Source organism: Paramormyrops kingsleyae, chromosome 1 (assembly GCF_048594095.1).
Source record: "Paramormyrops kingsleyae isolate MSU_618 chromosome 1, PKINGS_0.4, whole genome shotgun sequence".
Lineage (NCBI taxonomy): Eukaryota > Metazoa > Chordata > Actinopteri > Osteoglossiformes > Mormyridae > Paramormyrops > Paramormyrops kingsleyae.
Genome location: NC_132797.1, coordinates 19124827 through 19196915, shown reverse-complemented (window position 1 = coordinate 19196915; position 72089 = coordinate 19124827). Strand labels below are relative to the sequence as shown.

At 40.2% G+C, this 72089-nt stretch overlaps 1 protein-coding gene across 5 annotated transcripts; it reads right to left on the bottom strand.

Annotated features, from left to right (window-relative positions):
- Positions 1–28177: 28177 nt before the first annotated feature.
- LOC111846988 (chemokine-like protein TAFA-2) lies at positions 28178–71386 on the bottom strand. 5 transcript variants are annotated; one of them, XM_023817771.2, is made up of 7 exons: positions 70766–71376; positions 49083–49149; positions 41482–41591; positions 34925–35077; positions 30775–30899; positions 30044–30093; positions 28178–29837 (listed from the first exon to the last, which is right to left on the bottom strand). In XM_023817771.2, exons 2-6 carry the CDS (start codon positions 49100–49102, stop codon positions 30064–30066), a joined length of 438 nt encoding a protein of 145 aa, XP_023673539.1. In that variant the 5' UTR covers positions 49103–49149; positions 70766–71376; the 3' UTR covers positions 28178–29837; positions 30044–30063. The 5 variants fall into 5 exon arrangements, with proteins under 5 accessions (XP_023673539.1, XP_023673537.1, XP_072567440.1 ...); XM_023817769.2 differs by having other exon boundaries at positions 34925–35080; positions 70766–71372; XM_072711339.1 differs by lacking the exon at positions 70766–71376 and adding an exon at positions 69332–69353 and having other exon boundaries at positions 34925–35080.
- Positions 71387–72089: the final 703 nt, after the last annotated feature.

Genomic DNA, 72089 nt, shown 5'->3' with positions numbered 1-72089 from the left:
GGCTGCAAAGCAGGGCACATTCACACATGCACAATTTGGTGACTCCAATCAGCCTCAGCATGTTTTTGGACTGTCAGGGGAAAACAGAGTATCTAGAGAAAACCCCCATGACAACATAGGGAGAGCATGCGAACTCCACACACATGGAACCTGGGCGGAGACTCAAACCCAGGTCCCAGAGATGTGCTAAGCTGTGCACCACCACGCCTAAATTGAATATGAATCAAGATTTGATATGGAAATACTAGATAGCTAGAAGTCCTCAAAACATGCCTCATGGTATAGATAATTTTAAAATAAAAGTCTATGAATAGCCTAAGCCAGTTTCTGTTTCCATCTACTAAAATGTCCATGCCTGAATAATCAAATGCACTACTTTTAAACCATATCAAATAGTAATTGCATCTAAATGCTGATTTCAGAGATTAACAATGCCCTGTGGCGTTTTCTTATCCCTGAAGCACCAATTTAACATATTTGCACTTCCAGGCTTTGAGGAGGTCGTCTGTGAAAAAATAGTGTTATCTCTGAGCCGAAGCCCAGCCACACTGCAGCAGTGGAGATGATGTGCGCCTCTTTCTCTCTGTCTCTCTGTCTTTGGCGCTCTCTGTCTCCGTCTCTCTTTGTCTCACTCTCTCTCTCTGTCTCTCTCTATCTTTGTCTCTCTCTCTCTCTGGGACAGGCAAAGCTGGCTGTGTGGAAATCTTTCAGACTGAAGTCGGAGGGTCAGGACACAGATCTGCTCCAGCAGTTCAAAGCTCTGGTGGAATCTCGTATAAGAGCTGATTTTGTGTTTTATGAAAGTACAGACAATGTCCCTGCTTTTGAAAAGAAGTGGTGTGTTAATCCAGACTTTGTTTCTGTTCATACAGGTGTGCTACATGTGAACTGGTGATTGTAGGTTCTTTCAGCTTGTGTTTCTAATGGTGCATAAATAAAGGGGGTTAAAATTCAAAGTCTCTGTCTCTCTCTCTGTCTCCGTCTCTCTCTCTGTTTCTCTCTGTCTTTGTCTCTCTCTCTCTCTCTGTCTCTCTCTGTCTCTGTCTCACTCTCTCTGTCTGTCTCTCTCTCTCTCTCTCTCCCCCTCCCTCCGCCTGACTGGATGCCTGGTCTGACAGCTCAGCTTCCTAGGACTCCCCAGGGCCTGGCCTCCGGAGACTGAATCTTCCTGTTGCTATGTGAACCACAGAGAGTACAGTGTTCAGAACACGAGTTAGTTTTATCTCTCTGACATCGCTGTATGAAACAGGTTGAAGTGAGGCAGCACTGGGATGATGTCCAGACTGTAAAAGCAAGAACTTTCCATGCATTATCTCCTTTAAAGTATCATTAGCAAAGCCAAGCAGAACAGTTGATTACAAACTGTGATTCATGATGATCGCATATACATGCATATAAACTAGCATGACAACTAGCAATTTGCTAGTGTTTATTTTAAGTGGTGCCCCCTGAAACACAGACTGCGTGTATATTTGTGGGGGCAAGACAAGGTGAACAAGGCAAAAAAAATATAAAAGAATACAACGATGATACCACATGGTGAGATTCCCTGTTTCCCGCACGTAAAGAGATATCAGTATGTTACAGCCAAAGGGAAGTGATCTAGTGTGTTACTCCTCCACTGACTTAATTTAAATAAAGAAAACTCTTCACCTTTGGGATCTGCAGAAACTGGGTTTCAATTGAGAAACTCTGCCACCTTTGGCTAAATACTATGGTAAAGTTGTATGTAAGGTCTGGTAAACAGAATGGATACTGTGCCAGTGTTTTACGGCTTGATGACCCTTTAGTACATTGATAAGACAAAGCAGCAAACAAACTTTAAAGCATAATCAATCTGACAAACCCATTCATTCACTTTACTAAAATTCACATAAACGTTGCAGTAATTATATGGATTACAGATGAAACATCCTCTCCAAGGACTGTGTCCTGTGGTGGAATGTGCCGGGGGGGGGTAAGAGACTATGCCGAGCCATTTTGTGAGCTTACCACCTACAAGAGGAAAGGTGGGGGTGCAGGAGAAATGGCATTTGGGTGGCAGGCATAAGCAGGAAGGATTAATCTTCGGGCACCGACTTAGGGAGTGTTATCACTCCGGCAGGGAAGAAGCCTGGGCTACAGTGAGAGATGGAAAAATATCAACAAGATATACTTTGCCCAGGGATATGCTGACATTTATTTTCCTGCCTTCTGCCCTATACTTCCAACTACTCTGTAGTGAATATGCAGTTTAAAGATGGATGGATGATAAATTATGTGTTTATGCATATTTTATGTACTGTTGAGGGATAGAAGCAGCAACAGGAAGATGGGGTAGAAAGGACTGTCAAGCAAAGAAGATGCAAAGCATCTGGGAAAATGGGACAAAGAGATGTTTAGACTCACAAAGGATAATAATGCTTTAGAATCAATTAAAAAGATAAATACACTGGTGAACTAAGAACCTTCAACTAAAAACAGACACACATGTAATATTACTTTGAAAGTATATGTGTTGAAGGACACCAAGATGGGAGTAAGTTTGCAACTCTTTTACTTTTGACTCATTACAAGCTACACGCAATATATTCAATTCAATTCAATTCAATTCAATTCACCACATTACATTGTCTCAAAGTGCTTCATATTATCCCTGCCCAAAGCCCACACTGAGCAAGCCAGAGGCAATAGCAGCAAGGAAAATCTCCCTAAAAGGAAGAAACCTTGGTACCTTGGAACCAGACTCAAATGGGGAGCCCAACCTCCTGGGGCCAGCAGAGGATGTCAAAGATACAAGATAGCAAATTCCTAATTTACACTGTCCAAATTCTATGATTCCAGTCTAAATGCAGAGGGCAGGCAGGTGCTGGTGCTCTTTCTGGTGACAGGTAGTAGGTTTGTCGTAGGCAGGAGGGTAGGCAGAATATCTTGTTTTTTTTGGGTTCTCTAGGTGGCACATCTAGGAGGGGTGGGGGGAATTAGCCAAATTAGGAGAGACTAGAGGCAGTGAAAACAGTTAGGTGAGTGCAATATGTAAGTTCCAGCAGATATGGCTATGGCAGCATAAGTAGGAGGGAGAGGCAGGTGGGAATGCAGGCATGGGGAGTCCCTGAAACATCAGCACTCCAATTCCACAAGGGGGTGCGAAGCTAGAATGACAGCACTGACAGTTCAGTTCATCCAAAGCCAATGGCACCAATCCCCACCAAGTTCTACACCTCAGACTGTAGGCCTAACTGGGAGTGAGCAGTTAGCTAGAGCTAGAACTAGAGTCCCTGTAAACTAGACTAAACAAGTGTGATTTTTAGTCTAGACCTGAATATTAAGAGTGATCCTGAATCTCGCACATCCGCAGGGAGACTATTCCACAGCTGTGGATCTCTATAAGAGAATGCTCTGCAGCCTGCCATAGTTCTTTCTACTCTAGGTACTAATGGATATCCTGATGCTTGAGATCGAAGCAGGTGAGGAGAGTTTTAACAGATCAGTAGATCTCTAAGATATTTTGCTGCAAAGTTAATAACAGTATTTTGTAATCAATTTGAGACTTCAATGGAAGACATTGAAAGGAGCATAGAAGAAGGCTAATATGATATGATTTTTTTAGTTTTTGTATGAACTTTGGCTGCTGCATTTTGTACCAGCTGAAGATTGTATCCAGACTGATAACCAGAAAGGAGGTCATGACAATAGTCCAACCATGAAGTTATAAAGGCATGTATTAGTTTTTCTGCATCATGAACGGAGAGCATCTTCCAAAGCTTGGCTGTGCTCTGCGGAAAGCAGGATGCTCTTCTAGTAATGCTTCTTATATGAGCATCGAAACATAGATCTGAATCAACCAAGATCTCTTACCACTGTATTAAGCTGAATAGGAAGGCCACCAAGGTTGAGGTTGTAAAACTTACTTTGAGCAGCCTTAGCAGTACTTCAGTTTTCTCTGTGTTTATCATAAGGAAATTCCCCTTTTATACAACATATAAAATACACTAGAAGTGACATTGTTAAACGGGGGACCATGTGGTTGGAATTGCGGCCTTCATTTCACCCTTCATCACCTCAGAAACACGTGTGTTCAGATGAATCTCATTTTCATGGCTATTCTATATACACAGGGTAGCTGGTGTCACAGGCCTAACGCAGCACATTCACACAATCAACACCATCCCTAGTCAAGCATAACAGTGACAGTATCATGCTGTGGGAACTGGAGGACTGGAGGAGAAAAATGGATCTGGAAAAGTAAATAATGGTAGAAAACTAGTTTTAGGCAGCAGAGGATTTGCACAAGCAGATGAGAAAATATCTAGTAGAAGAGTGATCTAGTGTATATACCAAAAGCCGCAATCTTAAGTGTCCTGAAATAATGAGTTCTGGGATCTAAACCAGCATACAGTTTAATTATCACTATTACACTTATTTTACAATCAACTTAATAACTCTTCCAGTTTAGAGAATAACATTAAGTTTAAAGAAGCATTCAACATCATTGCACAACAATGAGAGACAATTGGAAAGGAGTATTTCTGGGTGTGCCTTCTTTCCAGTCATGTAGACTTAAGTGATGTGGTACGTTTCGGCATTGCAGGGGCAGTAAGCCACTACATGATCCTTCTGATCATCATCCCCTGGGAATATCAGTTCATGTTTATGTCATAGGCTAGATTAGGAGATCACTGCTATAGATTGTGCTCTTTAGTCTTTGGGGCAGCATTTAAGGCAGAAGTTAATTTTGCAACTTAGTAAGAATAAATATTATTATACAACAATGTTGTTGCTGTTGTTATGAAATATAATGTGCAATTTAAGTCACTTAAATATAGTACTCAGTCCTTGCCTGTGGAAGCACGGGGTGCAAGACTAGGGTAATCAAAAGGCAAGTTATTCTGGGTGCATGACTTTGGTCTGCAGGAGGAAACCTACACAACACAAGGAGATCAGGCAAGGTCCACACAAGAGGAAGGTGGGAGCCAAACCCCTAAGCCTGGGATGTGCGTTAACAGCAAGACCCACTGAGTCACTGTGTCACCCCTGCCTACAGGTTATCAACAAAAGCAAACAAACAAACAAACAAGCAAACATAACATCATTAAAAATACAAAGCAAATTAATCCAAAAGCAAAAATTTATCTCAGATTTAAACATCTGCTATTTTTCAGCAGATGAATACTGTACAATATTGGTATAGCATTAATAAAGAATAAATAAATAAAATGTATTTTTTTTTTAAATGTCTATTCGTTCACTTTGTTGAGTGAAATAAATGTACAAATTAGAAGTGTGACTAAGCTGAACATATGGAGTGAATGAGAACATATGGAGCATTTCAGATTTTTTAATTCCATTGGCTTATTTTTTGCCTGACATTTAATCGGTGTAGGGGTGCGTGGGTCTTTAACTAAGTATTCATTTTTCTGTGTTAATACTCAAAAATGCATCATTTATTTTTCACACATACAAGGAAGCTGACACTGAAGTCATCAGTGACAAATGTGGTGGAAATGTTTAATAATGTAACCAAAAGGCGCAGGCCTGTAGCTGGATACAAATCTGAGAGGGGACCTTTAATGCCACATGTAAGATGGGAATTAGCAGTAAGTTACCCATCACAGACTGAAGACTGTCTCCTGCATCTCTGAAGCTGAGTCCTGTTCTCTCAGCTGTCATGTTTTCCCCATATAGACAAAAAAATGCTACAGAACTCAATAGTTATAAATGCCTAATTACTTTTTTGAGAACCGCAATCTATTTTGCAGGCCGCAGCAGATAGCACTAACATTGTTATGAATTAATATTTCTGATGGTAGCTGTTGTCATGATTAAAATGTGAGCTGTGATTAAAATGGACCCCTTACTTAGTCATTTCTAAGTTCAGGATTGTGCTGCAAAATCAGTAATCATCATACGAGACCTGGAAGAGAGGCTGCAGGTTGCAGTATTTAGCAAAATTGCACCACGGTACATGTAGGAAATGATATTACATGCCTTACTGAGAGTGACACTTAGCTGTAGAGGTTGAGGAGCTGGCAGCATTCACAGATGTCACTTGAGAAGTCTGATAAAGTACCATGCTCAGTGATTCAGAGGGACAGACCCTCCTGGTACAAGAACATGGGGCCTTTGAAAATATCAGGATCTGTGAAATTTGTCACACATCGTTTTTTATAAGTGAAAAGTTCCCAGTGTCTGTTTCCAGCCTAGGATCATGAATATCTGTCATATATTTGAATCATAATTTGAATTACTCCAGAGATTTAGGGGTTATTTAAAGTATTGTAAGTATTATAGTAAACCAATGTGTGAGAGTATGTTTTACATTTTTTCTTGAAGTTAATAATTCATTCTTTTGTATTGTACAATTAAATAATTCATACTGTATGAAGCTGGTTCTAAAACTGTTAAAACAGTTCCTATATTTTTACTGTTATTATGATAGTTAAGGAAGTGGAATCTGTTTTGTAAGGTGAAAATAAGTTACCAAATGCATAGAGTTCCTTTAATTCCATTTGGTTAAAATCTATCATGTGACACTTTCATAACAGGAAGTTGGGTGGACTGTAGCATAAAAGGAGTCTGTGTGGTTACCTAAGTAAAGATGGAGCTGTTTATGCAGTAAACTCCATCTTTGTGTCCTTTTATCAGACATAAAATGGTCCAGACCCACAGATTACAAAAGTAAATTCTTAATATTGAGGAAGTAGTAAAGTCAAATTTAATTTAACTTATTCCACTGTGTTGTTCAGTGGTGCGGTACTCTCACTTTATACTTCCAGGTTTGGGGTTTCAGGTCATGCCTTGAGTGTCTGGAGTTTTGTCTAGCATGGATTTCCTCACACAGTCCACAAACACGCTGTTAGGTAAATTGGTTTCTCTAAGCTGCCTGTAGTGTATGTGCCCTGTGATAGACAGGCATTCCATCCAGGCTATCTTGTATCTTGTGCTGCCCTGGATTGGCTCCAGCCCCCACAGCCTTTCCAGCAGTTAATTCCGGATAACTTTTTAGTCACCTGTACTATCTTGTTCATCTAATGCTCAGAGTAACTGGATCACAGGATCACATTATGTTTAACTAAGATTCCATGTTCTTTCATGTAGAAAAACTATATGTTGATAATATTCTCAGAACCATCATACTGTATGTAATTCAACACTAGTGCAATGCAGAGTAGAGGTATTGTCCTGGGGGGTGGTGGCTGTTATTAGCTGGAATTGAGAATATTTATGGTCACTATAGCCTTCATCACCCCTGTACTGTGTATGTGTGGAGTTTTCCATGTTCTCCTGTTACCTGGCTTTCTTCTCTGGTTTCTGCTGCAATCTTGTGGCATGCAGCTAGGAGAATTAGCATCTCTTCAGTGTAAAGTGCATGTGTTCTGTATTGGACTTGTATCCCATCTCTGATGTTCCTCTGCAAGAACTGGGTGTTGGGTAGAGTTGTGGGGTCTGGCGGTTATGGGGCATCTATTGGTGAGGAACGGTTTGCCGATCTTGACTTCACCGACAATGCTGTGATCTTCACAGAGCCAATGGAAGCTCTTATTGGGACTCTTGAGAAACTGAATAAGGAGTCTGAGTGTCTGGGTTTGCAAGTGTCCTGGATCAAAACCAAGATCCAGGCATTTAATGACTTCTTGGGTACAGCCATTACCAGAGTGTCTGTCTGAGAGTGTTGACCTCGTTGAGAGGTTCACGTACCTTGGCAGTGAAATTCAAGCATGCCTCAATTCAGTTTCAACCCTCTCACGTGGCATTGCCTGTGCCCACCTCATCCATTCTCAAAGGTTCCAGAAAATAAAACTGGTATATCATACATACATACATACTTACTTCATTGTCTATATTATTAATTAATGCCCCTGTCCAGCTGGGAAGGAATGAAACCCATGGCAGATAAGTATGTCTAATTAAGAGATGAGCATGATGTAAAATAATTACGTTTAATTTCTTTGCATAAAATGCCAACGCAGCTCGTTTAAAACAGCATTCTGCAAAGGTAAAGTTTACGAGTGCACAGTAACAAGATCCAAAAATATATACAGTGGTTTGTCAAATCTTCCCTCCTCTTGTGTGCTGAGGCCAGTTACAGTTACAGGCCTGGTAATGATGCAGTCCGGATTTGAGCTGTCAGTTTACCGAGACACACTAGCCCATAGGATTATTTTAACACACATTACCCCTGTGGGACTAATTTGCCATATATTACTCCATGAGATTAGCCTGACATACATTCCCCCTTGGGATTAATTTGGAATATATTACTTCATGGGATTAGTTTAACACACATTACCCCCACGGGATTAATTTGGCATATATTACCCCATGGTATTAATTTGACATATATTACCCCATGGGATTAATTTGACATATATTACCCTATGGGATTAATTTGACATACATTACCCCGTAGGAATACCTTGACATATTTTGACCCATGGGTTCAATTTGACATATATTAGACCATCGGATTACCTTGATATATATCACTCATTGGTGTACCTTAATATATTTTAGTCTGTAGGATTACTTTGCCTATGAATGACTATGTATATTTCATGGAGACATTATTCAGTTTTACTTATGTATAAGATTTGATGTAGTTTCCTAGCAAAACAATGAAGCCTTTATGTTAATATTCAATGGAAGGATTTGGTTTGTTTGTTTTTCTTTTGGATGAATTGAATTAACAATAATGAAAATGGTTATTTCTGTAGCGAAGTTCACTTAAGCCTTAAACGCTTTAATTCTCCTGGCGTACTTTTTGAAGTACATGGGCAAAATTTCATAATATATATGTCCGCCGGCCCTCCATTAAAGGAAGGGAACTAAAGGGAAATGGGATGGTTTTGGCACACCAACCCCGTTAAAAGGATGTTGGGGAAAAAAATAGTCCAATTAGCAGGAATAGGTGCAGAAGGTTGTAAGGTTTATTAACAAAAATAATAATGAAACAATAGCCCAAAAAAACAGTCTCCCGGGAAAACCATCTACACTAAAGAAAACCAAACACAGGTTTAAAATCACAGCCTCACAGCAAGCTGCCCCCCCCTCCCTCTCTCTCTCCTGGCCTTCACCTTTACCACCTCACCTAACTGGAACCTACCACCTGTTCAGGTAAGCATGGGGTGAGCTGTGCAAAGATAAAACACAAAATTAACTCATACCAAACCAAACAAGCCATGGCAGCTATGTTTGACCTCCCACCATGCCTCTGCATTTGGCTGCAGTCTCATAAGGGCTACATAATTACTAACTGGTAATCTTTGATATTCTTCCCCCCCCCTAGTATAACTCAAGTAAGCAGCACCCAAACCTGTCCTCACTCTCCCTAATGAGCGGCTGACTTCCCTGCCTTCCCAGCAGCAGCACAACCAACCACCACATACACAGCAAACTCCCCTAGATAAAGAAAATACAAAACAATTATATTTCATAAACAAACCATATAAATAAGGGAATTGAATCCAGTGAAAAGGAAAAAAAAGTACCCTTTTCACAATATACATATTATATTCATATATAAACAAACTTGTTCTTATAACCAATACTTACAAGGCTACTACATGTATCGGTTTATTGTATTATTTTTTATAATAAAATCACATTATATATTAAATGTTTTCAGGTGCTCTCTATGGCCTGACATTAAAAGTTTACATTTTATAATTGTTAGGATACTTCTTTGATGACCAAAAACCTGAACTAAGGTGACTTCATACTTAAATATTTAGCTCTCTATCTTTCAATCTTCCATATCTGCAAGGACACATACAAGCACGAACATATTCTACCCAAATAACCTTTGCCTCTCTGGGTCGATAATCCTGTATTTTGGAGCATTTTTTAATATAGAAATTAAGGATTTAGGTCATCTGCTATGACAGGCTAGTGTTGTGGTTGCATACCTATTTGTACTTAATGTTAAATACAGAAGTGTGACATGTAGAAATATTTTCCAAAGCCACACTGTGGATGCAGCAGATTAGAGATCCTTCATCTCGTTCACTGTCAGAATACATTCTGTATATGGGCCTAGAAGAGCTTATATGAGCTTATAAATACAAAGAAGGTTTAATTACAGAATGCTACGTTTTGAGGCAGAAGGCAAGTGGCTGAATCAAAATTCTTCTTTTGTAAACATATGTAAACATATGGTTGGAGCTATTCAGACCAATTCATCACCAGCAGAGCTCTGTTGTCAATTTAATTAAAGCGGAACCAACAGAATTAGGTGAGTATTTAGTAAACCAGAATTACCATAACTTTCCTGTAGGTCCCCGTACTATAATTGGCTCTTGTTTTCAAGAAAGCAATTATTCGACAAATGAGAGTGTAGAGGAAATAAGCTGCTTGTGTGCTGACGAATTACAGCAGCATCTAATTTGTACCATAATTAAAGATCACCAGCTTTTGCCATGACTGTGCATATTAATCATATTTTCAGGGTGTTGTCTGGCATTAATGATTTCAGAGCTCAATATCCATTAGGTGTTTCAATTTTTATTTCCTGACTTTTCATATTTAGAGGTACTTTATTATGCTTAATGATTGCATTTGAATTTGACCTCAGTATGTAAAACTGAATGGAGAACATCCTTAATATGCCTATGTTATGAGGCCTCTTCCATTGGTGCAATTGCACCAGTCCAAAATTCAGCTTTTCTCTGAAACATCAAAGCAAAAGCAACAATCAGTCTTCCTTTGATCCAATTCACCTGGCGACGTATTTCACAAGGATACACAAACATTGGCTTAAAATATGTGTGAGTTTCAGTCTTTTAGGTGTGCAGTAGGTAATAATGGAACAACAATTATGTGGTGCAGTCAATGTTTGAATGTCTGTCTTAAGCAAAATTCAGGAAAAAAGTACAGTTAAGTTTAAATCTTGGTTATATTTTGACACATTCCGCACCAATAAGACATCTGCTGAGGTTGGCGTTGTTTATAGTTCAGCTGGTGATGACACCTTGACAGACATTACCTTGAGGACCTGTCAGAACACCTTCTGCAAAAACGCATTTCCTCTTTGTTTCTTAGTGAGACATTCTAATTAATATCGAGCTCGCATGCTGTTGTTTGACTTTCTGACACCGTTCCCTAGCAAGTGATTACCTAGCAACTTTATATTGTAGAACAATATGAATACATCTTGCAGTTTAATTAAGGAACCAGCAGGAATTTGAACCATTTCAAGTGAACACCAGTCTCACAGAAGAACATTTTACAGGCATTATGTGCATTCATGCAAAATACCATTAGAATAATATTTCAGTCAGTAGGTCTGGTGCTTTGCTGTAGTCTCAGTGGAACCCTAAAATGTCCTGTTTACTGTTCCAGTTGATATCTATTAGAGAAACATTCTAACTGCGGTCATTTTCTCACATGATGTGCTGGCATCAGGCCCGTCTCATGTTGCAGAAGCATCATGCACTTCTGACATCACTGATGATGAAAACCTAAGAAAACTGAGACACATGAAACTGAATGGCTCCCTGGAAAACTCAGGTCTGCTGTAATGGACTAACACTGACAGATGTTTAGAAACTGCTGTCCTCTCATGTCCTTGAATCCCCCATTCTTCTGCTCCTGTTGGGTTGAAGGATCACGGTTTCCAAGAAGGCTTATTTTCCCTGAAAGAAACTTCAAAAAGACGGTAAGTTGTAGGCATTAATGAAGTATAAAGAGGTGTTTGCTTCAATGTACCGAATGAAGTGCATTAAAAAAGTCAGCATATAGTAATATCCATCCATCCATCCATCTATCCATCCATCTATCTCGTCTCCATGCTTCTTATCCCATCCCACCATTAGATCGGATCCTATCTTATCAAATAAACAATACAAAACAGAAGATATCATGGATGTTATGCTACTCTCTTACAGAGCAACATACAGCAACAATAAACAGAGGGAAATCAGTGTCTGTCCATAGATTTAAACTTGTTGTCTTTACCAGGTGTACTAAACACTACGGTGTTATTTTATATATGAACTATATATATGACAATCCTGACAGCTGCACTAGCACAACATTAAATAATGATCCTTTTATTATGAACAGATCGGTTCCCTTATTTGGTTTACATTGTCAGTGCGCCCCAGTGTGGGGTGATGGAGCGTTATCATAATTGAAAATGACTAAAATAAGCACTCCCGGTGAACAGGCATTGAGTTTAAAATGTAACTTTGTGAGTTACTTTTGCATATGTCTATTAAGCTTAGAAAGTTATAAATCAAATATTAGACTAGCTGACATTAAGAGACATTTAGCATTCAGCTGAGCGTCTTGGCTTGAATTATTTTTGATTTAGTTAGAGGAACATGTAATTCCTGTTTTTGCATGAAAGTTTCCCTCATTTTGCATAATTTGGAATAACTAATTCCAGCTCATTCCCATGTGGTCTTCCTTCTCAGAATAGCCGCGTTTTCTTTGATGTGTTTGCTGTCATCCACCTGCTTCTCCTCCCTTTTCAATCATCAAGCTTCATCAAGAGACATAACACACTTTAAGTGCCGTTCTTTTAGCCCACCTGTTTGCTAGAGGCTGACTGCATGTTCACATTTGATGGAAGGCCATCCGGTTTCTATATGAGCAGCAAGACCTGAACTCGATCTGAAATGGAACTCAGGAAGCTTTCATGCCAGTTAGGTTTTCTTTTTCCATTACGACCCATATCACAGGCTTCTGTGAGAAAGGATGGCTATGCCAGTCTTGATGGGCAGGTATCAGATGACTGGAATCTGTGTGATTGTTTTCACTTATTTCTCCTTCCCTGTGTGCTGCAGAAATGCCTGTATTTCAGCCCAAGTAACCTGGAAAAAATCATAATATGCCCGACCTTCCAAGAAAAATCAGTTCCCCCCTCATCCCTTTGGTTTTCTCCTCAAACCCCACAAAGATGACCAATTTCTTCTTGTGTTCTCCTAGTATGTGCTGTCCATCCCACCTCTAGACAGTCTTGTTTCCCCTGAAAAGGACACTGTTTTTTCAAACATAGATCCCGCCTCCTGTCCAGGGGTGCGTTTCCCAAAACCATAGTTTGAACTATGGAGGTAACGATACTGCGGACTTATGTAGTACGATGCATCGTTCACAAGTTTTTGTACGCGACCGACTGTGAAAGTTAGACCATTGATATTCTAAAGTTTAAATGTTAGTTTTTGTGCACGACTCGCCGTGAGTCAGACCAATCATCGCTGGAACCATTGTAGTTCGAACTTCAGTAGTCCCAACAAACTAACGTGGTTCAAACTACTGTGGTACGATGGTTTTGGGAAACAGTCATACTTCGGATGTTGGTTAGTTTGAACTACCATAGTACGATGTATCGTTAATGCTAACTTCCGTCGTTTGGGAAACGCACCCCAGCTCCATGTCACATAGTCTTGTAGGATCTCTTGACTACTTCGCAGCCTGTTAAAGTGTTTGTTTCTATTCCTACTCTGCTTCTACCGATCACACACCTTTCTGGCATTAAAATGTCCTAAATACCCTAGTTCCCAAGTTTATATTATACAGTATATTGCAAGTGTCACATGTCCTTCATAAGCTTTTCGTTCTTTCTTCTATAGTAGAACCTCATTTTTATCCCCCAGATCCTCTGCATGTGTTTTATTTGAGAAACATTTATAATTTTAAAAAATAATTTTACAGGTTCTTCCTGGCTGACTACATACTATTCTCACTTTTCCTCTAAATGCAGTCATTTTGCTGCCTAATGGAGTTTTCATCACCCTGCACACTGGCCTGTATAGGTGTGTATTTTTAGGTCTGGAAGGACCGTTCTGCCCAGTTAAAGCCCTCAAACACCCTGCACATCATGCACCATGAGTGCAATGTAGCTCATTCCCAGGCATGCCAGACCTCCAGGACAACATCTCTGGCAGAGATTCAAAATGACGATACCAACATAAATGATGGACATTTGACAAGCATGCATTAACCACTACCAGGAATGGCCATCTGAGTCTTGATTGGCTATTATGGACTTTAGCAGATTTTGTGAGTAAAAGTCAAAAGAATTCAAAACACGTGCAATTCTCCTCCTAGGTGCCTTGCTGTGGTAAAATTATAAATGGGACCAAAACTGATACCGATTAGCAAACAGAGGTCTCTTTAGATATTAATGTAGCTGAGTGGTTGGGTGATGGGTCTGCTATTTTGCCATACAAAAATGGTGGTGGCAACAAGATAGATTTATCAGTGAAACATACTGCCCCCCCCCCTCACCAGCAGAGTCATATAATGAGAAGAGTGGGCTTAAAAACAAAAGATGGGACAGGAGCAGCCCAGAAACATGGAAACGTTTGGAGATTAGCTTGTCAGTACGTCGCTATGGTGGATTAAAGAAGATGATATTGTGTTTCTCCAGCCTGATCCTTTGTCCTTCAGTGGACTGGAGGAACTTTTAATGAAAGAGCAGCAACTTTCTTGGACATAAAAGCACTAGTAAGGAACTTGAAAGACAGCATTTCTGGCTGGTGAGAACTTCTTGTGAACTTGTAGAGGATTTGTTCCTTTTGCTTTTATCTGGGGTTAGTGTCAGCGGAAGCCTCATCTCAACAAAGGTGCCTGGAACACAGAGTGGTAGCTTTATAATGAAGTCATTATCTATCAGGTCTTAGGAACCCTTTGCTATTGAAAGTGGATTATTTTTGTCCGCTTTGCAGACATATGTCATATGTTTAATAAAGGCCATAATTAGGTGTAATACAGATAAAATCGCAATAACTGCAAGTTTTAAAACTTACAATATATGATTTTAAAAACTGTATTTAAGACTCATCACTTATACTTAACAGATATATTTATACTTTTATAGTTCATGCCTTAGTGAATTCCACAGAGTTTTACAGACATTAACACTAAGAACTGATTTTTTAAATGGCACAAATAATGACACTTCAAAGGTTTGATGCAAATTAGGCTCATTTGCGATTTATACCAAAAACAATTTAACATGTAAGTTAATTTTCTGAGCTTTATTTCATAACTCTCCAAGTTCAATATGGTCACCAATAACATCATAACTACTAAACCTGTTTTCTCAAGGAAAATGGTTCTAATTATGTTGTTACACAACTAAAACTATGCATTGCTTGCTGAAGACTAGCACACTTCACAAACATCCTCTAGGCACTTAAAGGCAGGAATATCACAATCTTGGTATTATTTCTGGTATCTAATGTATTTGATTTGATTGCTCTCACAGATACAGAATGACTGGTCTGGTTCCTGCCTCAGCTCAGGCTGCATACGCTTTTCCTATGTGAGTCTCCCCTGGGTACCTTTGTGTCTCTAAAATGCCCAACATGTGTGAGTGTTTACCTGCTATGGGCTGGCGTCCCGCTTATTGTGCCCCCTGCATGGTCCCAGAAGGGCTCCTGACTCACCACACCAAATGGATGGTTACAATGATGCAAGGAGTTCAAAACTGTGAATACATGACATGTCATTACATAATAACCAGGTCTGTTCATAAATACATAGGTAGTTTGTTTTTATATACTGTATCTTTTATGTTTTTTATACATCAGCAATTTATTAATTTGAAAAGAAAAAGCAATGCACAAGATATAAGGTGATTTATGCATATGCCATTCGTTAAATATTTTTCAACTACAAATTGTTCTTCAAATAATGGTGCATTAATGAAATGGCATCTTCACTGGACTGGTGTGCAAGCCAATTTTAATTGATTCTGAACTTGATGGTAGAAAGCTGATACTATTATCCTGAGTGAGCTTCATTGTACTGCTTGAATTTCCACTGAAGTCCTACTGTCTCAGATAAGATTAGAAGTGGATTTTAATCCCTATAGAAATACTGTAGTGTTGTCTGTTTGTGATGCTGCCGTTTGGTGATGCAAAGCCATGAAGGAATTTCCTATTTAATGCCAAGGCATTAAATTCAAACATTTTCAATCTATCACACTAATTAATCTCCAGCACGTTGCCCCATTTTGATGAATAGAGACCTTTGTGATCAAGTCTCATGAAGGAGACTAGCCGTTAGCTATGCCAAATGTACTTGGGATTCTCACAACACAACCTGAGAATTTCATACATAGATGGCCAAAACACAGAAATATATACACAAGTGTGTGTGTGTGTGTGTGTGTGTGTATATATATATATATATATACACGCACACACAAACACACATATACATATTTATATATACTGTGTAAAATATTTGTATGAATTATATATTACATAAATATATATGTGAAGTTTACAGTTGGACAGCAGCCAGACAATACCGCTGCATGCATTCATCCATCAATTCTCCATCGCTTATTCAGGTCTGGGTCATTGGGTCTGGTGGGATACTGAGATATTCCCAACCCATATAATCTCTCCAGCATGTCCTGCGTCAGCCCCGAAGCACCTCCCCAGGGAGGTATCCAGGAGGCACCTTAGATAAATGCCCAAACCACCTCAGCTGGCTCATTTCAATGTGGAGAAGCTCTATATTAAGCCCCCTCCAGAATGTCTGAGCTCTAAGTCTGAGCCCAGACTCACTGCGAAAGAACCTAATTTCCACTGCTTATATCCGCAATCACATTCTTTAGGTCATTACCCAGTGTTTATGACCATCATGAAGGTGTCAGGAATGCCGGCGGCTCGGGAACGTGAACGAGGCATGGTACACAAAGAAGGGGCGGACGACCCACTTGCGGCTCCAGCAAACAAAAAGGGGTTTATTAAACAAAACAGAAAACACTATAAACACAACTAAACCAAAAAGACCACAAGGGGTCAAAAACAGAAAGGGGATTAATCAAGACTAAATAACAAAAACTGAATGCACACAGAACACTGACCATATCAAAAACCATCAACCTACAACAACCATAGACATCAGAGACAAGACGCGATGAACCAGCGGGGAACAGAACAAAGGCAGGAACTAATATACTACAAGGGGTAATGACTAACACAGGGCAGGTGAGACTGATTAACAAGGACTAGGGAAACAAGACACAGGTGAAACCAATTAACTCAAAGAAACTAACAATCAGGGAAACTAATAACTAACCAAGGAAACAGAAACTAACACTGGGGAATCTAAACAGGTAAAGACACAAGCAGAGGGCACAAGGAACAAAACCAAAAACCACACACAAAATCACCAAATACAATAACTAGACAAACTTAACTGAAACACTAGGGAGCAATATACAAAAACAGGAGGCAGGATTCAAACATAAGACAAGAGGGAACTCAGGACAGAAGGGTACACAGACAACCACATGCTCAACACATTGAGCCACAAGACCAGACAGGTGACAGGGGAGAACAAGGACTGACGTGAAGGACGGAATGACCAGCACCACCTGCTGGTCAAACGGGGAAGGGGCACGAAAGGACCACAGTGGGGGCTGACCCTGACAGAAGGTTAGAATGCAGATTGACCAGTAAATTTTCCAGGTTTCACTGTTGGCCCAAGGGGGCACCTTCCAACACCACACCCATGGTTGTGAAGCAGGCCATATACTCTGAACTGCTGTTTGATGCATAAACACAGACAATAGTTAGAGACCTCCCCTAAGTTGAAGTTTAAGGAAGGAAGAAGACCCTCTTGTTCACAAAGGGTGAACTCCAACATACAAGGGCCAAAGCGGGGTCTGCCTGATGCCCTTCACCTAGGGAAACTCCAGAGTGGAAGGTGGCATCTCCCATTCTCCTGCGATGGGTTGGCGCCCCATCCTGGGTTGTTCCCTACCTCGTGCCCATACCCTGTGGGATAGGCTCCAGAACTCTCACGACCCTGAATCTGACGAGCAGGTACATATGTCTTCCATCTGATGTCGTTAAATGGGGGTGGAGGGTGGGGTTAAAGTACAATCCCAGGTGAAGTTCTAGTGAATGCCCAGGTACAGTACAAGTGTAAGTATTGGAGCAGGAACTACTGTACATAACAACTTTTAACTAAACAAGGACTAATAAGACTATTCAATTTAAGGAGTACCTCATATTCAGAAAATGTAAAGAGGCATCAGACTAGTACAGAAATTCATGGAACAAATGGGTCTTGAATTGTTTTTTGAAGGTGGAGAGGGGAGGGTGATGACTGGGCATGGTTCTGCAGCTTATTCCACCATGGAGGACCACGCAAGAGAATTTTCAGGAAAAAATAAATATTTCATTGTATGGTACAATAAGTTTCTTTTTATGTAACGAAATAGCACATCACAGGTACTGTATCTGTATCATGTCAGCTTATTGCATTACAGGATAGATATGAACATAATATAACTTGCATTATATAGCTTGCAGCGCTGCCCGTTCTCCTGCAGCTGTTACACTACAGGATATACCTGCTAACATCCAACTAGGTCTGCTTTCAGGCGTCTCTCCATCAGTGTATATATTTAATTTGTTATGGACTTCAAAAATATCTCAACGTAAGAATGTATTTTAGTGACAGTGATATTATTTCTTTGGCCATGGACCTTCTATGACTTTGGAAACGATTCCTAGTTATGAGCATGACGTGCCTGCTCATACTTTGTGCAGACATAACTAGATCATTCTGTTTGTCAATCTACCAAGAGTCCTATGTGCCCATCGGTTTGCTTCAGTTATGCTTCTGTGCCACTAGGGGCTTGTGTGTACACACATTTCTACACACAAGAAGAAATTAATAAATGCCCATTCTATGCATAAAAATGTGGGTACGCATGGTTTATGCACACAATTATTTGTACACATGGTTGATAAATGAGACCCCAGGTTTCCAAAAGAGCCAGTATGGAAAGTGTTAAAAGAATAGCAAGGGCAGGAATAGAGTCAGCCTTGTTCATGATGGACTGGTAGTTCCACAGTCCAATGATGATGGAGGTGATGGCAGAGGTTGTAGGAACACCACGCAGGTGTCCTCGTGTGATGATAGCAGAGGCACCCAAGAGCGAACAGCTGGCTTATACCTGAAGCACATACCAGAAAAGTTTCGGGAGAGGAAGAAGTGCTACCTAAGTGGGTGAAGACATCATCTTGTGTCTTCCCTCAGTGGATTGGCCCAGGTAGACTTGCTGGATTTTACACATGAAGGGTCTTCATACAGCAGATGTTTCACACAGGGCTGCCAACTATGCTGATGTCCTGATAATGTCCCTCATGCTCACAGCTAAAAGCAGCTGTTTCAGTTATCAAGAGAAAGGCCTCGGCTTTGGGAAGCCAGAAGCTAAAACAAATTCACATGAATAGAAGTGTTAACTGCTCTCCCTGAAAGCTCCTAAATTCCTCCACTAACTTACTATGGATCACCAGACATAATGCCAAATCAGCTAATAACATACAAATAGAGGCCTGATTCATGAAGCCAGATTTTTGGGTTAGCAAGATAACTAATCAGATTTAAGGTAGTCAGGGCTTAATGTAAGTGAAAGAATATGAAGTCCATTTAAACTGGGGCACCTTAAACAAAATAACCAAGATGAAGTCCATTTAAACTGGGGCACCTTAAACAAAATAACCAAGATGAAGTCCATTTAAACTGGGGTACCTTAAACAAAATAACCAAGATGAAGTCCATTTAAACTGGGGCACCTTAAACAAAATAACCAAGATGAAGTCCATTTAAACTGGGGCACCTTAAACAAAATAACCAAGATGAAGTCCATTTAAACTGGGGTACCTTAAACAAAATAACCAAGATGAAGTCCATTTAAACTGGGGCACCTTAAACAAAATAACCAGCAATTCTCACTTCCTGTTACAGGCCGCAGACTCCAAACAGTGCAGATGTTTGCATTTGAACCCAGTCCTGTTTTCCCTTAAATGTCTAACACATTGGGACAAACTGGGATTACATTATTATGGTATGTAATTGATTTGACAATGAAAACCATTCATAAATAACCAACCAATAACTAACTCCAATCCCACAAAAAACAGGAGTATGAGGAAATAACAGATTGTTTGTAAAATCTAGACAATGTATATATTAATATGTTAATACATGTGGTATAAACTAATATACAATACATTTTTGAAAACCTTTTGGGTTCCACAGGTATCAGTTAAATTAAATCGGACAGTTTGATCTTTATATTTAGATAAGAATAAAAACACTTAAGGGTCATTCTTCTGGTCAGCAGATCAAAAGGTTCCAAAAAATGTTTTTCCATCTTTTTCTCTTTAATTAAGGAGTTTCACTAGGCCAAATGGCATTCTATATCGTGCTTTAGAATGTGCAGAAATGCCTTATGTTTACGTACCTCCCCCGCAAAGGTTGTTCTACTTTTTGGCACGATATTCATGCAGGTTGACTGGGGGTGTCCAAACAATTTATGTCTGTGATTCATTTCCAGCTCTGTTTAGATCCACCTTGTCAATAATGCCCACTTGGTTTCTGTTAATGACCAATGAACAATAGATGTAACCAGCTGGGCTAAGAAGGGTGATAAAGAGCAAATCGAATTAAAGCCATCTTGTTTTGTTCAATTTTCTGTATAATTTTCCTCATTTTGTTTATCTTTGTTAAAAGCCCAGTCTAATATATTTTAAAGTGTAAAATAGCAAGTGACAGAGTAATGCCATTATTTATAATATCTATAACTAACTTCAGGTGATGATTTACATATACAGTAACCTGCAATTACAGTTGTGTATTATTTCAGCTGTAGCCCTATGAAACATACTGTATCCTGATGTGTACACGAGAAGGCTACATAAACTAGACTGTAATTAAGTTTTGTAGAATGGAGCTGTGGTCTGCAATGATTACGTAGATGGTCTGAATCCACTGCGAAATATATTTTTCTAACACATTTTCCTGGATGTCAAAACATTGTCTGGCTGCATTTCTGGTTTTAGTCAAAAATGCATTCCCTGTGCTTGTCTTTAGCATATACTCTTTTGTGCATTGAGAACGATTAGCCACTAAAAAATCTGGAAATATCTAGAAATATCTTAGAAATACTCTTTCTGACTTTAATATGCACCTCCAGACAGGTTTCCTACTCCAAGTGGCAAGATTGAGGCTTTCTTTTTCCTGGCTGGGTATTTCTCCATATATTGACAAATAAATAAAAGATGCAGTCTTATTTTAATCATTTTCGATCTAGATGCTGGCATGTGCTTTATTACATGTTTTTATTAAATGTATTTTATTAATGATATTAACCTTGATGCTGTGAAAATTAGCTTTTTCCTCAAGTTTTTATCAGTTTCTGAAAATGTATTTGAGTATGTTGTAATGTTTTTAGCATTTCAAAGAGTACTGTGTAGCTAAGCGTTTGCTTTGTTCCTGAGTGTTTCTGTTTTTGCTCAGAGGATTTTGAATGAAAAAATTACAATGATATTTCAAAATCCTGCAACTAAAAACAGAAACTTGGGTGCTGTTAACAAGCAGAGGAGCTGCTTTTCAGCCAACCGGCGAATAATTTTAGGTTTTGACAAGCTCCCTAGAGAGGTTGTCAGGGCATTGCAATGCAACCTGCAATCTCCAATGGGGAATATTTTTGGACATGTTTAAATCACTTCCTAGTTGCATAATATGGAAATACAGACCTCTTATATTACTTAGAAAGTCATAATAATTATAATATACACTAAATCCATCCATCCATCCATCTTCAGACCTCTTATCCTGGTTAGGTCTGTGCAAAGGCCTAGATCTCAGACAGCAGAGGACACAAGGCTGGACAACACTCTAGATGGGATGTCAACACAAATAATTTTTTTTGTGAATTTTACATGCTTTGAAAGGTCCCATATGTTGGTAATCCATAACAATGGCTCCTGTTTCACATAATGTATTGTTGTGTTTGTGCTACTGCTTTGCATTGGCAGAGAAAGAAGATTCAGGAATATCATTATTTTAAAAAGCCTTATCGCTGTTCCATTACTGACATTCAAAGGCTCAAGGACTGTGTCTTTATGGGCTGTAATGGTCTGACACTTTGGTCACCCCGTTTGTATGATGACTTCTCCACAGACGTCAGCCAGCCAGCCCCAGCGGCAGAGGTAGCGCACTGGTCTATTTCATGCTGGTCCCCAGCTTCCCTTCCACCCAGATATCACAGACAATGCCAAGCTGCCCAGCGCCATAGCTGTCTGTTTCTACTGTCCTTTCCAAGAAGTTTCTTGGTTCCTTGCCATATATGACCAGCTAGCTTCACAGTGTCCTGCTAGATACATGCCAAGCTTCTGAAGTGAACATTTGATTACTGCCAGCCAATATACTGGAATGCAACTCCATGGTGGCGTCCGTGGTTCTGCCTGGACTTGTAAATGGGGCCAGTAAGATGGATTTCATGAGTATGATTGTGGGGGCTGGATGATAACTCCTTAAAAACAGACACAGGAAGACAAGAATGGCCATGTTTGGTATAGGTTTTTCTTTCTTAGCACTTCAACCCCAATTACAGCTTATGTGCTGGGGGGGGCAGTGTGCACTAATATGGTGTGTTGCTGCACCCACCAACAACGAACCACCTCAGAGATGAGAACTCAAGTGCAGCCATGCGGCAGGTGATACCTCAGCACCACCCTTGTTCAAATGGAACAGTGTGAGTTTTTTCTTAATGGTATCTAAATGGTTTGTATTAATACCGCTCTCCCTCAGGGCTGGAGCCCTAATCCCACCTCTGCTCTATCCTGAGGTTTTCCGCAGAGCAGCCTTGTGCCCTGTGAGGCCAAAGATAGACTCCCAAGCCCCCTTACTGTGACCCTGAACAGGAAAAATGCTTTGAACAGTGTTTCTCAAACCAGTCCTTGGGGACCCACAGACAGTCCATATTTTTGCTCCCGGACCTGGGAGGGAGCAAAAATGTACAATGTCTTGCAGGGAGCTGTAAGGAAGCAAAAACATGGACTGTCCAGGGGTCCCCAGGGCCAGTTTAGGAAATACTGGCTTAGAAGACAAATAGATGTAACAATCACCCAATGTGCATTCTACCATCATGTGACCCTGGGCCCATACAATAGTAACCGAAGTGAATTGCAAATGGAACAAAGAAACCAGTAGGTCAGACCTGCCCCTTTACAGTATAAACATTGTAACTCATGCTGGAGGGTCATCAGCCAAAGCAGCAAGGACTGTCAGGCTGAGTACCTGATCATGTGGGTAGACACCGTTTGGGGTATATATACCCTTCTGCCTCAGACCATGGGCTATGCTCTGGACCTTGTCTGTTTGATTTCTTTCGACTCTGTCCTGTTCATGAGAGTTTAAGATCCTACCACTGTAAATATGATAATAGCAATCCATTGGTCTTAAAATAATTAGAATGACTTGGGACAAGATGCACTGGTATTAGAATATCAGTTATTGACTGCATCCCTCAATAGAATTAGACTGTGTAGTTTAAGGAGCTTTATTATTATCAGGGGTACTCAACTATTATTCCTCAAGGTCCAGATTTCATCAGCAAGGCAAGGTCCACTGTCCCTGTAAAGTTTTCCAAGCACCTGTTGAATACCCTTATTTGCTATGTTCATTTAAGCGTTTCTATTATGTTATGGAGTATAGTGTCCTTGCACTATGAACGAATTAATGATTGTTACATTTTTATAGCACTTTTCAAGACACCCAAAGCACTTTACAGAACCAATGCGGAGCCACGTCAACCACCAGCACTGTGTAGCCCCCACCTGGATGATGTGACGGCAGCCATTCTGTGCCAGTACACTCACCGCACAGTAGCTAAGGTGGTGAAGGGGCAGGAGAGAATTCACCAATTAGATATAAGGGATGATTAGGAGGCCAGATTTGATAGGGCCACAGAGGGTAATTGTAGCCAGGATATCAGGGTACCACCCCTACTTTTTTGAAAAATACCTATGGATCTTTCCTGACCTCAGAGAATCAGGACCTTGGTTTTATATCTCATACAGTATGAAGGACGACGCCATTTTTACAGGATAGTGTCCCCGTCACTGCACTGGGGCATTGGGATCCACACAGACCACAGCACGGGCTAACCTACTGGCCACACCAACACCTCTTCCAGCAGAAACCCAGCTTTCCTAGTTGTTCTCCCATACAAGTACAGAGAAGGACTTCAGATGAATTGCCAAATCTGAACTTCAGGTGGTACCTGAGGGCCCATTCTGTCTGGAATGCTTCAGTGATCATTATCATTTTATAATGACTGTAGTACACAGTGACCTTCACCCGTCTATTAACTGGCATCCTTAACTTCTTTTCTGGTACATCTGCCGTTATGATTTTTACGCAATACTGTGTAAAAGTGCTTGATGCCAGTGCCATCCATCAGTGCATCTATCCATCCATCCATTGCAATTACATTAGAGCAGACAGGGCAGTCGTAGGATCCTACACACTGAATGTGAAACATATTCTCAGCGTACGGAAAGTGAACAGTATAAAATAAAATCTGTACTTAGACTGATCATTTAGTTTGAAAGCAGTACAAACCATCACTTTAATAAGTAATTTCAAGCATTTGCCAAAATATCTTTTAATGACACTGAAGAGAGTATTTAAAGGGATGGCTATTTGGATTTGAACTTTGTGGATGTGCAGTTGCTCTTTGTCATACTGAACTTTTTATGCTACACTTTTGGAATGGAGCATAAAATCTCAAAATTCTCAAAAGAGGACCTGCCCTTTGCATGCATAATGATGTGATAACACTGTGCCATACAGCTCCGGGGAATAACTGCAGACAATGAGAGAGCTGTAATTATGTCCTGAGACATCACAGGGGACCTTTGGATTTTTTTGCAATATGTTAAGCTGTGATCAAAAAAATAAACTGCACATATTGCTTTGTAATATTGTAAATGAGAGTTGTATTTTCATTCTTTTCATTTTATTATAATATTAATGGTTTAATTGTATGAAATAGACACTATTTATGTTACAGTAACAACGATGTTCTTATCCTGCAACAGAAAGAGGTTAACAGCTCATGGATGAATTGAATTGCAAGGAACAGAATGCCTGAAGCCAGCTGCCTGGACTTGTTAAAACATAAATCTGTGTTACTAATGATGCTTATTTGGACTTAATTCTAAGCTTGAATCATTTACAGAGTGGCCTGAAAATGTATGCCTTCGGTCATCTATTTTCCTTAACTTCTTTTCTAGTATAGGATCATTGCGCACCTGGAGGCTATCTCAGGAGAAAGGCAGGGCGCCCCCTGGATGGGGGGCCAGGCCATTGCAGGGTGCATGCTCACATAGTCTCGCCAATTGAGAGACACTTGTTTGCTTACCTGCATGTTTTGGTGTGATTGTGAAGCCACCATTCAACCCCAATTTTAAACATTTGTTAAAGGGAAATGACATTTTCAACTCGATAGTATCATGTATATTTTTATTTTATGTACTTGAATTGAGTTTTGCTTCTCCAGTTTGCCTCTCTAGCGCTCTGAAGTTTGGATAACAGAGAATTCCTTCTGAGCTAAACTTACCTAGGAAGTACCTTGAAAAACTTGTGAGTACTGGGAGAATATGCACATGCAGATCCAGGACAAGGGCTCAAACCCACAAGTGCAGCGCTAACCACGGAGCCACCATGTCACCCCTGGGCCACCATGCCGCCCCCTCATTGGATGATTTCCCCAGATTATAAAAATCAAGCTTAAATTGTACATGATAAAATGAAACGTAGTCCCACCCATAAGAATATACAGGCACGTGTAGAACCAATCACCATACTGCAACAAATGAGGTCTGGACTGAAAACGGGCCCTGGACTTTGGGGTCCCCCGCGATTAATTATCCTGGCTCAGAAATCCATCTGTACAGTATGTCTGATGACCGGTCCATGCCTGCAACAGATGCACGCTTATACTGACAAAGCTCTCTGTATATAGCACTCCCACCCACTTAAAACATTCCTGCCCGCTCCTTCAGCCAAACGTTACTTTACTAACTATTCTTTATTAGTCTGTTCACTTCACTGAAACTATATATAGTTGAAGCAGAGTTGAATTATGTTCTCCGGGCTGAAAAAATAAATCAATAAAACTCAGTTCAACTAATTAAACCGCCATGGCTGATCTGAGATTTGCTTCTGAGGTGGACCTTACTATAAATTAAAAAAAAAAGTCCAGAATCTCTTTTTTCTGGCAGAAAACACCACCAGACATATTAAACTAAATGCAACAATTAAATGATTTAATTACAAGCAAAACAGCAATCACCAATACTATTGAGTAATCAATTTTTACAAATAGTTCTGCAGTTCATTTAGGCTTTGGGGAAATCACAAGTGATTTTGGCATGAATGAATATTATAAATAGTAAGTATTCCCAACTGCACATCATTTGATGCATTATGGATTGAAATGAGAAGTGTAGTACTTTGACAGTCTGGTGATTTTTTTTTTTACTAAAACAAGAAACTTAGAACTACCAGATAATCCTACTCAGCAATACTGTATCTGTTGTATCTGTCTATTTTTTGTGCATTTTAAACTTAGTTTGTTATATTTTTCCCAGTGTGACAAACAAACTGGTGGTATTGGCAACTGATGAATAACAATCATTTTAATAAGTGAGAATGAAATGATAATTGCATGCAGTGATACATCAGAGTTGCACAGGAGTTTCAGGTCCGTAAATTTATGTTCATGAGTATAATTTTGGTGTACTGTAACAGGGGCAAGTATCATTCATCAGATTAGATTGCTTAATCTTATACCTACTTCTGAGATTTATAGCATTCAAATTGAAAAGAACCACACTCACATGAAGTATCATACATTCATATAAACTGCAAGCTTTACACTTTGCAAAAACATAACCAGTGATGCATTGTTATAACAAACATGATTAGATATTGGAGAAATTCACACTATTTATAGCTCAGGAAGCTTCCTGCAGCTTACCATGCAATGGGCTTTATTCTCCATCGAAAAGTACTTGGAGACTGAGACATTCCTTTGTTATGTAAAACTATTCAATACATCAGAGCAGAAAGCCAGTGATATGATCACTGCTGGTTTACATGGAGCCTTTAATGAAATTCAACTGAAGTGGCTGGCATCACTCCCGAGGCAACACGTTTAATTAAGGAAGTTGGTTAAGAAACTGTTCAGCATAAGGAAAAGATAGGCATGTCTTTGATGTGTGCTTGTAATAACAGCGGTAAGAATAATAGTGGCTGCAAAGCCCATTCAGATGAAGTTTAATGCTTCAAAGGAGCCTGGCCAGAATTCCATTGATTGTTTTTTGGCTAAAATTAAAAAAAGAAGGTTTATCAAATGGTGAGATATCAATGCAGATATCATGGTTGTGTATATGACTGTTGATACACAGTTTTATATTAGGCAGCAGACTGATTTAACATTGGGTTTGAGGTCCAGAGTAAGTCCCTGGTACTGTACGTACATATGGGGAAAGCAAATAGTTCAGGACCGATGTATATATACTACTAGTACCTTAAAATATCTGAGTTGTCGAACACATATATGTTCAGTATCCATCATATCAAATAACATATCGATCCATTTTCCAAGAACTTATTTTGGTCAGGGTTATGGGGGGCTTGGAGCTGTCAGGTAGCATAGGCACAAGGTTGGGGGACACCCTGGATGGGATGCCAGTCCATCACAAGGCACATTCAAGCATACACTATAAGGACTTTAGAGACGGCAGTTAATCTTACTGCATGTCTTTGGATGATGGTGGGAAACCCATGTTACAGAGGGAGAAACTGCATACCTGCACAGAGCTCCACCTCTGGAGGTGTGAGGGAGAGCACCTGTCACTGATTACATAAACATGGTTTTAAATATGCTTATAAAATTCTGTATTTACATCGTGAATGCTGACATGGGGGCAAGGTTATGGTCTCAGTGGGTAGCAGGATCACTTCAGGCTGCTAGTGGAAAAAGTTAGCATTCAGCTCGAATATCCATGAGTCGTGTCTTTCCCTTGTATTTGCATAGTTGTCTTCCAAAAATTATGCTGATCAGATGACCCAGTGACTCATCATTTCTGTTAATGTATAGTGTGCCGTTCCATTAACGGATTCCCCATCCGCAGCCTGCTTCACACGCTTTGCTTCCTGGGATATGCGCTGAAATTCTGATTAGATCATGATTTGAAAGTTGGTGTTTAAGCTACCCAACCAAACCTCTGGATGGTGTGTGATTTCCACTTATGTTTGCAAAGACCTTGGGTTAGCATTAATAGACAGTATTCATCCCAGCTGTATTAAGGACGTACAGCGTCTTTATTATTGCAAATAAAAAACACTTAAGATAGCATTGTGAAAATATTTATATTGGAGACAATTTAAGGGTACAGTTATAATTTATTTATATAATCATATGACCACTGCACAAATAAATCATACCAAGGACAGACATGAATTCATAGTAAATTAATCTTTTCATTGTTATTCCTTAACAAATGCAAATTTTCAAAAGACATTTCAGCTGGCTTTAATTTATAAACACATTAGATGGAGAATACTTTATACAGGAAAAAACATTTTTTTGAAAAGTCACCAGTTATAAATGTATACTGCTTTTATAGTAATATATTTTCAAATATACATTTCTTGTTTACCTTCACTATGTTGTTATGGAGACTATGCATTCAGTAGAAAATGTCCTTGTACCAGAATGGTCAAATTCATTTAGCCAAGAATGAAAACAGAGATAGCTTTACGCTGCATCACAATAAATGACACCTGCGTGTTTGTCCCAGCGGCCCATAAGCATCCACTGCATTGCGCCTCTCTGTGCTAACTTACATTTACAGAAGCTGCTATATTTGGCAAACCTGAAATCTTGGTGGGCTGGAGGCAAGGATCGCACAGATGATGAAATAATGACAAGACCTTTAACTGTGTCTAATGACACCGACGGTGAGTGCACTGTTCACCCAATTAAGCTGTGTTAAGTTCACTATTACCTCCATTTTACATAAACAATCCTGGAGTCACATGGGTGCTTGGAAATATTTCAGCTGGCAGTTTTCTAATTTGAAATGAGCAAAAGCAGGAAACTGATTAGCACAAATCGAGGACGTACTGATGGACAAAACGAATTCATGGAGTCAGTGTGACGAAATCACTCAAACTACAAGCGTACAAATCACATTCAATTTTCATCATCTGGATGCTACGAAGGTGTAAATTAAATACTTATTTTAAATGCTGTTTGTTACTGGCCAGTGTTTCAGTAACGCAGGGTCTGTTTACTAAAACACCCACTTGTAAATGTTAGCTAATTCCCTTTATGGCCACTTCCTATGATAAATGACTGTTCTATTGCCTAACATAAGCATTAATAACAAATGCAGCTAATTAAATCTGGCAGGAGATGTCAAAAGATCATGGCTATGAATTATCCATTGATCTCTTTTTTGCACATTCATCCAAATTAATGATGGTTTCAATATTGTGATTTGAAACAAATTTTTGCCCCTTTATGGGAGGTTTTATATTTTAAACATTAGTCATGATAATGGATAGTGTAACATAATAAAAGCATACAACAATCGAATTAAAGTACAGCAAGCTTTTTCGTTATGCTGCTTAAAAATTCACACTGCATGTACAGATAATGCATTCTTTCATACAGAACCTGATTTCAGTTCCTAGCTGCCACTGAGATAAATGTTTTTCTTATTGTGGAATTGTTTCATATTGGAAAGTTGGGCATAATCTAGATATAGAATGATTCTACTTGCTTCTTTATAGCAAAATAATTGACAAGATTTGTATTTATTTACTTCAATATTGGCTAAAGGCTTTTACGAATGCATTTCATAGATCAGCAGCACATCCTTCATCCTGCATCTGATTTTCTGTGCTGGCTCCACATTATTCATAAAAGCTGATTGGTTATATGAACATCTGGCATCTGCAAAGTGCCACGACAGGAGAAGTGATCTGGGCTCCAGCTTTGCGGTCTCATCTCACTGTGAGTAACAGACAAAGGGGGGGGGGGTCGTATTTGGTTCAGCATTCAGTTTCTGTGCAAAATCACTGCGTGCTTTGTAATTATATAGAAAAAGGAAGTTATTTTGTGAGCTACTGAGATACAATTTGTTTTAAGAATTGAAACAACGTAGTTACTTGAATGTTTGGAAACAATATTACAAGGATTTAACTTAAAAGCAGCTACCTGCAGTGGATCTCTGTGTATTACCAAAGCTGGTCTTTGTCAGGAGAAATCTGTGAGTTTCAAGGACACAAAATAAACAAATTTCAGCTTTTATACACACACACGCGCACGCGCACACACACACACACACACACACACACACAGGTGTGTAATTATATCTTTGTATATCTTTTTAAGATTCTCCATTCATTTCTATGGGGAAAACTCCCAACATGACAACCTTAACCCCTACCCAACCCTAACCTTAACCATAAATAACCAAACAAAATACGAAACTTTTGGCATTTTTAGATTTTTGGTTTCATTCACAGATGTTTGTGGGGACCTGAAAAATGGTCCTTGCAACGTCCAAATAACAGGTTTTCATCACATTGTGGGGGATATTTGGTCCCCACAATGGTAATATAATCATAATCCGCACACACACACACAAGTACACACACACACACACACATAATTTTTAAAATAACACTACACCTCATCAGTAAATCCCTGTGAAGCCTTTTCTGAAATGCTAAACCACTTTAGAATCAATAGGCCCTACCATAAACTTGTGAAAATGATGCTAAAATTGGCATTCAGATAATTAATACGACTTTAATAACAATCATATTATGGATCACACTGTATTTAGATATTATATTGGCTAGAATTTTTTTTGGGGAGCGATTTCACCGAGCATTAGGCCAAATATAGTATTTGGGCCTGGTTGAGCAGATTATGGGTCATACCTTTGTGGTCTTAATCTTGTTCCCTGTAGCGCAGCTCCAGCCTTTGAGATCTGGGAGAACTTTACATTCCTCTCCATCCAGGCAGGGCTGCATCTGGCACCACCATCTCTGTTCCACGATGGAAGCTGTGGAAGAAGAAACGGTGGCAGGACATGAGTGTGATGATCCCACACATGAAAGGGCTGGAGATCAATAATCAGATGACGCTCCACTACCTCATACCAGCTCATATCAGACTGTAAAGTAAAGAAAACAAAGATCCAAACAGCTAGAAATGCACTTTGTTAAATTGAATGAATCGCTTGTAAGGTATTACAGTAATATTTTCATTATACTGCGGTATTTTCGACCAGTGAAATTTATCGTGGGCAGATTCCCCCCTCGGTATAATTTATCATGGGAATTTAATCGTGTCACTAAACTCCAGTCCTAGACAGTTGTGGCATATGAAAGAAGAGGCGCAGATCTGGTGAAGCTGATTATGTTATGATAGATCATACACAGTGCTCCAAGGACATTGGAGAGATGGCCTGACCCTGCACTTACGCTCCAAGCTTCACTTCCAGTGGGTATACTGTGCAAAAGGCTTAGGCAGTCAAAGAAAATGTTTAAGGCTATTTATCTTGGCAGTATTATTTTCTCAGAAAAAAAGCACAAATTAACATTATAGGATGTGCAATCTAACAGTAACACAATAAAAAAACAAGAATTTCATCGGTTCTCAAAAAATTACCAATATCTCGCTGGATAGCTAGATAAACTCCGCTTTGGTTCCCAAACCTCTCCTTAGGGGCACCTCAGCCAGTCTATGTGTTTATTAAATTTCTCTGCCAGCTCAATGAATTAATTAAGTTGATTTGATAAATAACTCAATGGGGTATTGATTAGCCAAAGGTGGGGTTGTGGTTGAGTCACATTGGATGATTGCTGCAAATAATGAGGTAACTTTAGGGTATCTTTTGAAATGGCTCAGCTGACACATGTTGACAGGCATATTGTAGGTTTACACCAACATGAAGAACATTTACATATCATTTTCTGTGACTGCCTAAGACTTTTGCACAGTATTGTATAATTACAGTGTGTGTGTGTGCGTGTGTGTGAAGGGGAAATTCAATTCTATTAAAGTCTGTGAGTGCAATCAAGACACAGCATTTGTTGTACAATACGGGGTGATTGCGTAATATTCCAGAAGGGTTCAATCTTTAATTCTCCCTAATTCTTTTCCCAAAAGACTTAGTGGCATGACTGCGCTGTCATGTTCCTTCTGCCCAATAAAAAAACTGAATACAGTATTTACAGTACATGGGAATAAGTAAAATCAACAAGAACAGTAATTACTAATAAAGTACTTTTGACTCTTGGCTCATCAACTTGGAGGAGTATATATCATTGGTCACTGGATACATAAATAAATGCATAGATGATGTCCCCAAGACTATCACCACACATGCCAGCCAGAAATTGTGGATGATATCTAAGATTCAGTATTATGAATAAAAAGTCTTATGCAGTCACATAAAATTATGTTTAAATGATCTTCCTGTTGGTGTAAAGCCTTGCTATTATGTCTGTCTTGGCATATCAGCTTAGCCATTTCAAAACCCCTCCTAAAATCACCCCAGTATTTGCAGCAACCGTCCAGTACACCCACATATTTTTTATTTGACCACTAGCACATCTCATACTGTATGGTTAACAAATACTTCAGTGACTTTTTAAATAATTTAACTTAATTGATTGATCTTACCCCGTGACCCAGTAGGATAGGTGGGTTGGAAATTGAATGGATGGATGGATGATTGATCTTATGATGAAATTTAATAAATACAGATGCTCCTCTAGTTACGAACGAGATACGTCCCAAACGGCCGTTAGTAACTTGAAATGTTCATAAGTCGTTATTCAACATCATTTTAAGGGTATACGCAAGTACTAAGAACTAGGATGCTGGGAGTACGCACGCTACACTGCTGTGCGGCAGGAGTAGCGACCAGAAGTCGTACTAGGCGGAATTGGCAGAAAAAAAAAAATTGATGTTGCGGACAAGAAACGGGAGCCCAATGAACACAATTTGGACTTACAGTCGTCTTTGTTCGTATGTCTGAAAGTTCGTAAGTTGAAAGTTCGTAATTAGAGGAGTGTTTGTACATGGAATGGCTGTGGTGCCCCTGAAGAGAAGTTTTGGAACTGAAGTGGTATCTAGCCATCCAACAAGATGCGAATTGAAGAAATTACTCTTAGTTTTTATTGTGTTACTCTAAATATAAATATTTTCTGCTTTTATATTAGGTTTTTGGTTTGGGGCAAATAAATATTTAATACCCAGATAAATAGCCTAAAACTGCCTAAAACTTTTGCACAGTACTGTTTGTATGCTGAAGAAATCTTGTCACGCTGCATTTAAGATTGGGCAGCAAGGCAGCCTTGCTGATGGCAAGGGCAAACCTGTCCACGGGCATCAGCACAGCTAAGCACACACACGGCAAGAAAATCCACTTTCAGGACACCAGAGACTTGTGTTGTGTGTGACCGGGTCTTCGGGTCATAATGAACTATAGGACCACATGGTTTGATGCCCTGAATGACATCTGAAGAACAGGTACTGTGTTTGTTCACAGCAGACGAGAGGGAAAACTACTGAAAGTAAACCCACGTAAAGCTGCTGGACTAGACAAAATGTCTGACTGTGTGCTTGGGGAAGGTGCGAACCAGCTTCACAGATATCTTTAACATTTCCCTGAGCCAGCCAGTCATCCCCACATGCTTCAAAGCCATCACCATCACCATCATACAGTGTGAGAAGTCTTCTCTCTCCTGCTTCAATGACTACCACCCTGTAGCACTAACAATTGTCCTCATGAAGTGCTTTGACAGGCTAGTTGTGGGGCAGTGGAAAGCTAGTCTTCACACATTTCATGGCCCCCTCCAATTTGTTTATCGCCCAAACCAGTCCAGTGAAGATGCCATATCCTCTGCACTCCATCTGGCCCTTTCCCATTTCAAAAGTAAGAACACATACTGTATATAAACATGCTGTTCTTTGACTTCAGTTCAGAATCCAACACCATCATCCACCAGAGGCTCATAGGGAAGTTAAGTCTGCTGCACTTCAGCACTTTCCTGTGCAACTGGATCCTGGACTTCCTGACAGAGAGACCCCAGACAGTCTGCATCGGAGACATCACCTTCAACACTAACACGCTGAGCACTGGCACTCCCTAAAGATTGTTTTCTCAGACCAGTCATGATCTCCCTCCGGACCCATGACTGTATTGCAGCATACAGCTTCGACACCATCATCAAGTTTGCTGACACAACGGTGGTGGGTTTCATCAGCAACAGCGATGAGTCGGAGTACAGGATGGCGCTTCAGCAGCTATCAGACTGGTGTAAGTCCAACAATTTGTCTCTTAATGTGGATCGACAGAAAAAAAGAGATGGTTGTTGACTTCAGAACATCCCATGCTGTCTACCCCCTGCTGTCCACCAAGGGCTTTGTGGTAGAGTAGGTCAGGAGCACCGGATTCTTTGGGATGCACTTAGCAGCTGACAGATGACTGGGCCATCAACACCTCCTCCTCAGCCAAGAAGATGCAGTGTCTTCACTTCCTATGGTGGCTAAGGAGGGCAAGTGTAAGCCCCCCCCCCCCCCCCCCCCCATCCTCACCACGCTCAGCCTGTGTCACTTTCAAGAGTGTTCGGGTCATCTTCATCACTGTTTGGCTTTCGAATTGTAGTGTCTCCAACTGCAAGATAATACGACGGATAGTGCGTGCAGCTGATCGATGGATTGTATGTTATTTGTGTAACTAACATTTTGTCATGTTGTTTGTCCATTAAAAACAGTTGCTTATTGATTTGCAGAAGATCCCCATTTTGTTGCCTGATGCAGAGAAATCAACCACCTTATAAGAAATGGTGAATACTTGCTGTTCTAGACATGTCATTTTCCTTTAAGTTCAAAGCATTAAAAAGAGCCCAAAGGTATAAAAGTATATAAAGAGAAGGAATAAGTTAACGACTATTACTTGGCACAGTTCTTTCCATTCATACAGGATATAGTACAAACATTAGGGTGCATAGAAAAAAACAGAGAGAAAGCAGCATGCAAAGCAAAAGAAACTGGAACATTTCAGATGGAACATACCATCTACACATGAGGGGGCAGCCCGCGTGGTCCCGGCCACTTGTCCTGGAAAGCAGGAGCATTTCACAGTCTGTGATCGCTCTTCTATCTTGTTCTTGTTGCAGCATCGGTGTATGGCTACAACTTCACAGGTCCCAGCTCCGACGTGATGTACTGCTGGAGAGGTGAACAATTTTTACTTCCTCACTACTATTCTTGAGAACATCTAAGAGCTTCCAAAAGAATCACAAAACCAAATTCCAACTCCAAGCACCCTAACCTAACAGTGTCATCCTTGGGGGGTGGGGTGGGGGCAAGATCCAATCCCAGGCAGCCCACTCCATGGGCACAGACACTCCTACAGTCTCACAGCAGGGAATTTAGAAACACTCTTTCCATCTTATTTGATGCAAACAATTTATATGAAAATTCATGAATAATACAAGCAAAATATTTATATGGAGTAGATTTTCCCTACTATAAATGAATATTTTAACCAGAAGTGTTAAGATTTCACCAAGAAATTAAATAAATTATGCTTCATGGCATACAGCACCTAATTAAACAGTTTGGTTTGGGGTTTCAGCAGTACAGCATGAAATAATTTCTGTTTAGACAGCTGGCCACTCTAATGCACGACAACCCTCATTGCCGACACATCAAGGAGTAGCTTAACTGAGAGCGTCAGATGTGATTATGACTGACACACGGGTATCAAAGACATCCTCCACACACTGTTACAGGCTTACATTGTAAACCATCCTCCCATCACCTTAAATCAAAACAGAGGACAATACATGTGCTGTCATAAGGCAATGAAGAACCAAACAAGGAAATTGCTGATGCTCACTATAAGGCTTGGAAGGAGTAACAGATAAGAGCTTTTGTTTCACATCAACATCAACTTCACAGTTCTCCTCCAAGTGAGATATGCTTAATAAACAAACAAACAAACAAACAAATAAATAGAGCATTTAACCAGATGCTGTCAATATATTCCCAGACCCCCTGTTACCCCACCCCCTCCAGCTAATCCTCACTATTCCTCCTAATTGTTATATCACTGCATCTGTATTTAGACAATATTTTCAAAAGCAATGCCATTCTGGTATCTTGACGTGGGGGGAGATCCACTGTGATAAATTTTGCATTACCCATGAGGGGGGGGGGGGAGACTTGTGGTCTAAGTGGAGGGTCAGGCCAACTTTATTTTAGCATGTTCATAAGATGAGGTGCTTCTTCATTTTTTTTGGAATTCACCTGGAAATTTGATCAATTCCAGATCTTGACCCTTAAAATGTATCTCTAAAGGTTGAAAAAGATCTCTTTGCTATTATTATCTCAAAATTTGAGTACTTTCAGATCTTTGCCAATACAGTCTGTTACACTTGGACTTGCAAATGCAGCAACTTTATAGCACTTTGCAGGCACATTATATGGGTGACAATCCAAACATGATAACATTTTCAGACAAACTACACCTAATTGAAGTGACAGCAAAGACAAGGATGCAATGAATAGAGGCTTATCCTTGTGACCAGGATAAATGAATTTATTTACTCTATTCATCCTGTGTGATCTTTGATGAATCTAATTACCACTTCACAAAAACATTATATGGATGAAAATCTACACCTAATAATGTACACTTGATCAGACCCAAAACTGGAACTGCAGCAACAGAGGCCAGCAAAACTGGAACTGGTAACAGACGGCAGCAAGGAGTGAAAATGAAGCCTGTAGCCACCACCTTGTAAACACAGCCATCTGCCAAATGTTGCTGGAATTTATTCCATAGCTCTTTTTGCAAATGTCCCATTAACATTGTAACATTGATGATTTTCTGAATATTATATAACAAAGTTTATGTTGATTGTTAGTCGCTAGCCTCCCTGTTGGGAAAATTCTGTTTGTAGCAGTCTGGTGAAATGAATTGTGGGGAATTTTTTTTGTGGAAAAATTTCCTGTTGCTTTTTTCTTGGAGAAGTGGGATTGAGTAAGATTGGCTTGTAGTAATATTTTCTTTAGACTGCAGTATTTTAATTTGGTGAAATTTATCACACATACTGTATTGCTCCAAGATGCACTTCCAAACTTTGTCCTCGAATGTACGTATATATACTTTATGGACAAAAGTATTGCGAAACATGGCCATTACATGGGAACTTCTATTTCATCCCATTATAAATTCATAAGCATCAATACAAAAGTTAATGGAGTGCATCTGTGGGAATTTTTGCCCAGAAGAGCATTTGTGAAAACAACCACTGATGTTGAACGTGAAGGCCTGACTTACATCATCCATTCTAGTTCATCCCAAAGGTGTTCAATAGGGTTTGAGGTCAGGGCTCTGTGTAGACCAGTCAAATTCTTCCCCACCAAACTTACTCAACCATGTTTTTATGGACCTTGGTTTGTGCACTGGGGCACAGTCATGCTGGAACAGAAGAGGGCCTTCCCCAAACTGTTCCCACAAAGTTGGAAGCATAGAATTTTCCAAAATGTCTTGGCATGCTAAAGCATTAAGAGTTCCCTTCACTGGAACTAAGGGGAGTAGCCCAACACCTGAGAAACACACCCCTTACCATTATCCCTCCTCCACCAAACTTGGCACAACGCATCTGTGAAACCCCGACTCGTCCATCAGACTGCCAGACAGAAGCATGATTCGTCACTTGAGAGAACATGTTTCCACTGCTCCAGAGTCCAGTGGCAGCATGCCTTACACCACTGCATCCGATGCTTGGCACTGCACTTGGTCATGTGAGCCTTGCATGCAGCTGCTCGGCCATGGAAGGCCATTCCATGAGGAATGTGCAATCAATTAATAAGTATACTGTAAAGTACTGTGCAAAAAGTCTAAGCAAGTCAAAGGAAATGTTTAAAACTATTTATCTGAGTAGTAAGGGTATATGTGCTCAGAACAAACACAATTTAACACTAGAACATCTTTTTAATTAAGAGTAACACACCAACAACAACAACAAAAAAAAATCCCTTTGTTGTCCAAAAGTTACTAAATCAAAGCCAAATATAGTTTTTGGTAGAAATACAGCTTCAAACTCAAAATGTAGCAAGAATAATGCTATACTACTACTGACTCTAAGATAACTAAAACCAAGCACAGTACAAAATTCTAAGGGGAATCAGAGGCCGTCTATCTTATACATTATTTTTCTTTGGTAATATTTTCTTGATAGATTTCATGATAGGTTAGCTGGTTTCCCAATTATAAAGATGAAACATGGAGCAACACTGTTTTGTATATTTGTTTATGAAAAAAGAGGTCAATTTTGCTCCTGTTTAGTCAAGGTAGCAATCCAGCCTGGAGATATCTTTCAATACAGTTACTGTGTTCACAAGATCAAGTATCTCCTACAGCTGCCCTTTCCCTCCTTTGGTGCCACTGAGCACTGCTGCTTCAATTTTGGTGCAATTTGTCTGGAAATAAAATCAGTGTAGAGTTATCATGTTTACAAGGTCAAATGTTTCCTGCAGTCACCCTTCCCCTTGCTGCCACTAAGTTGCTGCTAATTTTGTACATTTTTTCTTAAACAGTACCAGATCATTACTCATACACTGGATGTGTAAAGTTTGGAAAATATCTAACAAACACTTTTGGAGTTATCACACTGAAAAAAAAAACTAGTTTCTGAGGCTGTGCTTCTCTTTATATCCCTTGCGAGTTATTATACTCACAAGAAAGTGTCTGCTGTGGTTGACTGGCCCTAAACCATCTCTATTCCCCATCTGGGGAATATAATTCACCAAATCTCCAAAATGTTCAGCCCTAATGTATTCTGACATGAATGGAGAAGGCACCTCAAGATTCTGCTTTCTACAGTTCAGCGTAGATTAACCCTCCACATGCTTCATTTCAGATTATAAAGCCAAATTATTAAAACAAACATATATTTGGATAAAATTATAAAATCTCTTAAAGAACTCATTTTTGGAAGTGCCTGGGTGCAGAACTTTACTTGTCTAGCAAGTCGAGCTCCCACAACACTAAGCGAAGCTGATACTTTTGACCCGTAAAGTAGTAATCCCTTTCTTTCTGTTTTAGAAAAACATCTTTGATCCTTTAAGGCATTAAGGTTTGAGAGAAGTGCTTAAGTCCTCAGGCTTGTTCCTTGGTGATAGACAGAGATTGGAAAAGTACAGAGAATGGAGATATTGCCGCAGCTTTTAAGATCTGTCAAAATGTACACCTTCAGGACCTTAATGCAAAATGTGCCCTTTCTTGTGGTGTAAAAAGTTAAAAAATTAAAACATTGAAATGGTTTTAAGTTAATGGACTTGTGTTCACAATACTGTGTAAACTGTTAAAAACTTGCACTGAAAATATTATGAGCAGTGAGAGACGTGCTAAACTCATCCTGTTAGCTATCCGTTTACAGGATTACTGGCTTCCTACAACACTCAATTAAAACCTGCTACTGTGACTGAACAGGAATTCACTGAGCTCTTCAGAACACGCTTTTCTTTCACAAATGTTTGTAAACCTGACTGCATGACTAGGCGCTTGATTTTTTACATGATGATTTCTTGTCATAGCAGTGCAAATGCACATCAAATAAGCGTGCATTTGCGCTGTCACAACAATCAATTGCCGCATGTATGGCTTTTAAAGGTTAATGCGTACCTGCATACCCGTTATGTGTATCCCTGGACATACATCCAATCATTTTCCATTCTGCAGTTCTATTGTGCCTTACCTGTAGTCCCATGAAATGGAGGATGCTAGGCAGGTGACAGGGGATAGGATACCAGTGCATCACCGGACATAGACACTAACCACAAGCTTTTTGACTGGACTCAGTGTGGGTGTTGTCAGTGTTCCACAATGTGTTTAGGTCACTGCACAGGGCTTCCATTCTTCATGCACTATGCTTTCTGGGACAGGCTATAGGCAGTTTTATTTTAGCATCAAGTCTCAAGCCTGGTGGATAGTTAAGCATTTTTATCACTCTGCTCAGTCCTAGACCTTGTTCTCTGTTGGTTCTTGATCTTTGGCTTCTTGACCCTTGCATCATCCTGGTTTCTGTATCTCGTCCCTCTGGACCATCCCATCTAGATGCTGGCACTTCCTGGTTCCCACTGCCTGACTTTTTGACCCGCTCTTTGTTACTGTTTCCTTTTTTGGTCCTCCAGCGTTGTGCCTGGTCGGCTCCACACTTGGTTCCTGTCTGGCCTGTCTGTTTCTATGCAGTACTCTTCAAGTCCAGAACCAGTGCAGGAGGACTGTTGCTGTACGCCTAGGACCAGGCCAGCATAACAGTAACAATAATATAATAACCAGTAAGAGGACTTGTATGAACCACTAGGAAATCAGAGCTCGTTTCTAATTGCCAAACAAGAATTTACATGACTTCCAAAGATATGGCTTAGCTTGATCCAAGTTAATCATGTGCATTTCAATGGAGATCAGCATCTCTGCCATTAATCAACAATGACAGCTTAATTCATACATTTCAAATTGACTTCCTTCCCAAATAACTCTAAGACTTTTATGGTCACATTTGGACCCAGTGGCTACTTAACGATAATAATTAGTATTATTGATCCCCATGGGGAAATTCTCTTTTCACCTGCCCCATCTCGCTGTCCAAGAGAGTAAGCTTGGTTACAAAGGGCAGCCACCTGTTGCAGCACCCAGGGGGCTGGGGGACAATGGCCTTGCACAGGGACCTGCAGATGTGCTGAGGCTGGATTTAAATCAGAAGAGACCTTCTGAGTACAGGCACAGAGGCTTAGCCCACTGAGCCACACACAGACCCCCATCATCTGCATTATGAAAGACAGTACAGCACAGAAATTCACAACATATATTTAATATGAAACCAATAGGAGATATTTTACATTCATTTATCCATTGCAGTCACAGTGAATGACACACTAGAAAGAATTCCAGTCTATCATGGGACACAATGCAAACAATTTAAAGACGCCAGTCTACAAAAACTGTATGTGACAACAGTGACATCCTGATTTTCTCTGAGTTCTACAGTATGTATCCCTGGGTCAACAAGGGAGGGGTGTGGATTTCACTAACCAATCACAGTCTTCATTGTATACATCACCAGACTGGTCCATTTTTTTCTCTTTTTCAAATTAAAGGCTTCCAGCCAACCAGCTGGGTGTGATGTGATGTGTGGTCTTGCAGGCTAAGCCTTTGTGCCTGTGAACAGAAGGTTGCTGGTTCAACCACTATTATTATTATTATTATTATTATTAATAATAAATAAAAACACACCCTTACATTGCTCCATACAGACTTTGCAGGTAAACATGTTCCTATATTTTGTATCCCTTAACAGAAGGCACACACAATAAAAGGGGAACTTAACAGAAAACACTGGTCTTAATGAATGTGGTGATGCCATACAATGGGGGCTATGACTGGTTACAGAATTGCCTCGCAAGCCCCTCCCTTGTTGACCCAGAGATGTGTCAAACTCAGGATAATGAGGATGCACCAGAAAGCAGAAATCAAACATTTATTTAGCAGATGGTAAAGCTCGGAGTTAGAGAGACTCCAAAAGTCATCAGCATTAATATGACATGCTGCACCTTACCTTGGTGACCATCAGCTTGGTGGCCAGCAGTCTTCTCCCACAGGGAAATCACACAGAACATCAGAAGCAGTGTCCCACTATGTGCTTTGTGCTTAAATCTCTTAGTCATCCTGGGGAAGGGATTACATAAGACGTAATTCAGAGAATATGCTTAATTGATTGGCATGTTTTACATACAGTAAAAGTCTTTGAAACCAATAACATTATGAATTATCCACTACATTAAGAACTAGAGGCATCTTCGTGTTTTTTTTTTCCCTTAATAAATATGGCTCTAAATACAGTTGGTAATTTAGCAACGAGAATGTGGACAGTATTTGATAGCCAGGCAATATTCTCTCAGGGCTCCAGCACAACTTGAGTTTGTTAGCAGCCTTCCCAGGGCTGAGAGGGGCCTGCTGGTATTGACAGTGTTCTCAGTAGCTGTGACAGGAGTCAGGACCCCACAGACAGCGAGGTGAGACCTCTCTGCCGTGCATGCCTAGCCAAACTGACACGCTGTAGACTGCACCCTGCATAAAGAGAATGCAGCACCCTTGTCTTATTGGGCATCCTCTACCCCTTCACTCTAGACAGGCATTATGGTTTTGCATAATAATTAGCAAAGCACCGAGCAGTGTTTACACAGCTCCTCTCCCACAGGACATGAGACAATGTAGAAACACTTACAGAAACTGTAAGCACAGGAATGCAGAGAGTATGTGATGCTGTGAAGTTAAATTTGTGAGAAGTTACTGGACAAATATTCATATTCTCTGCTTTACTTTGACAATACATGAATACACATATAAACTGCCTACTACTATATTCATCTCGTAACAAAGATAAATATGTATATATCACTGATTATGTTATCATTTGAACCAGATATTAAACTAGGGATATTATTTTTTTGTTTATATCAACTCATGTCAAACTTGTCATTTTAAAATATGCAGGGCTACAGTGAAATGAACCAGCATTTATCCAAGACCTTTACTTAGAACAGTAAACAGTAAACATACGAGACAATAATAAATAAATACAGTGGATAACGAAACATAACTGTGCAACATACAGTATGGTGCCAACATATTTGTATATACAGCACTGTGCAAAGGTTTTAGGTAGCCAAAGAAAATGATAAAAGTTTTATATCTGGTGTAAATTTGTTCTGAAAAAAAAAACACAATTTAACATTAGAACATATGGAAATTTAGAGTAACACAATAAAGCGTACCAGGAATTTCTGTTATTCTCCAGAAAGTTACTCATGCCTTGTTGGATGACCAGAAGAATACCACTTTGGTTCCTGAGTCTCTCCATAGGGGCATCTCAGCCATTCCATGTGTTTGTTAAATTTCACCACCAGCTCATTTAATGAATCCATTTAATTGCTTAAATAATTCAATGAGGTATTGTTTAACCAACACATCAGGCTAGTGGTTGTGTCAATAATTCATGGTTGTACTGGATGGTCGCTGCAAATACTGGGGTGACTTTAGGGGAGGTTTTAACAACACAACAGAAAATTACGTGAAAAATGTAGCATTAAGACCTCAAAGTAAGTAACACAGAAGTAAGTAACACAGCAATCCCATTTCACCATCCAGGGTGTACCACAACCCCCATGACCCTGACCAGGAGAAAGAGATAGAAAATATAATACGTAAAAATTTGGCAGTTTGCTCTGAATGCCCAAACATAAACTTTGTCCATTTAAAAAGACAACCATTCTTTGTTTTGATTTTAGTTCTCTGCGCAAAAGCAAGAAAAAAAACTATCAATTAACCTTCTGATGCGCGAGATCATATTTTTATAGCAAGGAAGGTACACATCATCGTCCCACATTCTGTTTTCAATTTTTCACTCTGAAATCAATTACATGGCTGCAGGCCGCTAATGTACTTGATCCATGAAGGCCATGTATTACACAATTAATCTTCAGAACTCCGCAGCTACACTACAAACTGCAGATCAGAGTGTTACACGCTTTATACCACATTTAAATAAATACTCAAGAATTAATTTGACTCCTGCAATGAGCTATTTGCCTCACTTGTACGTCACTTTGGACAAAAGGGTCTGCTAAAATGTACTGCAAGTAAATAAAGGAACTGAAAACTGCCGCGATCTTGTACCTGCCATATACATACGATGGATTCATAATGACAAGGTATTTCTGTAAATTACATCTCCAGGTCGCACCTGGTTTTGCAGAAAAGCACCAAAACCTTCCCAGAATTCCGTGCTGCCAGTCCTCCACCTTGAAAGACAACAGTGATTTTAATGCCGGCCCCTTGATCCACATTCTGTCCTCTTTAAAGTGAAAGAAGCGCTTTCATTTTCATTTCTAAATGTTACACAGCTGGGAAAAGTTCTAAACCTACACATTTTCATGGGCAAGAATAACTAGATTCCAACACTTGAATGAGAGGCTATTTGCAGAGCATAGGAAAGAGTCATAATCAAAAAAGAGTGGGAGTCAAAAAAAAGTGATTCTCCCCTTCCTCCCACTTCCCAAATACCATTCGATGCAGGGATTAGGCTGGACCTTGGACTGAGCCTGTCCTAGGACAGCTGCCATGTGCTGATTGCACCTCACAGCACTCCCGGCAGGAAATGCGATCATTGCTTCGCAGGCGCTCTTTGCCATCAGCCTGGGGGGGCCGCAGCATGCAACCCAGCTGGGCGTGTCATCACCTCCTACAGGTACTGTTGCAGCACACAGTGGGAATGACAAACCGCCTCAGAGCAGCCTGAATGCGTGGAAGCGGGCAGAGTCTATTTACACCACAATTATACGCCTGTTTCCAAGTTCACTTGGATTTAATGCCATGCTTAACGAAACACAATCAGTTCATTGTCAGCAGCAACACAAACTGCCATATCCAGATTGTGATGGGGGCCTTCTCTAATTTGTGAGGTGTTTCTGAATTTACAAAGAGTGTGGGGGGAGAAGAATGACAAATAATAATGCCAAATGTTCAAAAACATTCAAAGAGTCTCCTCTTTAGGGAGGCTCAGTAGGTACTACTGTTCCCTCACACTTCCGAGATGGGGGTTTGAGGCCTGCCTCCGCATTGGCTGCGTGTGGAGCTGTCACCAGGCTTTACACTTGCAAAGACACGCAGTTAAGCTGTTTCTAAATTGCCTATTTGCCTAGCGATGGACTGGAATTCCATTCACGCTGTCTCCTCGCCGTATGCTCTATATTGTCTGGGATTGGTTTCCTATGAAATTCATTCTCAGATTTGACCTATGCGAACACATTCTGTCATTTTTAGCTTAGAATTTTACCTACATATACAAATACCAAATTAAAATTTATATAGTTCTGAATTATAATCACATACTCTGTTACCTTTTTTTAAAAGAATTTTGCAAAAGAAACACACAGACTCACTGAGCACTTTATTAGGAACACCATAGTATTGCTGGGAGCAGGCCCGCCATGTGTCTTACCCATGTCTGGGGATCTCCAAAGCTCCCCCCCCACACACACACATTTTACAGGTTGCTGACTGACTATAACACAAAGACAATGCATGTTCCCTTTGCACATGCATGGCAAAAGAGCTCTCAGGCTAACTTCAGGCTAACTATAAGGGAAGCCCCACCACTAAAATTCAACTTTGAACTCAAACCCGCCCATCAGGCCACAGGTAAAATCACTGAGATTGCGTTTTTACCCCATTATGGTTTACATAATTGCGCAAATAAACAGGTGTCTGTATGTCACTATATTATTTACATAATCATGTTTTATTTTTTATATTGTTATATAATCACACAGATGAGATTAGTGTAACTGTTTTTGGCCTTCCAGATTTAACATTAAAATGTGTTCACTCTTCCTATATAGCATTACAATACTTGGTAACACTTTACTTGAGGGGGCGCAACTACTTCATAGTAACTCAATTACTACAGAAGTACAAATCCTGAAGAAATATAGTAGCTACTTCTGATAAAAGATGCATGAGTATTCATTAATGAAGAACGAGCATGAGATCAGTATGTACTTAGTTTGTGGGTAACTATATTATTTGTGCTTTGCCCTACTTCTGCAGTCCAGTTCATCACAGAGACATTCAGTCAGGTTGAAAATGAGGTTGTGTACAGGCCATACAAATATCCCCAAATTCCCCTCAAAATATTTACATAATTCACAGTCGGAACTCTTTTCCCAAAATTAGAGTGATATATTGCAACTTTCTTCAGGACATACAAACATTCACCTTCAAAATGCTAATCAAGCTAAGGAGGATCCTGTTCCCAGAAAGTCTAACAGGTAGGGTAGGGCAGATCTTCAATAGGATGCTATTTAAGGTCGGTGTGGGTCGTAAGTATCTTTGGACAGGGGGAGAATCAAGAGCAGACTGTGGAAAGGTACCCAAACGCAGGGACGATCTGAAAGTGCCGTACCAATCACATACACAGAGAACTGGGCATGATGACTAAGGCCACAACACCAGCAACTCAACCCCTACGCCCCCCACAAGTGGGGATCAGCACAAATTTGTTTTGAAATGGTCTGGCATTCTCTGTATTAATTATTTAGAAGCCTTACTTTCCAAGCAATTCCTACTGTCGAGTAAGTAGTAATTAATCTCAATAATAAGCTGTGATAAACTTATCGATTGTGAATTCTAAAAATTAACATTGACCTCTGTCCCGGTGAAAGTCTAATTCTCAGATCCAGCAAGTGGCTGTTTTTATGCTCGGATTTAAGCTTATTGACTTTACCCGAGGCATCAGCTGATCAAAGGTAGTCTTCATTTTCTTCTAATCACTGATCACAAGAACTTTTTTGCTCACTGCATTTTTTTAAACCAGCAAAATGCCAGTCATGTTTCACACTGTGATATTTCCTTCATCTAAATGTGCATCTTTTCTTGTAAATCATGCTTCCTTTCTTGTATGGTTTTATGTAAATGAGAATATATAATCAGAATATAATGATTTTCATTCTTATTCTAGGCAGGAATGGGAAGATTATAGTTACCAGATGTTGTGTAAGGGTAGAAAGATTTGGTTTGAATACATTTCTGTATTTTAGGGCTACCGAATCGTGAGTTATTGCATTTATATTTCTTTAGCAGACGATTTTATCCAAAGTGACGGACAACTGAGACAAGAAGGTCAGCTAAACCCAGGAAAAATTCAGGATACAGGCCTTGCTCCGGGGCCCAACAGTTACATCACGCTGGCAGCCACAGGATTTGGCTTCAGAGTCTGACTCAACAGAGCCAGACACCAACCAAATATAAATTACCTAAATCTACTGTATATTTCAAGTTACATATATAATGTAATTTTAATTGACAATCTCAATGAACAATATGATGAAAATACGATACAAGTTTCAATTTTGTCCTGAGGCATCTGGTTACACATAATACTGGGGAAAAAAACAGATGATTATGAGCTAATGTCTTTATATTGCGATGGCGACATGGCAGCCTAGCACAATACGTGAGCACTGAGTCATGGCTGGAGAGCTGTTTCTCAGGCAACGATTTGACTCAAATATTTAAGAGTATCAAAAACAGACCAGTAAGATGAAAAAAATGCCATACGACCTAGATTGTTTTTGTGGAACACTAGCAGCAGCCTAGTACAGTGGTAATGATATGCAAACAATATAAACACAAATTATGTTATCATGATAAGCAGTATGTGTTGAAATATATGAACACACTGCAAACACAGAATGTGGTTTCTTTCTAGATGCTGCAGAAATCAGTTCAACAAAATTGCTCCTCAAATACCTTGTTTGGTTTATCTTTTTGTTTTAGTTTTTTTCACATTTCTCTTTTTTTTTTATTCCTGTCGGTATTAATAGACTTATTCACAGTTACATTCCCATTTATGCTAATTAGACATATGGTGGTGATCTTTTCCAACTGAATGCTTAAAACAGTCCTTCTATTCAAGGCAGGATCTGAGAAACAAACGCACCTCCAGCCAAGATTAATGAAAGCGGATAAGACTCGACAGCATTAAAGGCGACATAAGCGCCGCTCTCGTAAATTCAGCGAGCTGACAGGAGGTGATAGAACGCGTAGAGTAGGGCATCTATTTTGAGTACCTTTAGAAAACATGCATCGCACATCAAGAAGAAGATTGCCGAGATCAACAATCATGCTAACGCCTTAATTAGCAACTGGTATGGGCAACATGCTTATTTAAATACAGCCTCTCTAACATAATTTTCAACACAAATTGTTCTAGATATACTTATGTTTGGTATGTCATATATTGTACCTGAAATCCATAACTATTTTTGAGAACCATAATTGCAATTATATAAGAAACTGCCCTCCACTCAATTTAGTTCCCGAGGGATGAGTAACATCTCTGTGTCACGCCTCGGTGGGCGGGGCCACGTGACTAAGCCTCGTTACGATCGTCTATTTAACCAGCACTGTTGCTCTCATGCTCCCTACTAAGCATTCTTCCTCTCTTGTCTTCTGTGCCACGTCGTCTGCCCTGCCTACCCTGCCTGACCTGCCTGCCCGCCTCATCTTCCTGATCCCTGCCCTGCTTCATCTGTGTTCCCTGGTGTGCCCGTCTTCCCGTCCTGTGCCTCCTCGTAGGATTAATCTCTCCGGCTCACGACCCTCTGCCTGCCTTCTTGACCATCGCTTGTTTCACGCCCCTTTGGACTTGTCTATTGTTCGGTGTCCCAATAAACCTCTGGGTCTCCTGCATCTGGGTTCAGCCTGCTCTGTTCTTCCCGGACGTGACACTCTGAGCATTTCCATACAAAGGGCCTGATACAACAAACTTATTCTACATATAATATTCATCCACCTGTCCATCTTTATTGATCACATTCAGTGCTGGGGTGTCATGAACTGAGAGCCTATACCAGTATTCACAGAGCACTATGGTGAGTCTTACAGAAGCCAATTCATCAAAGAGCTTATTTTTGGACTGTTGGAGAAAATGACAGCACATGAAGAAAACATACTCCACACACACTTGTAATTTTCATTTTGCTTGAAATGTTAATTAAAACTTTTATTTTGTGCAGCTGATGACTACATTGTAGAAGGGCGTCTTCATCTGGGTACTGCACATCAAATGGAGACCGAAACGAGTGACTGGCCACCTCAAATTTAGAGGGAAAGTAAATCGGGGAAAGATTTCACACTGAGGGGAAAAACTAGTTTTCACTAAGTAACATTAGCCTTTGTCACTGCTGATTGCAAGTTTTCAAGTTTCTGTTCATAAGGTAATCTTAGAAATGAAATACTTATGGAGGATTTTTTGTCATGTTTTTTTATATAGTAGAAGTTAATTTTGTATCTAAGTCTTATATGTACATTTTAGTTTAGCAAAACTTCTGGATGTGGAACAAAGGGACTGCAGAAACACATTTTAATTACAGAGTCCACTGGTAATCCAGTAGAAGAGAATGCATTCATTAAAATGAGCTTTTTAAAAACTAATATGTACATCTTACCCCATGATAGGTTATTTCTTTTGAAATTTAATTAATTCATCATAATTTGTAATAGCACTTGTAATATCCAAATTTCAGACTTCACTAGTATTCTCATTGACAGCCAACGATTTTGAATCATGCAGTTCGCACGCTTAATTTACCGTACCTTGCTTTACCTGCTGGCATCCATCAATATAAATCGTTATTTCTCCAAGGTAACCCCATTACAGGTCCTGGGGGAGGAAGAAAGTCACAATTTTTAGGCATACAAAAAACAAAGACTTGTTTTATGACATTAATCATATCCGCAAACAGACCCCAAGCTGTACATTATGAACAAACATACATTTCCAAACTTTACTAATGTATTGGTAAGGTGCTGTTTCAGAAGGCTGATTGATGCAAATATTGGTACATTTCCTTTGATTATGAGTCAGGTGGAAGAATCTCAACGTAAGATTGTTCCTGTCCAACTAGGGTACCACAAAAAGAAAAAGAGCTGGAGATGGTGTCAAGGAGGGATGCCATGTGTCATTTCCTGCCCGCCATGTCTGCCCAACCCTTCTGTCTCCTCTCTGACTTGGCCCTGATGGGCTACATCTGATGCTTGTTGCCCCTTCTTTGTCTATGTATTTAAGTACCAGTTTGTTTCGTCCTCACTAGTCTGGTCATTGACATCATACCTGTGCCCAGATCTCCTGTTTTGATCCCCAGTAATCCCCTTTAGTTCTTTGTTCATCCAGTTCAATAAATCCCTTTTTGTTTCTCCACCATGCCTCCCCGCCGCGTCCCTCATCCTCGCAGTCATGACACCATGGAGCATTTCTGGTGATATTCCATAATTAAATAGTATAGATATGAATTTATTCCACTGCTGAAAGTGTTACCTGAAAATAACTGCATATTTTGAAATTTAATCTCCCCACAGGAGTTTGTTACACAGATGTCAGACTTTACTAGGTTTTTTTGTTTCCTCGTGCTGGTTTTCCACAGCAGACCACCTAATTTCTCCATTAACTTTTGATTGAGATTTGATTTGTACTGGGTTTTTGTAGGTACATTTATACTGGTTTACATTTCCTTTTGACATCTGTGATTTGTCTAAATGTAATTATTGAAAATGAATTAAATAAAAACCTCTAAACCCAGGTAACTGATTAAGTAACTGGTTAACCGAAACACTCATATTTAATATACTCCAGTAAGTCCAGAATCTCCTCTAACCTCTTCTAATAACAGCAGGGGCCCCATTACCAGGTCGGAACATCACTGATTTAGGGGCTGGTCAGTAACACTCTGTCCTGGTTAAATGCTCCAAATTCTGAATGCAGTGCTCCTCTGTCTTTGGGGTTTGAGCTACAGCTTCACAAATACCAACATCATTTTAGGTACCAGTGATGGTACAAGGTGCCACTCACCAACGAGTCTTCTGGCACACCTAGGATGTTCGTTCATATTAAAATTGCAAAAACTGTATTGTTTCCTAGGTTTATTTTTGTTGTTTCTCCCAATTTCATCCAGGGAGAGGAGGCTGAGGGCACAAGCAGACACATTTCCTGTGATTATTACAGTGAGGATGTGGATACTGTCCAAATTCTTAATTGTTCTTCGTAAGGTTTGCTGTATATCACACAAATATCATTTCAGACGTCCATGCTCCACTCATTCCTTGGAACTATGTTGACCTTTCTATTGCAATGAAGATATGGGGTCAAAGGCTGGGCTTTTTACCGAAGAGCAATCCTGAAAGACACGTCTCTGGAGAATGTAAACAGGAGCCTGACTCTCTGGCTGCCCGTGAGGCAGGAAGCCCACTCTGAGTGGTTTCGGTGTGATGCCTGCTTTCTGTCCACAGAGTCCAGCATCGTATCTGACAGTGAAGATAATGGCTGATAACAGAACAATGGGCTGAAAGGAAACAAAAGCCTTTGCATTGTTTTCCAAGGATTTGTTTGCTTCAAATTCTTTGTTTGTGTACAAAGCCTTTAAAAGTCATAAAATATTTAATATATATTTAGGTAAAGGTGATACCACAGAATGGCCTGTCTACAGTATGAGTGAGAGGCCAAGCAAAATACGATATTAAGTCTATATATAAAACGTAACAGGTCTGACCAATGGAGAACATAAGAGTGCAAGGTTTAGATGGATTCATCAGATTCCTGTTGTTTTTTAGCAACACTTTACTTAAAGCTGTCCTCTATAATGCATGATAGATACCTTCATAATGCATTATAATGGTAAGTATAAGACATAAGGATGCTTTGTACTGCATTATGAAGGTATCTATAGTGCAGTATAAATGAGAGTTTCATAACGCATTGATAAGGCACAATAAACATTGCTATAATGCATTATGCCATTTTATACATATTCATACCCATGTGTATAATGCTATATGAATGCATTATTATTTGTTATGAACGTGTTTATAAATTATCAAGAACATGGCCTTAAGTAAAATGTTACCTAAAATTCCATGCAACTGAAATTTTCCAGATGCAAAGACACAGTTTATGAGCAAGCTGAAAACTAGGAATGCATCGATACCATTGTTTCAGACCGAGTATGAGTAGTACTCACTGATGTTGATATTAATTAAGGTTGGGCAATGTCTAAAAAAATCATTTTAAAATATTGGGATAAATGATAACATCAAAATTTATCCAGAAGACCGTGAAAGCACGAAAAAAAAAGATACATGGCTGATCTGCTAAACAGCCGGCACCCAATCAAACCTAAAAACACTACAACTTGCCCACCGATGGGGGTGGGGGTGGTGATTAGTGGTGCGGCTCACACTTTTTTGTCTCTGTGGAAAATGATGGATTGCCGGGCCATATTTATTGATGTAAAAACATGTCACAGAAAACTATAAAACGTTTTACATAGTGCACCACCATTACACTATTATGTTCTCTTAGTACCACCATTACACTATTATGTTCTCTTAGTACCACCATTACACTATTATGTTCTCTTTGTACCACCATTACGCTATTATGTTCTCTTTGTACCACCATTACACTATTATGGTCTCTTTGTACCACCATTACACTATTATGTTGTCTTTGTACCACCATTACACTATTATGCTGTCTTTGTACCACCATTACACTATTATGCTGTCTTTGTATCACCATTACACTATTATGCTCTCTTTGTATCACCATTACGACATTATGCTCGTTCAGAACAATACAAACCTACTATATGAACTTGTTTCATATCTCCACTTGATATTTTAGCAGAGCATAGACTGCACTGTGTCACGAAAACATGTCAAGTACTTCATACACCATTTTGTGGTCCAGTTTATTTTGCTCTGTAACGACATCGCTGATCCGTCATCACATGGTGTCGGTTATAGGAATTGGCATATTGTCGAAAGGATGAGTACAAGTGCATGAGCACTGTATCAAAATGATTAGTGCACCCCTATTGATATCACAAGGTTATTAGTAAATACGGATGGCATATTACACTACCCCTCAGCATATTATGGATTGGAAAGTAAAATGCTAAAATGAAAGACGTCTTCACTAAAGCACAGTGAAATTTTGCATCAATAGCTTGCGCATTCGGCAGTTGGACTCGTCAACAAGCCCCCTGACCCTCCCTGATACAGTTCCTGCCTCTGTCACTCCCACACTTACTCTGCACCCATCTTTGTACGTATTTTTTCATCTACGGGTTGTGATATATTTTCATATTATTTATACTCTATGTTCAATACCTCTGTTCCCTTACTGTCCTTATAATTATTGTTAGTATGCGGTACAGCTTGCACTGTCCACTATCTATTTTATTCCTTCATTCTTTATTTTATTTCTACTTATCTGTTTTGCCTAATTATGCTCATTGTTCTTATATGTTGTCTGTGAATATAAGCACCAATACTGCCAAAACAAATTCCTAGTACATGCAGTTGTACCTGGCCAAGCACAATTTGTATGTAAATAATGCACAGCATGACATCAGTAGACTGTTTTATGACAAAAAGGGCTATGAAGTATTTAATCACACTGACAAAAAGATATTATAGGATATTATAAGAGCAAACAATAATGGATGATACACACACTGTATGAACAAAAGAATATGAAATGAGCCAGTAAGGAACACAGAGAAAGCCAACAAAAGCAAGCACTTCTGAATTATTAAATAGGGCAAGATAGAGTGTCACTTATATACTATTATGATTTTGAATTACAGGCAGTCCCCGGGTTAAGAACGTCTAAGTTACGGACAACTCGAACTTATAAATGGACTGCCATAAAGCCTCTTATATTGAAAAATTAGGTTAAACACAATGGTTCATAATAACAAACGCACACTATACTTTGTGATGTTCATGAAAACACTGCGTGGCTTCAGCAGATCTTTGGCTCGAGATACAATACAGAACCGTATGTAATTACTTTTATTATTACTGTTAGTTTTCCGACTTACCTAGAAATCCAACTTCAATCCAAAGTTAGCGGACAGATCTCGTTTGTAACCTGGGGACTGCCTGTACTCCATATATGGGATAATAGTGTATGCATATCCCAACAAGAGTGTATACCAGCCTTGGTAATAGTCTGGAATAACTCGGATAGATCTATGTATATAACTTACATGCAATTAGGTGCAGAGCTGGAAATAAATTTCACAGACTGCCCTACCCTACCCATAGGTCCCCGTCAGCAGATTTTGCCAACCAGGGTGGGCACATAGCCAGATATAAATAGATAATAAGATAACTAGTTTTGAAATTTTTTTGCTACTAATCGGACACACAGCCGGACACAAACAATGACAAGTTCGAACTTTCCTCAAAATTTGCTTACGAGACTTTGCCCCCAATCGACAAAATCAACCAAAGCGGAACAATATGTTGACCAAGGAGGATGTGAACAAATTTTGAGGGGTTAAAACCCATAGTATTATTACCTCGCTTGGTGCCTGCATGTAATGTCAGTCCAGCAGACATAAAAATTAATTTATCTGTGTGAGTGAGTAACCAACAGTAAAGATAGCAAAGTGGTCATTATGTATTTTTGCATATTTTCCTTCGAAGAATAAGGTTCCACACAGTACGTTTACTGCAAATTTTTACCTATAGTGATGTTTCAAATGCCTTTAAAACTAGGGATTTCAAAAGCCCTTAAGACTTTTTTAAAACACCAAGCATTAGTCAGAGTTCAAAGATGGGATAGCAGATAAAGTAGTGATAAAGATTTGACTAAAGTTTTTCTCCCAAAACCACATCCTTTCAATCAAGACAGAACATTATTTGTAGCCTCAGGAGATAAATCTGCTGTACCTTGTCCATGGCACCGTGGAATCACCATGATGCTACAAAGGGCCGTGCACCTCACTGGAGAATTACCGTGACGCCTCTCTATAGGGCCGTGCTCCTCGCTGGAGAATCACCGTGACGCCTCTCTATAGGGTCGTGCACCTCGCTGGAGAATCACCGTGACGCCTCTCTATAGGGCCGTGCACCTCGCTGGAGAATCACCGTCACGCCTCTCTATAGGGCCGTGAACCTCGCTGGAGAATCACCGTCACGCCTCTCTATAGGGCCGTGAACCTCGCTGGAGAATCACCGTCACGCCTCTCTATAGGGCCGTGAACCTCGCTGGAGAATCACCGTGACGCCTCTCTATAGGGCCGTGCTCCTCGCTGGAGAATCACCGTCACGCCTCTCTATAGGGCCGTGCTCCTCGCTGGAGAATCACCGTGACGCCTCTCTATAGGGCCGTGAACCTCGCTGGAGAATCACCGTGATGCCTCTCTATAGGGCCGTGCTCCTCGCTGGAGAATCACCGTGACGCCTCTCTATAGGGCCGTGCACCTCGCTGGAGAATCACCGTGACGCCTCTCTATAGGGCCGTGCTCCTCGCTGGAGAATCACCGTGACGCCTCTCTATAGGGCCGTGAACCTCGCTGGAGAATCACCGTGACGCCTCTCTTTAGGGCCGTGAACCTCGCTGGAGAATCACCGTCACGCCTCTCTATAGGGCCGTGAACCTCGCTGGAGAATCACCGTGACGCCTCTCTATAGGGCCGTGCTCCTCGCTGGAGAATCACCGTGACGCCTCTCTATAGGGCCGTGAACCTCGCTGGAGAATCACCGTGACGCCTCTCTTTAGGGCCGTGAACCTCGCTGGAGAATCACCGTCACGCCTCTCTATAGGGCCGTGAACCTCGCTGGAGAATCACCGTGACGCCTCTCTATAGGGCCGTGCTCCTCGCTGGAGAATCACCGTGACGCCTCTCTATAGGGCCGTGCACCTCGCTGGAGAATCACCGTGACGCCTCTCTATAGGGCCGTGCACCTCGCTGGAGAATCACCGTCACGCCTCTCTATAGGGCCGTGAACCTCGCTGGAGAATCACCTACACGCCTCTCTATAGGGCCGTGAACCTCGCTGGAGAATCACCGTGACGCCTCTCTATAGGGCCGTGCTCCTCGCTGGAGAATCACCGTCACGCCTCTCTATAGGGCCGTGCTCCTTGCTGGAGAATCACCGTGACACGTCTCTATAGGGTCGTGCACCTCGCTGGAGAATCACCGTGACGCCTCTCTATAGAGCCGTGCTCCTCGCTGGAGAATCACCGTGACACGTCTCTATAGGTTCGTGCTCCTTGCTGGAGAATCACCGTGACGCCTCTCTATAGGGCCGTGAACCTCGCTGGAGAATCACTGTCACGCCTCTCTATAGGGCCGTGCACCTCGCTGGAGAATCACCGTGACGCCTCTCTATAGGGTCGTGCACCTCGCTGGAGAATCACCGTGACGCCTCTCCATAGGGCCATGCTCCTCGCTGGAGAATCACCGTGACGCCTCTCTATAGGGCCGTGCTCCTCGCTGGAGAATCACCGTGACGCCTCTCTATAGGGCCGTGCACATTGAATGTAAAAGTCCTGCACAGTCTCTATCACCCCCCCCCACCACCCGCCAGTCCAGCTGTTTTACCTTCCATGCCTGTGTCCTCAGGGATCCCAAAAGTTTGTCCCATTTAACAGGAATTACGTATATCCCAGTGGATTACTTATTGGCAAGTCCATTTCACTCACCATTTCCTCATAGCATATAAAAGTTTAATTGTACCATGAATGACAAACGAAAGTAACGCTTTTTAGGGGTGTGATTTCAGAGGTTCAGGTGTCGCTGCGAACCTGAAGGTGAGAAATAATCAGTGCTGGAACTGCTGTTCCAGACATGTCACACCATCCTTCCTTTTCACACCTGGCTGTGCTGACAGCAAGCGGCAGACAGATACCGGCACGGACAGACAGGCAATGCATAAACAAATGGAGAGAGTCACACATGAACGTCTAAAAATGCACAGGCCTGCAAAAATACCCAGTCCCAAGTATGATTTTCCATCTTGCAAAATGATTCATACACTCCTTATGTATTTTATTTAGGACTTGCTGAATTGAGTGGTCAGAGTAAAACTCTATGGTTAGTTTTTTCCAGCTGCTGCTGTAACATATATTTGTGAGTATATAAATATTTTAGTATAAGTATTGAGATCATTGCAACACCTATTTTTAGCTGTTATAGCAGCAAGGGCATAAAGAATAAACCTTGGTAGATTTGCACAAAGCTTCTCAGGTAGTTTGGTAATTTCTCATAAGTAGCATTTTTATAGATGGAACCTTTGACTCACTGAAATTAACTTTGTTAATTCTGTGACCACATCCAGGTGTGTAGAAAACAGGCAGGCTGGGGGATCGTGTCCTCCCCAATATTTAATTTTACTTCATTCATCCGCTCAATATTCAGACCTTTGTATTAAAATTATGAAGTAGTGCCCCCCCTCTGTACTAACCAATAGCCATTCTTTGTTTTTTATGGGAAACACACAGACTATATAGCGCCAAGTACGGTTTGTCTTGAAACAAAAACACAGTAAATAAACTAGTTACACTTCCAAAATCCTGAAAAAGCAACACAGGCCAACAAGTGAACAAACCGTTCAATAGGGATACGAATCCTAAGTCTTCTTTTGTCACGATCAAGTAAAAATAATTCTCATTCACCTCAAAAACTTTCAAATTAAGGGCACCTGTTTGAAGGAAAGGCTTCATCTTTACTAAAAAGGTGGGAAAAAGTATAATACATGGCACAGCAACAGAAAACAGTCAACAAAATTTACAGAAATTGCATTTATTTAAAAGCAAATAAATATATTAACATACGAGCATACACATGTAAACCAATAAAACAGCTGTCTAAATGAGGCAGGATACACACAGGATACACACAGGATACACGCATCACACACATCAAGCAGATACTGTATAGATCAGGCTGCTCTTCCAAACTGAGTCATCAGACAAGCAGGGAAGCTGCAACATTTAACAGCTTCGAAAGGTGGAAACATGCACCTGTCACAAATGCCCAGAAGCCTTCACAAAACTACCCTGCATGGCAGGACAGCCAGATCGGAAGCCATTACTGGAGACAAGCCGCCTGAGTGTCTGCAGGACAAACAGACGCAGTCAGGTGATACTAAATTAGAAGTTTTTGCAAACTAAGAACTGTACGCACTGTATTTGGTATGGATCCAGCATAGCAGCCATTGTGGAGGTGTGATAGAAACTCAAAGAAGTCTAGTCAACAAAGGAAGGCCACTGCAGAGGCTTAACAGCGAGAAGGTGAGCATCCTTCAATGTGCCGGGAAGTCTTTTTCAGGAAGTTGTGGGAAAACCTCAAAACTGCAACCAACACAGAATCAATTTGAGAAAAAAAAATGAGATTTGTATGGTTAAAAAGTAAATGTACAGCACAGGCAGTGATTTACATATATAATTAAATTATATCTACATATAATTAAATTAAACCAGTAAACTGGATGTCTAGTATTACAAGGCTCTGAATTCATGCAATTCAGTAGAATTCAAGTCTCTGTCAAAAAAATATATCTAACTGAGATTCAATCTGAAGATGTGACAAAAACATTGGTGAAGCTTGACGATGTTCTACATCATTTCCCGTGGATCACAGAACACATCTGAATCCGTCACGTCCATTTGTCTGATTGCTTTGTAAAAACTCATATATATTATTTTGTTTTTAAAACATGAATATATGTCAGGCTTTTATTAATACCGTTTTATCAGTTTGCATTATATTATTTGTAGATATTTATTTTGATTGTTCATTACTGCATTCTTAAAGCAGTTCAGCAGTTTATATAACTTATACATAATCCAGATTTTTATTTTTCGTTTGTACTTTACAGCAAGAGGTAATAGCAGAGATTGAGCTACATAGTTATTTTATTCTTAAATTATATTTTACTTTATTTTTTTGTTGTGGAAAACATTGACGATCCACTGGCAGCTCCAAGAACACAAGGGGTTTATTATAGAAACAGAGCAGACTACAAAACCAAAAGGATCACGAGGGATCAGAAATAAACAGTAAACAACTAGGAGGAAAGCACTGATAACCAATAACAAACCTTTGGGAAACCAAAAACCAAACAAAACAGGCGAGGCTGGTCTCTGGGCAGCCTCAGAGCCATAACTGGAAAATTTAACAGTCAGATCCACACTCAGGGTCGGTGCCAGTCCATCTCTGTCCTATGTGTCTGGCCATCCTATTCCCTCTGTCATCGTACTAGTCTCTAGTTGTTTTGCTTGTTCTTTGGGTTGTTGCACTAAGGCCTTCAGTTGTGTGTCAATATCTCTATTGTTTTTTCCTGGTATATAGTATTAGTGTCTGTTTAGGTGTCCTAGTTTTGATGTCTGATAAGCTTTCTAGTTCTGTTTGTTAATCAGCCACACCTGTTGCTTATTGTTCTGTCCCTTCTTTGATTAGTTAATTGTCTTGATGATTCACACCTGGCTTTTGTTAGTCCTCATCATTTGTGTATTATGAGTTTGTGCTATATTCTTATGTTTTGATTGCTCTGTTCCCTTGCATGATCTTGCTCCCAGTGTTGCCTTATTCATGGACCTTGTCATTTGTTGCAGTTAGTTTCCTTAATAAACCCCCTAGTGTCTCAGAGCCGCTAGTGGATCGTCACCTCATTTCCCCGCCTGCACCATGCCCTGCATCCATGACACACACACTCAACCCAGTGAGCTATGCAGCAGTCCAGGGAACAGAGAGAACACACTAGGGCTAAGGGACTACAAGGTGGAGGAGGGAACAGGACGGCCAGCTACCTGCTGGTCAAAATGGAAGATGTAGGACAGGGTCGGATGGGCGTCAACCCTGATATTTTTACATATTTTTCAGCAGTATTGTATAAGAAGTTCTTACTAGTAATATGCAGATGTTGAGCTGAGTAAACATTACCTGCACTAGACTGCCTGTGTTTTTAAAGAATGTAACCCACTCCAAATACCATACCTCCCAGCATTAAGTTTTATTTTTTCTTCCCTAAAATAGGATACCACATTCACCCAGATATCTGGCTGTTGCCACTAAGAAAAGTCTGTGTGTAGGCCAGACACAAAGCAGAACAATGTCAAACATCGGAAGCGTTCCTTGTAACAGGAAATATTACACATGGCACTGGTAGGGCTGGCCGTGACGGGTGAGGAGGTGTCTACTCAGTACAAAAACTCCAGCACAATGGCAACACGTGTGAGCACCGCATTTTACAAATCTGAATTTAACTAATTTTGAAACAAGATAGCTTTCCCTTTCAAACACAACATTAAATATGATTTTTCTTTGCAAAGAATAATAAACTGTAGACAGTGCACAATAATTGAGTTTAGTTGTGGTGCAAAGAGGTCTTGAACGCCAGGAAGAGTTGGATCACCATACACTGTCAATAATCGAACCTAATGGTAACACAATAAAGTAATGGAAAAAGAAACCAATTTGGAAATGGCATCCCATAATAATCTCACCTACCCCCCCCCCCCCAAAAGAAACAGATGGTAGATTCAGGTGCTAGAAGGAGGGGTGTGGAGATGCCAGGTGTCAAGCCCCTCAACTCACGATTAAGTTTTACGATTAACACATACAGATGTAGAGCAGCCATTTTTCTACAAGGTCTGGGAGCTACTGTACATTCTGGCCCTGCTAGTTTCCTGTCAGTTCATCCTTTGTTAGCTCCATCATGGCTGCCTTGGATGTTTGCCCAGTCTGTTGTGTCCCAGGAGTGCTAATAAACTCCCCATTCCATCCTCCACTCTGTCACCTGCATCCGTTCGCTGTCCCAGCTGACACAAATCTTACGGGCATCTACTGTATTGCTGTACTTTTAAGCATGAGAATTATTTCAGTAAATATCCAACTGTACAAGCAATAAGTAGCCATGAGCCTATATTAAAACCCAGATTTGCAAAACAAATACAGCATTTACCTCACTTTTTCCACAACCGCACTAACAATCATTTTTGCAACAATTACCCAGATAAAGAGTGACAAATCAGCAGCAAATTTTTGTACTTGTACCACTGCAGCCAGACACTCGTAATTAACTACACTCTCGTGTCTTTAGCTGTCAGTAGGACCGAGGGACAGGCAAACCCCACTCACAATTTTTTGTTCTAGTAACGTTTGTTGAATGTTATGATTAAGGTATGGAAACATTCAAAGTGTCCAGTTTTCCTAATGGTTCAAGAATATTATCCCACTACAACTACAACCACTACTGCAACTAAGAATAAAAATATGAAAATAAGCAAAGGGGATGGTAAAGCAGCAGATTACACTGACATTTTACACCTCAAAGATCATGGGTTCAAGGCTGGATGTTCATAGTATACATTTATAGCAGTTTTATAAAATAATATTTTACTATAGAACAATATTTTTCAACATTAATTGGGTTAAAAGGCTGTTCCGGTAATCATTTTATAATACTGACATTTTTAAAATTGTAAAATGTGGAAATAATGTTACATTAACATTATTGTCACACCCACAGGGGTGGGACCACACAGCAACAGGCAATCATCGCAATCCAGTCAAGCTACTTAACCCCAAAGTAAGTTCTAAAGGTTGCGAAGTATTGTTGCCATACCCATGACACGTACCGAGCGCTTTTCTGTCTTTTGTCTAACCCTCCTGCCCTGCCTGCCTCGTCGTATCCTGCTGTCGTGCCTGCCCTGCTTCCCTGATCATCCCCGCCTGCCTGCCTGCCCTGCCGTCCTGGTTTGCCTCCATCCACCTTCCTGTCCCATCGTCCCCTTGTCCCGTCTCTGTTTGTAGGATTGGCCAACCCGGCTTCTGACCTCCCGCGACCAACCCAACCATCCGCCTGCCTTGCCCCTTCGGATTTTAATGCACCCGGCTTAATTAACAATAAAACGTTCTCCTGCATTACGGGGTCTGCTTCGTCTCTGATCCCTCAACGTCACAATTATAGTAAGAACATTCTCTGCCAACTTTGAGATGACCGTCAGATAATGTTGGCTGAAGTTCTGTTAGCTGGAAAGCTTTTGCAAAAATGTGTTTTAGCTTCCCAAAACGGGGAGGGGGGATAACACTGAGCCTGTTGTTGTGTGACAAAACTTTTCCAGAATCCATGGCACAAAATGCAGCAACAATGTATCACCAGGAGAGTGAGGCCAGAAATGAGGAACACCTCTAACAATCAGTGCATTCAAATTCCGATGAGAAGAAGTTCTGCTCGTCAACATCTATCAAATATCTTTTATAGGACATTGATTGCCATATTTGTGTTAAAGCGTCAATGATGCAGTTGTCTGTACTCGAGATTAGTCTTTATCATTGATCAGTTTATCTAATACAGTAAACCTGGTCCTGGGGACCCCCAACAGTCAAAATTTTTGCTCCTTCCCAGCTCCTTGCAAGACATTTTCGCTCCCTTCCAGCTCCTGGAACAAAAATTTGGACTGTCTAGTGGTCCACAAGGACCGGGTTGGGAAAAACTGATCTAATACATTTAAGCCCCTGCAACCCTGACCAAGATAAGCATGTTGAAGATGGCTGGATATTATAATTAAGCACACTGATAAATGAACGGCTCTTGTCTGGAATGAATTCTTACTTAGAAAAATGAGAAATTCTACCTTGCGGACAAGCACTGTTGACACATCGCACTCAGACATCCGGGAGAACAACTGTAGCGGAGAAGAGATAAGGCAGACAGTACTGCGGTAAATTGATGCACACCATCAGTGTGAAACAGGATAACAATGACCAGAAAACATCTGACAGGGCGGATAAGAAGCATGGGGAGACAGAACCAGCGCGTGAGCCCAATGAGATAGAGAGGAAGACAATTCAAATTTCACTTGAAAGGTGTCAAAGGGCATTATTAGAGATGTATACAACATCTTAGTTTGTTGATAAGCAACGAGCAATGCAACAGAAGCTGATTAATGTCAGTGACAGCGCAAGGATGTAATGTCTCAATGGAACTGCCAACATCTTTGGTTATACAGTAATTTCTTAGGCACTTTATCTTTGCATATATATACTTTTTTACTTTGTATATGTGATTTTATTTTAGATTTTCTGGGTGTGCAGCAATGCTTGGGGATATATAAATTTGTGATTTCTACATGAACATTGAGTGATTGCACCCAACAGTACAGCTTGAATTGTATAAATTCCTGTCTGACTATGCACGGGCAGGTTGAGACAAACATGGTCACACCTTATAAAATATGCAAGACTTGATTGGTCCGTATTACACTGATGAAGCACTGCAGAGAAGTCATTGCTTATACTGTCAGTGTGTTGTGAACACGGGGCTAAATTAGAAAGGGATACAAATGGGGGCCCGGTGGCAGAGGTAATACGTATAGACAAGTCACTAATGGATGTGTCCTTGAAGTCAAACAAATGACACAGTCACTGACATATTGCTATCAAGTCAACTCACATAATGCATGTAGAGAGAGAGCTGTGGCATCCTCGCATTTTGACAAGAGGTTTACGGTTCATTATTTATTTCCTGCAGAAAGCTGAAATCAAAAACCGAAAAGAGCTCGCAGTCTCAACATCAAAGACATCAGCTTGTAGTGGATGTGGAAAAAATGTCAACAAAAAGATGGATAAATCTGTTGAGTTTGAGAATCTGCCTTCTCCTGGCAGGTATCAGAGCTATTAGGGGACTGAATTTGTGATCAAGAGGTTCTAAACCAAGAGAAAATTTACTATGATCTACTGTGATTATACCTCAATATCCATAACTTCATGTCCAGCTGTAACAAAAGCATCTGAAATGTTATGAATGTTAGTTACCTACAACTGTAACATTAACCTTGGGGAAATTAAAAGGTCAAGGCCTTCTCATTTTTTCATTGTTAAAATGATCAAGCCATGCACATGATAGGCTTGATGCATCCCTTTGGCCCTATGACATTTCTTGTTAAGCATACAACAGGATGCTTTGGGGCTGACACATCAGCTGCTGGGAATACCTGTTAATTGGCCTGGTCGGGCCAGGAATAGCTCTGCGGAGAAGCCTGCGCATGGGAAGCTGACTGGGAGATCAATCCGGAGGGTGTTGAGAAGGGGCATCATTTACACCGCAGTGAAATCAGCACATTCTCTGATGCCAGCAGTGCGGAGATGCTCGGCTAAGGGTGACATTGAGTCACACATGTCCACCCCAACCCCCACCCCTCCCTCCTCTGACCCTCACCTTGGTTTGTTCTCTCCACTCACTGAGGGCCTTGTGCCCTTCACCACAACCTCTGACAGTAAACTTGAAGGCCTGTCCCACAAGAAAGTGTATTGATAGATAAATGGTCAGGAGGCTATACTAATCAGGTTAACTTTTGACACTTTAAAAAAAAAAAAAAAACAATGTAATAAAAATTAAGAGTTTACAGTTTAAATTTTCACTCTTATTTGGTTAAACACAATCTGCGAACTAATCAAGTACTACATGAAAATCTACTGGGAAGATTATAAGACACCGTCCATTGTCTTCTTTTTGTGTAGGCAGGCATGCAGAGGGTGCAGCTACTAGAGAGTGGGAGCAGAACTATAAATCACCTGTCTGCTTAATGCCAAAAATATTACTGGGGAAAATTTAAAAGTACAGAATAAGGTCACAATCCAAATAGCAGCAAAGAAATTCAAGAAGTCACATGCAGGGTTTAAATATAGACGGGCCTGGTGGAGCCCAGCTCCACCTCCTTATGTCAAAATAGCACCATGTTGAAGACCAGCTCCGCCTCCCTATGTCCAAATTGCACCTTGCCAGTGCGCAGCTCCGCCTCCTTCAACATGAACCTTTTCTCTTCATGTCCCAAAATTTATTAAAAGCTCTTGAAAGTGAATAGTTTTATTAAAGGTCAATTTTGCCCTCATAATCATGTTTTTTTATCAGCTTAAATGTTAATTTTCATGAATAGCTTTGACATTCATTTCTTGAGTAGATGAGATATTCCTAAATGACACATTGCTTTCTGCTACCAAAACTTCACTTACTGTACTAGTTAGACTCTGCTACAGTTAAGACATGTGTAAGAAGCAATCTGTGAATAACTTGATATTTTAATTTCACAGGAGCATTCAGGTACTATTTAACCATGCGATATGTACAATACCCGTATCGATTAAAAATAACTTTTTCATCAGTCTTTTTTTAGTTTATTTTGTATTACTTTAAACTAGTAAAACAACATGACAAATGAACATACATCTTTAGGAATGTGATCATAAATGAGTGATTCTCATGAAATCTTGGTTTCAAAGATTTCAAACATGAAGTTTTAAAAAAGACTTGCACCAACAAATTTCTTCTTAGCCATTAATAACCAGGTCTGAAGTGTTGTAAGGGTAAATTTAAAATCATTGATAGAAAATTTAACATGTTGTTTAACATTTCCCAAAACGTCCTTAAAAATTTCATTACCACAAAAATCTGAAAACATTAAGACCATTAAGAAAGTCAATACATTTTCACATTTTTAAAAAATTGCTAATTAACAGTCATGCTCATTAACTGTCATGTTCAGTTGCTTGAAACTCAGAAATAATGCACATTTTTAAATTAACATTTTTATTTGATTTTGACTGATTTCTGTCATTACTGCAACACTTTCTGGAATCTACAACCTAATATTTTTCGTATTTCACTGAAACTTGATAAGTTGATATATTTTCAAAATAATGTGGCAAACCTGAACAAACAGAACATAAGATTCTACACATTCATTTATAAGCAAACTACTATTTTTTTATTTATTAAATTAGCATTAAATGGAGCCTTGTTGCGGTAATGATGCAGAGGTTTTGGAAATGAGGTTGATAGTTTCATGAGAAACACCCAATATACATATGATGACTAATGTATTAATATATAGAGCAGCTTATTCAGGACTCTGACCCAACCCCCAGGACCTGACATCGCTCCCCCGGATCATATTGGTTTGAATCCTAAAGTGGTGGTGTTTTTATGCACCTTTTTAAAAACCATTATATTCCCAGTTTATCTGGCTAAAATGATAGACATTTTAAGCTTTTTCCCCGTGTGTTACCAAGGGTTAAGAGAACCATTTCAAACCACACTAAAATGCTTCTATAGCAAAAAGTTACCTTAAAAAATTACTTAATTACCACAAAAAATTCAGGTGCAGTAACATAAACTGTCACTTGTACATTAATAAAAAACAAATTCAGTGTACTCTAGCTCTCATCTTTAGGAATGACTTCAGTTTGGCTTTGTATCTGTCATTCTTTGTTGATCTATTTCTGGTCCAGGAAAATATAAACTAGATTTGCATGTATGTGGTAAGCATATTTGTCATCGATGGAAATGCATCTTGACATTCATTGGGTCTAGACTTTACCACAAGTTCACAAAGTTCAGTATAAAATATGTGGTTTTACAAAGGTACCATATATACACACTGAGTGACAAAAAAAAACTTAAGCACCCAGGCGGAATGGTGGAAATTAAATGAATCTGCACGTGGTGAAAGGTCATGTGACTGTGTCGTAATGATTATAATATCAGATCAAACGGACAACAGAGTTGGCAGTATGGGCATACTGCTGGTCCCATGTCAGTAGGGTGTGGCACCCCCCAGGCCTGGATACATGTGGCGATATGCTGCGGAAGGGAGTCATAAAGCCATTGTATCATATCCTGTGGCAAGTCGGCCCACAGCTGTTGTAAATGGCCCTCGAGATCCTGCAGATTGGCACTGGGTCTGAGTTGACGTCAAAGCTGATTCCACACATGTTTGATTAGGGGAAGATCGGGGGACCTGACTGGCTACAGGAGGACCTCAACATGATGCAGGCAGTCCATAGACGCACATGCCATGTGTGGATCGGTGTAGTCTTGTTGAAAGACTGTACCAGGGTGCTGTCTCAGTAGGGGTAACATGTGAACGCAGGATGTCACTGACATAGTGCTGGGTCCCTCGAATCACTACCAGAGATGACCTGAAATCATACCCTATGGCTCCCCACACCATGATGCTGGTGTGTCTCTCCACAACATTGGCAGGATTGGACCTCTCCCCTCGGCGCTGCCATATGTGCACACAAAGGTCATCTATGGTAATGCAGAACCAAGATTCATCGTTGAACATGGTACGACATCACTCATCACCAGTCCATGCCTCCCGGTTATGGCACCACTCCAACCATAGCCATCTCTGCACTGGTGTTAACTGCAGCCTACGCTTGGGACAGTGAACCCATAGTCTGACTGATGCCAGTCATCGAGACATAGTGCAGGATAACAGGGAGTGTTGTAGTACCTGAATATAAGGCACTGAATATTTAACATCTCTTTCAACATAATTAATTGTAATTAATACCTGTGTCCAAATGGCAAGCGCAGAAGTCATGGGGTTCTGTAATGTTTGGCATACAATACAACGATCCTCCCTTGGTGTGGTCTGTTTTCGGCGACCAGAACCTTCACGATGTGTCTGGGTGCCCTCACATGCCCTTTGGTTCCAACATCAGGCGACTGTGACATTTACATGCATGATACAACCACTGACCTCATGCAAACCCACAATGCGACCCCTATCGAACTCTGCTGGTAATGCTGTCTAATGCGTCTACATGGCATCCTCTGTGTCTGGTGACTAGACGTTCCAGCTCCTTCCAAATCGAAACAGTTACATACCCATCACTGGTCTGTTACATCCAAATCGGACCATCCCTTAACTTTTTTTGTCACTGAGTGTATATCACCCATCCACCCATTTTCACAGTCATTTGGAAGCCCTTCCCAAGAAGCACAGGGCAGAGGACATATGAGACAGAGTGGCAATCCATCACAGGTCACATATACTCATACTCAATTACACAGTACAGACATCAATTCACCTAATGTAATGTTTTTGAAAGGAACAGGGGTACCTGAAGGGAATCTCCAGAACCCCATACCATTACCAACAGTTTAACTATGTATCTGTGTTGATTATTAAATTATTGTTGAATTAATACTGGACAGAAGGTGCCTACAGGGACACCTTGAGGAAAACAGCTATAATGCAACTTGTCAGCTTTGATGGTCACATGGTTAGCCTGTATACATAATCAAAGACTTGCTGTTGGTATCATGACAATACTTCATTTCCCGCTTCAAATTAATCATCTCATTTACTAATGTAAGAAACCGAGGATAAATTAGAATTTAGTGATCAGTGGTCATTGTCAACACACCACAGCACACAGTGCGCAATAATGAAATGTGTCCTCTGCATTTGACCCATATGCGACTTTCGTGACATAGCAGGGGGCAGCTAATTCAGCGCCCGGGGAGCAGTGCTTGGGGGCGGTACCTTGCTCAGGGTACCTCAGTGGTGACTTGCTGGTGGGGGATTCAAACCTGCAATCTTTCAATTACATTTGGGTGCTAAAACTCAACAGTTGAGAACCTCCAAAATAATTCTCTTCCAACAACCCAAATGCCCATATCCCCCGAAAAGGATTTACTGATCCATTTGTCTTCATGCTAATTCAATCCTACCTAGACTTCATTGGCTTGGCGCTCCCAAGGTTTCACACATTTGACTAAATTGTTAAACTTTAAAATTAACAGGTGTGTATTAGCTGCTCGTTTCACAACAGGATGGTCAAAACTGTTGGTAAGGCACTGAATATTTCACATCTCTTTCAACATAATTAATTGTAAACCATACTGGTCACTTTATTAGGTACACTTGTTCAACTAAGAACAAGATTGGCAGTAAAGCGCAGCCACCTGTAGTGGTGCCCAGGAAGCTGGGGGTTAAGGGCCTACAAACATATGGACGTCAGGCTTTCCTGTCAGGGAATCAAAACCCAGACTGCCACATGACAGGCAGTGATAGCAGAATGACGACAAAACAATTTCATTAAACTTTACTCCGTGGAAGCATCTCAACATGAACCTATTGAATTAATGGTGAGATCTTACCTTTTGGTTTCACAGTTCCATTCGATTATTGCTTGCTCATTTAGATCAGTGATTCAAATGGGGATTTGGGAATGACTCACACCTATTCTCTGTTTCATACGGACACACACCCTGCTTTCTTTCCCCCAATATACCAGAATAAATGAGATTTTAACTGACCTCCTACGGCATGGGATGGTGAAGGCTCCTTGGCTCGATTAACCCACTGACTATAAGGTGGATATTCTAGTGCTTTCATTTATGAAGGATTTCATCCTGAAGGAGAAGCAGCAAGCCGGTTCAGGCCCTGTAGTGTAACAGTTAGCACTCTGAACTCTGAATCCAGTAATTCTGTTCAAATCTCAGTAGGTCGTATAGAAAAGATGACTCTTTTCTGTAGCATTCCATATGTAAGGAAAAACCATTGTTTCCTTGAGACCACATGCATTCTTGCTATTTTGTCCTTTTTTTAAAAAAGGAACTGCTTCCTCTGGCTTCATTCATCTCAACCTACCGTACAACTACTTTCCAGCTTAAATTTGATTGCTTTCTTTTGTGTGGGAGTAAAGTTAGCTACACACTCATTTAGGGGAATCGAACTCTGGTCTCCCACGTGACAGGCTGGGATACTCACTACTATACAGTACCAATGAGGAGAGAGGCAAAAATTGGGACGATGCAAGACTGGAAAGAATGTTGGTCAGATGAGTCTGGATTTCTGCTGCGACATTCAGATAGTAGTATCAGAATTTGGTGTAAACAACATGAAAGCACAAATCCATCATGGGTGTAAATTATGGGGGGGAGGGCTGGCCAGAATAGTCACATGTTCAACTGAAGGTTATGCCCTTGGGATTCATCCTGCCTTGTATCAACAATTCAGACTGGTGATGCTGGTGCAGTAGTATGGGGGATATTTTCTTGGCACACTTGTTGTCAAGGTGTTAAAATGCCACAGCCTACCTGAGTATTGTTGCTGAGCGTGTCCAACTGTTTATGACCACAGTGTACCCAGCTTCTAATGGCTACTTCCAGCAGGATAATGCACCGTGTCACAAGGCTCATATCATCTCAGACTGGTTTGTTGAACATGACAATGAGTTCACTGTACTCACATGGCCTCCAGTCACCAGATCTCAATCCAATAGAGCACCTATATGGGATGTGGTGGAACGGGAGATTCACAGCATGAAGGTGTAGCTGACAAATCTGCAGCAATTGCAATAATGCTAGCAAGGTGTACCTAATAAAGTAGCCAATGGGTGTGGTACATAATAGGTGAGTCTGGCAATCAAACACTAAATATAGTATCAATTAATAAAATTTAGATTCCATTCGAAGGGATGGGAATTTCCTCTGGGTAATGTGCTTTCCTCCCACAGCCCAGAAACATGCAATAAAGTGAAGTGGAGTCTCTGCTGTATGTGTGTGGGTGGGACTGCCCTGCAATAGCTGGCATCCCTCTCTCATGCCCTATTCTTCCTGGGATGGCTCCGGGCTCATCATAACCCTGTATGGGAAAAGTGGCTATGGAAAATGGATAGATGAATTTCCAGATTAAAAAATAGATTGCCAGAATAACAATAGATGGAGCAACGTATAATGAAAACTGTTAAGGAGTTAGCTGTCCTTAGGTGTTGGAGAACAGTATCTAATATGTGAGGCAAGCTGACCACAACACTGCTTCATTTGTGGGGATTGAGCTTGTCTGCTTGGTACCGAAAATTAATAGTGTTGTTATGGTGAATAGGTAAGTACTATACTTATCCCTGTAAAAGACATAATGACATCAAACAGCTATAATGGGCTGTGTCCAATGACAGGCTGTGGAGCACTAACTAAACAGACCTTTATCATTTTCTGGTTGTCTGTAAATGTCTGCACTGATCCACTCTCCAGTTAGATGCAAAAATGCATCTAATGCAATATTACAGAGATGTATATAATAATTCGGATTATTAGATTAATAAACAAGTTAAAGAAAGTTTAAAGTTGATCATTTGTCCATCATTTCAAACAGTCCCTAAGCCCAGGTACAAATCTTTCATCTCTTATTTCTGATACCACTGATACTATTACATTCTGATTGACCTTAAATATCACACAAATTACAACTTTGCAAATATTTGCAGATGATTTTAAATTAAGGTTGCCATATATAGAAGTTATACTTTATTTATTTACTACTACTATCACCAATAATAATAATAATAATAATATAATTATTATTATAATATTATTATTAGAAGAAGAACAACAACAACAAAGAAGGAAAGAAAATCGGGTTGAACCGCTCATTCTGTCTGAACATTACATTTCTATAAAATGCAACACGATATTGATGAAGACGCAGCCTTATGTTGACGAGACACGCTGGCAGTTTCTTATTTTATTTTTTACCAGTTAGCCTATGACTACGGTCTAGAGGGGCGTATATAATGTTACAAGATTACATTTTTAAAAATGTTTCATATAAGACTAAATTAGCGCCGGACTTGTAAGTTACTGCTATACGCAGATGCAGAACGCAGTATATTTACTTTACATACCTGCTGTCCCATCTCTTTCAGTCTCCTCTCCATGTATTTCAAATTAGCAGTAGTTAATCCATTTGCGTGATTAAAAACTTCCCGACTTTATTTCCCCCCCTTGAAGGGCGACATCGGTATTTTTCAGCGTTTGTTGAACAGCGGTAAATCCGAAATACAAAACCTCAAACAGTGAGCCGTGAAGGGGGACTCCCGACTGTCACAGAAACGCACAATAATCCAGGATTTCTGCACAAATTGGAGAGCCGAGTCTTTTTATCTCGGTTACGCATAAAGCTTTCCCCCAGTCCAGGAAAAAAGTCATTTGGATGACTTTTCTTACGGAATAATATATTCTTTAGCTGGAAGTTTTCGGGTGAACTGGGGTAAATAAGCTGTTTCAGCTTCCCCCCGGATACAGTAGATCTTGTCTATTCCCTACGATGCCACGCTGGAGAATGAACCTTCAGATATAATGCACATTGTCTTAATCAGTTAACTTTTTCAGGCATTCCTGCAGCTTAAATTACGGCTTCTGGTTTCACTGCTCCATTAAGGAGCAAAGGTCTTTTTCTGCTTAAAAACACACACACACACACAAACCCTAACAATATCGTGTTTATTCGCTTTTCTACAAACACTGCAATCCATCCTAGTTTTAGAGGGTGTGATATTGAATATGCAGTATCAAACATCAGTGTTTTCACATTTTAAGGTGAAATATACATTGGTACTAATAATTATCACCTGTTGGCGTTCCTAATTAAGGATATGATAATTACTAAGGATTCTGAATGCCACGATGGGGTTTGGGGAATGTGGGCTAATGGTATTCCCTACCAGATTTACCCAAACCGGACCAAGGTAAACAGAAAACTGGAAATGAGTCAATGCATTCACAGATGGATGTTCTCGCATGCTACGTTTTTTCAGTGTCACAAGATGGTACTTAATTTCAAATATCCTTTGCACAAATGTGTTTATCACGAAGTTCTTTTTAGTAAAAAAAAAAAAATGTAACCCTGATACTAAACAAGCAAAACTTGTGATTTACGTTAGTGTTCGCCCACTGTGCAAAGCTCTGATGTCATCTTGTGGATGAGATAGGAATTGTATTCTCTCGTTTTTTCCCCCGGCTCATGTCTACAATTGTGCTTATTGTATAAATGAGATCATCCTTTATTTTACTAATCAGTGCGGATGGCGAATATTATTATATTGTAATAAGCACACGTTTAGAAAATATCAAATACATAATATATAACACATATACTTTACAACACCATTAAGACTGTGTAATAGATCTAATTAAATGAAAGACATTCTTTCCTTAACCATTTACCAG

Bases quoted from the DNA above. Each gene is read 5' to 3' on its own strand.
- LOC111846988 (XM_023817769.2), bottom strand. From the start codon at position 49,102: ATGCCAGCAGGTAAAGCAAG. The intron at 35,081-41,481 runs GTAAGGTGCAGC...TCACCTCTCCAG, and splicing joins CCAAGCTGATGGTCACCAAG to CAGTACATCACGTCGGAGCT. The intron at 30,900-34,924 runs GTATGTTCCATC...CTTCTTCCACAG, and splicing joins TGCCCCCTCATGTGTAGATG to CTTCCATCGTGGAACAGAGA.